This window comes from Lemur catta, chromosome 14, assembly GCF_020740605.2.
Source record: "Lemur catta isolate mLemCat1 chromosome 14, mLemCat1.pri, whole genome shotgun sequence".
In the NCBI taxonomy this organism is placed as follows: Eukaryota; Metazoa; Chordata; class Mammalia; order Primates; family Lemuridae; genus Lemur; species Lemur catta.
The window spans coordinates 32,078,233-32,146,487 of record NC_059141.1 but is presented as its reverse complement, the minus strand read 5'-3'; the positions used below and the strand labels follow the sequence as shown (position 1 = coordinate 32,146,487).

The following is a 68,255-nucleotide window of genomic DNA, read 5'->3' as shown; positions in this document are numbered from 1 at the left end:
ACTTGTCCAAGTCAAAGTTTTAACTAAGTTCATAATATAAATATTTCTTACAGATATTGGGAGAATTTCTCTGGACTGCTGACATGTGAGAAAAATCCCAGAATGACTGGCTTTATTTTACAGCTGTGACCAGCTGTTCATTCACGTTACTGTGTCAGATCTGTTTGATTTATGGCGCACACACACAGACGTACATATTTATCTTTCAAGAATTGTGCTATTGATTATTAAAAATAATTTAAGACTAAATCATAACAGGGTTTCGCTATTGTTCTACCAATCAGAAAACACAACTGTCTGAATGTTTAAATATGAAGACTACACATTACAACGTAAAAATGGGCATTTGGGATTAACCCATTGGTTTTCATCACAGGGATCATGTGAAGCGAAAATTCCATACTTTCTTGATTAGAGGGCAATTTGAGTAGAGGTAGGATACCCCTTCCTCCTGCTTCCAACCCAAGCAGTGTCTGTGCAGTCCTTAATAACTTTATGATGTGACTGTTCCCTTAAACACCATAGAGAAGGGTTTGGTATTCACCTTTATGATTCTTATGTCATTTCTTCCTTGATTACAGTAGTGTATATCCACAGCCCTGACAGTAATTACACTGTGATGGAATAAAGAGACGTTTTATAAGAGAACTCAAGGGTTAGTTTTCTTTACAAGTGTTTAAAAAAGACAATCTATGACACTAACCAGGGAGGACCTGTAACCGAAAATAAATTTCTGAGTAAGTGATTAAATGGTCTTATTGTTTGAGATTTATACTTTCATATCCCATCCAAGTCTCTTCAGTGAGAGAAACCAGCCCGGGATGGGTATGTGTGTGTGTACAAAGAAAGCTCCAGTCAAGTGGCCAGATACCTTCTGTATCCAAGGAGTTATGGAGTAATTAGAAAAAAAGTGTCTGCTAACTTGGTTGCAGTTCAGGGATACTATAAAATAAATCCCAGGCTATAAGCATGCATTCAAGAATCATCTCCAGACGTGTTGTTCTACAAACATCACATGCCATCTTGGTAACATCATTTAGTGATGATTTATTGTAAATTCCTTGAGCACTGGGATAATTTTTATCCTCTTTGGAACCCAGTCCAGAGCTGAGTAGTAAGTGAGTGCTCAATAATTACCTAAAAATTTCTTAATTGTTCTTCATCCCCAGCACCTCATAGATGTAAATACTGGCAAATAGCCATATAATATGGATATCTGCTAGGGAAAATGATTTCCTACTGCTGCTGAAAGATTGGGCTGTAGAAATTGTTTTCTCTAGACTGATAACACTCGTTAGCTATTTCTTTCAGCTCAGAAAATTCATTTTGTCTGAAAAGACACAGTGAGAGCAAGGCACCCTTTCCATCTCCCAATCCTAGAATTCTCTAGAACCTAAGGTTGAGTTCTAAGACAGCTCCAGAGAGAGGCATCAAGCCCATACTAGCACAATCAACAGTCATCCCTCATCTTTGCAAGGATTTGCCAGGCTATGCTCTGTTCTTCATTTGAGCATGATCAGAATTCTTCATGGGAATTTTTTTTTTTTTTTTTTTTGAGCCAAGATCTTGCTCTGTCACCCAGATCAGAGTACAGTGGGCCAATCATAGTTCATTGCAGCCTCAAACTCCTGGGCTTAAGCGATCCCTCTGCCTCAGGTTCCTGAGTAGTTGGGACTATAGGTGCACACCACTACATTCAGCTAATTTTTTAGTTTTTTTGTGTGTGTAAAGATGGGGTCTTGCTATGTTGCCCAGGCTGGTCTTAAACTCTTGGCCTCAAGCAATCCTCCTACCTTGGCCTCTCAAAGTGCTGGGATTACAAGTGTGAGCCACTGTGCCCGGCTTCTTTATGGGAAATTAGATTTGACACCTCCCATGAGGATGTAAAGGCTGGTATTTTGGGGCTATGCTAACACTTAGTAGATTTTGTTAATTTATTTTCATTGTGTTTTCATTTATTTCAAAATTTGAGGAAGTCGGAGGACTCTCCCATAAAAGCAGACATGTGGCATGTTAGTGACAATTAGCCCTCAGACCTTCTCCTTGTGTAAAGTCAGAAAATTCTGGATCAATACACAGGGGTTATAATTCAGAGTTCAACTTCCAGATCTACCACTTACTAGCACTTATAGTTTTTTTATATAATAAATAGGGTTAATAACCATGTCTTATCACAAGGTGGTAATGAGATGTGAAGAGTTAATAAGTGAGAATTACCTAGAACACTGTCTGGCCCATGTGAGCACTATATAATTATTAGTTATTATTATCATCAAGTGCTGTGTAAGAGGAAGTTAGATCTAGAGGTGAGCAAGACACTTTATCAGGCAACAAAAATGCAAAGGTAAACTCTTAACTAGAAGAATATGACATCCTGGGTTCATTTCCTATTGCTGCTCTAACAAATTACAACAAACTTACTGGCTTCAAGCAACACAAATTAATTCTATTACAGTTCTTGAGGTCAGAAGTCCAAAATAGGCTTTCACTGGGCTACAATCAAGGCCTTCCTTCTGGAAGCTCTGGGTGAAGACGCTCTGGTCTCTAATTTCTAGAAACTACCAGGACTCCTTGGCTCACGGCCCCTTCCTCAATTTTCAAAGCCAGCAGTGTAGCATCTTCAAACTCTATTTCAGACTCTAACCCTCTTGCCTCTGTCTTAGAAGGATTTTTGTGATTACATGGGACCCTGATGGATAATCCAGGGTAGTCCAATATAATCTTCCCATTTTAAGATCACTAACATAATCACAACTGAAAAGTCACCTTTTTTATGTGTAAAATAACATATTTACAGGTTTGGTGGACATCTTGGAGTAGCCATGATTCTGCCTACCACATTCCCCCATCCTACCACACAAACTAATGTGTTTCCTATTGCATGTCAAGGCATTTATAACATTTTCTCAGTTTCAAAAAAGTATTTCTACCAATAGTGTTGACATTAGATATACTTACCAACATTTAACAAACACTGTCTTAGTCTGATTGTGCTGCTATAACTAAATACCTGAGACTGGATAATATTAATATATAAAAAACCAGAAATTTATTTCTCATAGTTCTGGAGGTTGGGAAGTCCAAGATCAAGGTGCCGGCATCTGGTAAGGGCCTTCTTGCTAGGTCCTCTCACAGTGGAAGCTGCAAGAGGTGAGCCCCTTCCTGCAAGTTTTTTTTATAGCAGCATTAATCCATTCATGAGACCTCCACTTCCCATTAGGCCTCACCTCCCAACACTGTCTCACTAGAGATTAAGTTTCTAACACATGAACTTTGGGAGACATAGTCAGACCACAGCAGACACTTAAGACATAATACACAAATCTTATCTTAGGGAAGGGATCAGAAAACTGTAAAACTGCCTGCTCATGATCCCCAAAAGGCCAACTAGGAAAGCAGAGTGAACTTGCATCACTTCTTTAAACTTTTCAGACTGTGTAGATAATGTAATGTACTTAAAAGATTTAGAGGGCACCTTCAAGTGCTTTATTTTTATTTTTATTTGTAAAAGGACAAAATGCATGTCATATTGCAAGATAGCACGTGCGGTTTGGGAGGCAGAAGAACTTTTAACATTCTTTTTATCATCAAGAGATAACTCGAGAAATTAGGCTTAGCTCTGAAGAACAGAGAGCTTTAAAAGCTGAGTTAAATTCCTGCAGGAGAAATTTGGTAACTGCGCTTACACTTTGCCTGCTCCTCCCACCTTTTCTACCTCCCCTCAGAACTATTATGCTCCAACATCGCCCTAATAATACTGAACAATGGACTTTCCCATTAACAAACGAGACCAGCTCATAGCTTAGGACATCTGCTCATGCTGTGCCTCTGCCTGGAAAAATACTTCCCCATTCACTCCTCTAATTCCTTCCCTAACATCATGTCCAGTGTCAGCACTGTCCAATACAGTAGCCACTAGCCACATGTGACTATTGATCACTGAAATGTGTGTAGGAATTGAGTTTCTTATTTTACTTGATCTTAATTACCTTTCAGTTTGAATAGCTACATGTGGCTTACGACTACCATATTGGATAACACAGGTATAGACAGTGAGTTGTAAATTCGGCTACAACTGAAATTACCTAAGGAGCTTTTAAAAATCCCAAAGCTCAGGCCACAGACCAATTAAATCAGAACATCTGCGGTGGGACACAGGTGTCCAACGGGTAGCCAAAGATGACAACCTTCAGAACAGAACGGGGTTCTCAAAGCATGGTCTATGAATCGACTGCATCAGAATTGACAGACAAGGTGTTAATAACACACAAAGCTGACTCCCCTCCCTCTTAAACACACCCCTGAATTACAGTCCCTGGGGAATATCCTAGAGCCATTTTTTCCAAGTAAACTTTTCATTTTGGAGTAGATTTAAGTTTATAGAAAAGTTGTGAAGATAGTACAAAGAGTTCCCATGTACCCTACACCTAGTTTCTCCTATTATTAACATCTCATATTATTTTGGTACATTTGTCACAAGTAATGAACCAACATTGATAAATTATTATTAACTGAAGTGCATAATTCCTTCAGATTTCCTTAATTTTTATCTAATGTTTTTTTCTGTTCCAGGATACAGCATTGCATTTAGTCATGTATCCTTACGGTCCTGTTGGCTATGACAATTTCTCAGACTTCTCTTATTTTTAATGGCCTCGACAGTTTTGAGTACTACTGGTCAGGTATTTTGTAAAATGTTCTCCAATTTGGATTTGTCTGATGTTTTTCTCATGACTAGACTGAGGTCATTCTCATCACTTCATATCAAGAGTAGATACTATCAAGACGACTTAGCCTGATTGATGTTAAACTTAATCACCTGACTGATGTTTGTCAGGTTTCTCTACTGAAGAATGACTCTTCCCTCTGCCCCTTTGATACAGTACTCTTTGGGTGGAAGTCACCATGCACACCCCACACTTACATGATGGGGGGTTACGCTCTACCTTCTTGAGGGCTTAGTATCTGTAGAAATTATCCAAAATAAAATCTATTTTTGATAGGATCCACAATGATTCTAGCCACACTAGAATTTGGGAATCACTCAACAGCTGGAGGAGGCAGAACCACATGATACCCTAGGGCTTTTTCCAGCCTGAATCTGATTCTCTAAGTGTGGGTGACGTAGCGAATGGGTGGATTTGCTGGACTTCTGTGAAGACTGATAGTCACTTATTTAGTCTAGAAACTAGATCACTGATGCTCTGGACATAAAACAGTGGATAAATATAGAATTGTTGATATTACCACCAGGGAGTGTTTTGGAGTTGGAACCCAGCACAGTGGAAGAGAAGAAATCCATATCAAGGAAGATGTATTAATATATATAGTGCTTTGGACCAAAGTCATAGACACCATGGCGGCATCAGCTAAAGAAGAGAAAATATCAGCTGTATCAGCTAAAAAAATGGGTGTGTGGTAGAGGGAAGGATCCTGGGATGCGTATGGCTGTGTGAAGAGGACCACCATGCTCCCTGGGCAGTACAGGGCACTTCAGAGCTACAATACTGTTATTAACAACAATGGGAAACATTCACCAAGCAGTTAGCAGAGTTAGTTTGTGACATAAAAGGTAATTCAAAAACTCACTTGTCACTAGTGGATACCTCAAACTAGTATCAAGGCTGTCTCACCAAGGGGAATGTGTTTATATTATTGCTATTTACTTATTTATTTATTTATTTATTTGTTTATTTATTTTAGAGACAGGGTCTCACACTGTCACCCAGGCTGGAGTGCTGCACCGGCCAGATCATAGCTCACTGTGCTCAGGAGGTCCTCCTACCTCAGCCTCCTGAGTAGCTGGGACTATAGGTGTGCATCACCACGTCAGGCTAATTTTTTGAAGAGACAGGGTCTTGCTATGTTGCCCAGACTGGTCTTGAACTCCTGGCCTCAAGCAATCTTCCTGCTTCGGCCTCTCAAAGTGCTGGGGTTACAGGTTTGAGCCCCCGTACCCAGCCTGTCAACTTTTAATAATCAGGGAAATGGCCAGGTATGTGCGGCAAGAATATGAGAGTTTCAGAAGCTTGGCCACACACAGGAGCAGCTCTGGGTAGCTGAGAATGCTTAGTCAGAAGTGAGGACTTCGGGAAGAAGTAATGTGTGAGGTAGAACAGTGAGCATCCTTCATGTTTCTTGTGAAAGCATAACTGGCGCTCATGGATTATGTCCAGAAGGAAACATATTTCCTTCACCTTCACCTGGAAACATAGGTTAAAGTTTCTAATAACCCAACAATTCAAAGGACAGATTGCCTTACACGGCGGTGAGTGCCATGTTCATTGAATCAGTCTAGTGGATCCAAGATGGTTTCAGGCTGTTACAGAAAGGGTTTCTGTACTATGTGAGAAATCTGAAGCGACCTTTAAAGACCCTTTAACTCTTTGGCTATCCGGCCTCTTGATACAGTATGAGTGACACGTGCCAAGTGTCTGGGAGGTCATTGCTCAGCACTGTTCCTTTTTATCAATATCAGCTGTTACAAATATGCAAGATGCAGCTAGAGGAGTTTGATGCTTTTTTCAATCTGGCTGATTTACACACATCAGAGGAAAACTTAGTATAGCCAAGAATAGTCACAGAGTAGGAGAAAGACCCCTGTGAGAATCCACAGTCTTGACCTTGCCACTAAGACGCCACTGTGACCTGGGACAAGGTCTTTACATCTCTAGATCTCAATTATTCATCCTAAAACGAAGACTTCAGTCTAGTTTGCCTCTCAATTTTCTTTTAGTTCTGATGTTCTATGTGACCTTCCCTTTGTCCTTTTCTTCAAACAGTGTTTGCTAAATCTCAGCGAGAAAGTGCTAGGCATTACTATTCAATGAAAATCACAAGCCTTGAGATAGGGTTAGCTGATGGTGCCCCAGAAAATGTAAATGACAGGATTATTACCGCCACATTGATTTCCTTTCTACTTCTTAGCTTCTCTAAGCGTGCACAACCTACAGATGACATTTTTGCCATGCATTAGTCTTCTATGTTCCAAAATCCAGGACTTGTTTTATAAATTAAAATGCCTATGGGGGAGGAATGATTGAAAAAGCCAGGCGGTGCTTCTGATGAGCAAGGGACCCAGGTCCCCTGCAAGGGGTCAGCCACCACTGGGCTCTGGTCCACTGTTGACATGCTCATTCAGAGTTGTCAGATCTTCAACTTTTTAACAAGGTAGAAATTGCCATTTGTATGCAATTTTTTCATTTTTAAAAATGAAAACAATCTAAATCAATCTTTTCTGTGGGTCTTCAGTTTGTAAACCCAGATGTACAAAAAACAATAACAACCAATCCAATCACAGCTTCAGTGCTCCCTGAATCTATGCCCTACAGTATCTCAATAGATAATTAATTTAAATAAGAAGGGAACAGAAGCATGAAATGCTGTTAAGGGATAGTGTAAAAAAGAACAAAAGTGAGAGAAGGAGGCAGTCCCAGTTAAGGGTATTTCAGATATGCATCCTCTTTCTTTGCTTTGCTATCAGTTTCTTGAATGTGGTTCTGCAACTTTCGCTTAGGAAGGGAGCAGTAACAAAAGCTCTGGGTTCATCGTCTTTGATGATAATACCGCAGATGCAGATGGTGTTATACCCTGAGTGTATGAACATAAGAGTGTCACACACTATTTCAGTGTCTAAAATGAAAAGAAATGGCCATTCAATCAGCACTTGATTACTATCATGAGGAATAAATTTCATAAGGAAATATGGGAAAATTTCTAGGATGCCAATTCTCTGGGCAGCTTTTGAGGACACAGGCTCTAGAGCAAATGCCTGATAATGTCTTAGGTAGTCTGAATTTATTTCCAAAAAAATTCACAGCGGAATGGAACTTGTATTTGTTTAATGCCTAGTATGCTCCCCAGTATCATATTTATTACATACATAATAAGATCAAGGAGATTGATCAAGAAGGAAGGGATTAAATAGCAAGCCTGACTTACTAGGAGAGGTCTGATTAGAATCTAATGGGAATTTTAATTTTTTTATACTCACCTGATTTTATTTAGCTAAGCAGTTCTTGCCCCTCTCCTAGAAGTCACTCTGGGAAGTTAAACAATTTCAACAATGCCACCCTTGCTCAGATCTTCTGGACCTATGGATCAAACCAAAAGCTAATTCTTTTGAGACACTGTAGTGTTGACAAGTCTCTGTCCTTCGAGGGTGAATTTGACTTTTGTCTGCAGCCGAATGTCATTCTTACTGATGACTAGTGAAGAAGGTGAATGGGCAAGCTTGGGAACTACCATTTTGGGCAAAAAGAAGAGGGTTCTGCAGTAATCAGACTAATATTCTTATATGGCTTGTAAAGAACCAGGATATACAGTACACATTTAGCTATACAATCTGGTGGGTTTTCCTAAAATTCTCTCTTTTCTGCATGTCCGTGTTTTATTACAATGCTATACTTTCTAATTATCTTCTAGCTAGACTATAGGCTTTTTCTTACTCTGGCATCTCATTGCTGGTTTCTGTTTTTCCCAACAGGCCCTACCTAAGTTTTGACTACTACATACAAGTATTTTGTATTGTATGGGAGGAAAAGATAATTTTCCCTCTACTCTTCTGAGTTCTTATCTTGGAACCCTGCAACAAAAGACAACTTAACAGGAGGAAAGCAAACAGAGTTTATTAACAAATACACCTCATGTATACATGGGAGATACCAAAGGGATGAGTAATTCTCAAAGAGGTGGCTTGGAACTCTGGCTTATATAGCATCTTCAACAAAAAATAATAAATTTTTGGAGAAGTGACAAGACAAAGGAAAAGAACCTTGAGTTTCTAGGGGTGGCAAATTTTGGGAAAGCAAATATATGGGCTAGTGGATAAAGGCAAGTTAGTAAAAGTGACGTAGATTCCTCTGTGCCATCTCTAGGCAAGTAAGGTCCTAAGTCATCTCTGGAGATCAACTTTTGTCCTTCCTGGTAGAGGGGAGGACACCTTTGTAAATTTACATCCTGTTTTTAAGCAAATAGACAGAGGGCAGAGAGCTTTTTCTTGTATTTGCTTCTTCTCAATTGCTTTCAGCTCAAAATAATCCTCATGCCAAAGTGGTATATTCTGTTACCTTTTAGAATTTAGTATCTACATATTTTGTACAAACTGGCCTGTTTGCCTCTGTGTAGCTACACGAATTAAACTATTAGGCAAGCATGAACATTCAAAGGAGGCTCCCTTCCACCCCTCCCATTTGCTGCCCCCTTGCAATTTTCACTCCAAGTTTTGCAAACGTTTTTAGTGTCTTAAGTTTTCTCCTTCCCCACAGAACACAAATTCATATAGTCCAGCCTCTATGCCCTCATGTATTCTATTTCCAGAGCCTAGAATGCTTTCTCTCGTCTTACTCCAACAAATTATGTTCCTGCCTTATTTCAAAAGCCTGGTCAAAATGCATTTATAGCAAACCTTCTTAGATGCATTTTTCCACATGGACAATTCTCTCCTCACTCCAGTGATTCCATCAGCACATTTCTTTGATGTAAGCTCTTTTATTTTCTCACACTTGAAGTACATTCACCACTAGGTTGCAAACTCTTTGAGGCAGCCAGTGTGTTGGTTATTCCCTTAGGGCACTCTGCCCTTCAACATATAGTAGAAACTTAGGAATGCAGTTAAGCAACTTCCTGTTTTCCCCAAACCTTAAAAGAACTGCAATGACCATCCCAGACATTGTTATTTTCAGAAAGTTTTCCTAATTTATTTTAAGAAAAGAACAGATTAGATGCATAAGATAAGGGACATTCTCTAGCTGTAGGCTTTCTTTAGCACATTTCAGGGTTATTACAACATGACAGCTTTTCCCTAGTTTCCTTAAGCAGAGTGTGGCTGCCGAGTGTCCTTGCAACAGGAGGTCAAATACATTAAGTATGTCAACATATATCAACGACCAAAAGCCAATGCATGGATCAGAGACTTTAGGGCAAGCAGGCTGGACCACAGCCTGCAAGGTCAGGTCATTAGGCAAAGCACCCAAGGGTGACCATCATGCTTCCCTTTGCACTTCTGCAAAGCACAGGTTTATCCAGGGATTGCTGAGTGAAGGAACCCCGTACTGAAGGAACAGCAGACTCATTGGAAGAGTCTCAGTTTTATGACGCATTGCTGGTTTGGGCTGATTTGCTATTAATCAATTATTGATCATCAGAATGACGGGCTTTTGGGACAGCCCTACAAAAAAAAAATGTTCCTTAAATGTAGTTAACCAATGTTTCTTTCCACTTGGGTCCTTGAAAATAGAGTGAGAGCTGAGTTTCCTAAAGCATGGCCTAAACTTATAGAACTGTAGTCATCAGAATCACCTGGGCAGTTTGTTAAAATGTACATTCCTGGGGGTCTCCTGAGCCAGGCTGTCTGGTGTGAGCCCTGGAGATCTGCATTTAAACAACAGCCACCAGAAACACTGAGACAGAGGGTAGGAGCATAGTGTGACATAGAATTCTCAAAAGCATAGAAAAATAGTAGGGCATGGTTCTTCACCAATATTGTCATAATTGTCTCTCATTAGGTTATAGAGTCCCGCACATGTATTCTCAGAGAACAGAGTGGATAGCGGATGTATAGACAGGAAAGGGGACTACTCAGTACTGGAGGCCTGTGTTCTATTTTAGGCTCTGCCACTAATTATCTGTGTGGCTTTGAACAGTTCACTAAACCCTCTGGCCTTGGTTTTGTCATCTATAATTGTATTAATAAGTGTGTGGGCCTATATATTTTAATGTCTTGTCTACCTCTAAAGATCTCTGAAATATTGAATTTGAAAAATAAACTCTCCTGTTTATCCACGGTGTCTGTGAGGTAATAGGCAGAAGAAGTGGACAGTTTCACAAAAGTAGCTAAAATTCTGCCCCAGGAACCAGGACCTTATCACCTACTGGCTGGCCGTGAGATTTGGGCAAATCACCTGCATCTCAGTTTCCTCATCTGCAAAATGACAGTGACACCTGATAGCAACTACTTTGCAAGTTTCCTGAGCAGGTCAAAGATACAACCTGCTCAAGCATTTTGGAAACTATAGAGTGCCAATCGCTGAGACACATTAGCAGTTGTCACCCAAATTTGGATCAATTCAGGTAAGTATCAGGTGTCAGGTGGTGCCTAAATGCTTGTTGTCCAGAGTGACTGCAAGAAACACTAGAGACTCAGGGTTCTATTAGAAGATCCTGAGGCTTCAGTGAGAAGATCCCACAAAGAGCAAAGTGGCCTGAACAGCACTGAGAGGGCCGGCCGTGTGCCAAGATCGGCCTGGGAGTTTACACAACACCCATTTTAGCATCAGACATACTTTAGCCCCTACGAGAGAAAGTGAACAGGAGGGGCCCCTCAAGATATCTTTGGATGCCTCAAGAATTTTAAAAGCTGCAGCTTGGAATTCAAGGCATTCACTTCCTTTTCCAACAAAATTGAGACCCTATAGGGTAATTTCATACTGAAGAGCTCCCACTTGTTTAAAACCTGATTGGAATTTGAGATAGTGAGAACGGGATAAGACTCTCACTATCCATGATGAAAGGCATCATAAAGCAGGGGCAAGAGGATGGACTTTGGAATTGGGATGGATTCAAATCCCAGTTTTGGATGACTTATTTTGAGTCCCTGGGCAAATCAGCTAGCATCTTACCTCCTCAGTTTTCTCTTCTGTAAAATGGGAATGGTGTAACACCTACTTCATCAAGTGGTTGTGAGGACTGATGAGAGAATACAGTGGAATACTGAATTCTGGTGACTTTCAATATGATGTTCCTCATACTGTTCTGCTCTTATGTGCATTTTATGATAATCCACATTACCTAAACACAAATTGTTAAATGTAGCCCAACCTGGCAGCCTTCAAATACTAACACAAAATAGGCATAAGAGCCCTTGTTTCTTAAACTTTCAAAGATGAAAGATGAACATATAAAGTAGAACATTTTGTTTCATGATTGTCTTACTGTAAGCCATGTCTTGTAAAGGCCAATAAAAAGAAAACAGCCTGAATCTCTGGGAATTAACTTCAGCGGGTCCAGAAGCAATGATGGCTCACATACCTGAACTCATTTCAATTGTCACTAAATTTAAAACAGAAAGATGGTTGACAAGTTTGCCCTTTTTATTCCTGTATCTAGAGACACTACTTGAACAAAATATAAATTTGAAGTTCTACATGAATGGTATCTCAAGAGTTTGTCAGTACGATCATCATACTGCAAATTTATATTTTGTCCAGAATTCCACCAACTATATTGTCCAAATAAAACTGCTTTCTTTAGTTGTAACTTATAACAATAATTAGGTTTTCCTAGTTGTGATGTTTAGGTGTCTCATGGTCTTGACATTTCTTCAGGGAAGTGAACTACTCAGTTCATTAGTTTTTGGGTTTATAATTACTTGCATTTCACTCGTAGTTTGTATATTTAATTTGTAGTTAGGTCCTTGAAAACTGGAAACTCAGATATGTTAGATACGGGCATCCTCATTTATCCAGAATATTTGACTAACCAGAATGCCTAGTTATGTTTTGAGTGATCTTATCTATGCATTTTATGAATGTTCTTATTTTGTAGCAAGGATACATAATATAGGTGATTCTTTATGGGACTGGATCCTGGAAAATCTATGTGTAGTTTTTGGTGACCTTGGGTTTAAAACTCATAATGGAACTATTTATTGAGAAAGCATGTTTGTTTTCTTGAATCTATGACAACAAAAATTTTATGCAAAAACCAGCTGCGGATGCTAGTAACACGGGCACTCCTCTGACCGGAAAGAATGCAGGCACGATCTGCATTTTGAACACATATTTGTCGGTGGAGTACTTTTTTGGTAGAGAGGAACAGAAAATGATGGCTTCTTCAGAGAACTAGATGCAGGCAACCCCTCCTCCAAAAGTAGTCAAAATGCCACTCTGGAGAACCTTGACTTTATAAGGGAAGGCAGCTTCTGAGTCATGCAAAGGCTTTTCCTGCTTAATTCTCACTGGTTAGCCTGGAATGAGGCTCTGCTAAAAATGTTCCAAGCGACTGTTGATTTAGGCATTTCTGTCCTCCTCTCTAGTAACATAATGTGTACATGTTAAAGAGATTCCGTGGGTTCCTTATGCCTCACTCATCCCTTTTAAAGCCTTCTGCTTGGAAAGTAGATGTGGAGGGAGGATCTCCCAGACGTTGAAAAGTTTCTTTCAAAACTTTGCATGTGTTTTGTATTCTGGATAAAGGCTTGTATTTGTTGATATTTTTTCCCAAGACTACATAGAGATGGAAAATGGGCAGAAGATTCTTCTGAATAAAGAGAAGCATTCCAGGAACATAAAGTGTTAAGGGTTTGGGAAGCTATTATCTGTGTAATTAGAACTTTATAATTTTTTTTCTCCCATGCTGAATAGTACTCAAGACAAACACTTTTATAAGTAGGATCTTCACTGTTGAGGCAGGAAGTATAATCCTAAGCAGTGGGAGTGGGGGAAATTCGAACATGTTGTTGTTTCTGTAGGATTAACACAGATTTTTCTAATATTTTCTAATGTTACCTTGCCACTTCTCTCATTTCCCAAAAAAGAGAGAACATTTCATGTCAGTATCTTATCTAAAAAAATTCTTTGAAATAAGCAAATATTTCCACATTCTGCTATGTCTTCAGGCATCAGCTGTGCCTGAACCCACTCTGCCTTTGACGTCTCTATTTGAAAGCGCCTATAAATCCAAAGAAAAGCATGCCCAGTATGTGAGATTCTTTATCGTGCAAAGGAGACTTTCAGAGCTTTAGACTCCATCTGTCTTCATCATTTTTTTAATAGAATTTATTTTTTAGATCACCTTTATGTTCACATAATCATGATAACTTTTGGGCTGGTTTATTTCTCCTTAAATTTTTCAGCTCTCTGGAATAATCCATTTCTCAAAGAAAGAAGCCTCCTCTGGCCACTGTATCATCCTCTCAACTATAATTTTTTATGCACTTTAACAGCACTCTGTCTTTCCTCATAGTGCTTATCATAGTTCATAATAATATATTTCTGTATGATTGTTTCATTAATATCCACTTTCCTCACTAGGCTAGGGCAGGGACTCTGCTCATCATTCTAGCCCAGTGTCTAATACAGTGCCTAGGACACAGTAGGTGCCCAGTAAATATCTCTCTCGTGGATGTTGTTAAATTATAAACTCTGCCTGGGCCTTTATGATGAATGAATGAATGAATGAATGAATGAAAGCCTCTAACTGTCCATGAAATAGATATTTTTTTAAAAATATGCTGACGGCAGACCTCAAATATAACTGCACGGGTAACTGGAAAGAAAAACTGAATTTAGATGACTTTTTAGAGATAGAACAATATAAGCAGTCTGTAAATCCCTTATAGTTAATGTTAAAATTCAGGATATGATGCCTAAGAAAAGGTTTTACTTTATGTACCTGGATCAAGGCAGCTACCAGCTCTTTCTCTACTCATAGGCAAAGTCACCATCCTGTTTAAGTAGACCTGTCTCTCCAAGAAACATTGCTCCAATCTCTGCCTTCCATTCCACCCTCCAGAAATACCTGGAAATCCCAGTAATGTCGTATTGACCTGATTGTTGTCTTCCCTGAGCTCCCTTTGAATGTAGCAAATTGCTCAGCCTTTTCCTGACTCCCATCTCCACTTTGTCCAGCTTCATTGGAGCTCAGGCCTCTGCTGCTCAGGGAGGGCATTCAGTTAGCAGTGCCGGGACCATCTGAATAGGTCTGGTTCTATAAATAGCTAAGCACAACTCAGATGAGTAGTGAGTGCTAGGAGGTGAGAAGAAGGACACTATAACAGAATATCAAAACTGTGATTGGATAGTCCCCAAAATTAGACAGTCTGCACCACATTAGAATTCTCCATTTGATATTTATACATCCAAACTCTGACAAAAAGATGTGTCTGAGTTCACGTCTGACATTGGGATTCCCCACCCAAAGACAGTAAAATATAAAAACAAACTTTTCTTCTTTTGCCCTAATCCATAAAGGGTACAAATAATAGATGTCTTCTTGAATGCTGGAGTCTTATTTTCAAGCACTGCTTAGCAAATTGTGGGTTTAGGCAGAAAAGGGTTGCCTACAGTACTTGAACTTGAGAAGGTAGACATCTTTCTTGATCTCACTTTTCTTCAAGTTCAAAACTACAAGCTACTTAAATTGGTATCTCATCTCCACGTGCATGGAATGATAGATGATGGTGTATTTGTTTTCCATCCTCGAAGAGTTAACTTGATGAAATAAATACAGCTAAGGACAAATACAAATACAAACACAAAATGAGCAAACCTCATGCAGTATGTTTTGTAAAGGGTGTCGATGGAATGGAGCCATCTGATTCTGTCTCTTTGTCAACATGGACCATTTAAATCCAAGTTAGGATCTGAGTGTTTAGATAAATAGAGTAAGCTCAGAACGGGTGGCAGACATATTTCCTCAAATACCATCTGTTAAAAGTTTAGGTCCAAATTTTATCGTCTCCTTCATTTTTAGATCTTTTGGGTTTGACTTTTTTTTCTTAGTGGTTTGCCAGAAGCAGAAGTTACAACCACTTGAAGAGTTCTTTTGTTGTTATCTTTTTAAAAAAATTCAAATAAGACATTCGTAAAAGTAGCACTGTAATACAGACAGAAGTCACGGCACGTAGTGGCTGCAGCAATCTGTGCCATATTCCTCTTCTTGTCCTTGCTGCATATTTCTATCCTAGAAAGCAACCAAGACTTGGTGTTCAGAGGAAGGTGCCCTGACGGTGATATGACATACAGATATGTAACTTGCCCAACAGTTTATTTAAGCCAGATTTACAGTTTCTGGAGAAGTAGAAGGCTACTCCCCAGTGGGACTACTTATTAATTGGCCATTTTAAGTGACATGAAATGAAGCCCTCAACTGCTAACAATTCAAAGGAGAGGAGTTTAAATCCAGCTGTTTAAAGGCCAGGTACGGTACATGGCCTGTTAGGAACCAGGCCAGACAGCAAGAGGTGAGTGGCAAGTGAAGCTTCGTCTGTATTTATAGCTGCTCCCCATTGCTCCAGTCACCACCTGAGTTCCGCCTCCTTCCAGATCACCGGTAGCATTAGATTCTCATAGGAGACCAAACCCTACTGTAAACTGGGCTTGTGAGGGATGTAGGTTGCGTGCTCCTTATGAGCGTCTAAGGCCTGATGATCTGAGGTGGAGCTGAGGTGGTGATGCTAGCACTGGGGAGTGGCTGCAAACACAGATTATCATGATCAGAGTGTTCTAACTGCACAATAGATGTAATGAGCTTGTATCATCTCAAAACCATCCCCTTCAACCCTGTCCGTGGAAAAATGGTCTTCCATCAAACCAGTCTTTGGTGCCAAAAGGTTGGGGACTGCTGTTTTAGGTGGCAAATACAAAGATTGTGTTTGTGTGTATGTGCATGTGTTTGTATGTGAGGGCTGACCTGTTGAAAAAAGACATTGTGGAATAATAAAGCAAAATTGAACCCATATGGAGTTTATGATTATTTTACTTTGAAAGCTACCCTTGTAAGTCCTTAGTCTTTCCAAAAATAATTTTAACTTCTCAGTTTCATTTTTCTATTTTCATTTTCCCTGGGCCTTTCCCCCCAGTCCCTCCCTCCTTTCCTTTGTGTGGCCTGTAGAGTTAGAACTTCCTTGTTGGGATAATTTCTGGCACTGCATTGGAGCTGGAGCCCACAAAGACTGACCCTGGCTATCCCTGCTGTGGACCCTGTGGACCGAATAGACTCCCGCCCTGGGGGATCTCCAGGTCATCAGCACCATCCCAACAGCTTTAAGAGAGACAGAAGTGGAAAGTGCTCGCGGGGAAAGTGCTTAGGCAGTTCCAGAGTTTCCAGGTGGACAACCGTTAAGTCTTTTCACAGAGTTCAGAAACTCTGTTTCTTGCTTATCAGAAATTGTCTTTACCTTCCTCTTCCTAGAGACACACATCTTGTTCCATCCTGATCATGGATTTATTCAGTACTGCTGGAGGTGAGGCAGTGCGCCTGGCACCCAGGCCCCCACTCCCACTCCCCACAAGCCCCCTTACCATGATCCATTCTTTCTTCAGGTTCAAAGTGCTTAAACTGAACCCCAGATGGTTCTTGTTAATTTACAGACATTTGAATAACATCCATATTCATTTTTGCTACTGAAAGCCTTTTCCAAAAAATCATCTGGCAAAGTAGTTTCTGCCAGGCCAAATATAAACAGTTACATATATGTGTATGTAAATATTTAAAGGCATGTTTTACATACTTACATGAATATATACCTTCAGAGCTTTAAATTCTTTTTAAATTTTAAAACTGCGATTAAACCAGAAGTTGAGATGACCCATAAATATAGTCTGACTAACACGGTATTTCATTTGGCTTGACTCTTTGGTAAAAACAAAACAAAAACAAAAACAAACAAACAAATAAACAAAACAGGCTCTCAAGGCCTCAATTTAGGAAACCAATAGCAAATAGAAAAATGTTCTTGGCATTTTCCCAAAAACAGATGTCCAAAGAGTTTGCACTTTAAATTGGGTGACGTATGTATTAAAAGTGAGATTGAAACTAAAGTCCTACCCAATGAGTTTGAAAATATTGAAAAAAAAAAATTGCCACAGCATGCAATTTATTAAATGTTGGTGTTCTTTTTGAAAGTGAAATCCTCTGGTAGCCAGTTAGATCAGTTAATGGTTATTAAGTAATAAAAATGCTTCTGTAAATTCCACCTGACCATTGACCTTGGCATAGCTCACTTAAGACTTTGTTTGGTAAAATAAATCTCTTTCCTTCTAATTAGGAAGCATTTTTGGGAACCTGACTAATGCTTTAATGCTGTGGGGTCAAAAAATATGTGGAATGTGGCCAGTCTTTTAAATAATATTCTCGGTGATTGACAGGGGCAGGGGGAAGCCAGCCTTCTGGGACAAACAGCAGAGGGTATAATGGTCAGTGGTCTAGAGCTTAGTGTCTGAAGTCCAGTTGAGCTGGGACACAAATGCCACATCAGCTATTCGCCAACCTTGTGACTCTGGGCAATTTATGTCACCTCTCAAAATGGCATCTTTAAAGCGGGACCAATAATAAAGTTATTTTGAGAATTAAGATACTAGTGCAAATTATTTAGTGCAATGTCTAGCATGTAATTAGTGTTCCAGGCATTTAACTGTTATTACAGGTTGCATTCCTGTGACATTAAGTTACCAACTGAAGTGAAAGTGAAACCAGCGTGTCAAGTCATCTATTCAAAACCAAAACTGCCAAGCATAGAACAAACGATGATACTGCCTCTCCATTTTTCTAAATCTTTGAACATTTGGGTATTTTACGGTTTGTGAAGAAAAGACTGCTCAATGTATAAAAAGGAAGGCGATGAGGCGGAGGCGGAAGAGAACAACTGCAGACCAGCCTGTGAGCTTCAGTGACTGCGTTAGCCCCGGGCAGAGAAATCAGTTGTGAAGGACACGAGTGCTGTTATTTTTTTTTAAAAAAACTGAAAGTACTGAAAGTGTTTGTTCTTTGCTTATTACAGATTAGACATAAAAATTTTCCTGCGTTCCTGCTTTCCCAGTGCTCTGATAGGTCGAGGATCCCAGGTGGCAGGGTGAGCACAGGAAGGGGCGTGGAGGGAGAGAAGGGACCCATTAGAAAACAAATCAGCGGGCTCTGGGCTCTGTGAATGCGGCCTCGCTGCTTCTCCCTGCACTGTAAGTCCCACGAGAGGCGGGATTGTGTTTTGGTTTTCCCAATTTTGCTCATTGCTGCAGTTCCAAGACGTAAAACAGTGCCTGGCACATAGTGGGCTCTCGCAATATGCGAGAATGAAAACAAGGCCACAAACTGGGAGATACCACACTGTGAGGGCAGGAAGAGCTTTGGTAAGATTTCGGTGACTTCCAGCTTTTGAGGCTCACCTCCCTTGGATCTGTCTTCTCCCCTTAGATTTCGGGTGTGTTTAGTGTAGTATCAGTACTAATCCTTTCGTGCCACACCATAATAGTATACAGCTGTAATTCAGAATCATATTTGTGACACAGGCCTCATTTGGTTCCTCTTCATTAGATTCACAAATTAATTGTCACCGGAATCTGAGGTCCCCCAGGATGTATGGCCCAGCCACTGAATCTCACATCTGGATTAGGGCGCTAGTACAGATCATTGTTAATTAATTATAATAAGTATGTAATGTGTAATAGATAATATGTAACTAATATATCAACATGATCACAAATGCTGGGGTAAAGATGAGGGCAGGATGTAGCCGCAAACCAAGGGATTGATAAGGCTGAGGACAAGATACTGGTTCATTTTGAGGATCAGGCAAAACGGAGAAAGCACCTGAATCACATTTAAATATTCTTCCATTGTACTGAACTAATTCAAGTGTTTTCAACCGTAAAACTCTGTAACTCTATAGCTAAAACCCACTTCCTTTTCAGTGATTTAAGAATGACTACTATATCTGTAATGCCCCCTGAACATAGTGAGCAGCAATTCAGTGATACTGTATTATTTTAAAATACATGCTAAGTGTTGAGACTGATTGTAATTTTAAATTAATTCAATTGTATTCATAATTAAGGGGGTATGATAGAAATAAAATGTTGAACAGAATTTCTTGAAAATGTTTTTATTAAGTATTGCAAAATGTAAATGTCTAGGTGTTTGGGTAGAGTTGAGGTTTGAAAATTGTATTAAACAATTCTTTCATGAAACATTATTAGACTTTCCCAGAGGCTTAAAGAAATACCAATGTTTGTAGAGACGTTACGTTGTGCTTGCGAGGAGTAACTCTGGTTTAGGTCGCTGTGGCCTGCATCCTCCAGATGCCTTTGGATAAGTAGTAAAATTACTCCTGCAGATCCCAAAGGGGAAGCTTATGCTCTGTTCTTTTAACATTTAATGAATTAATATTTTTGTGGACCGAATTATTAATAAATTAAAATAAGCTTTGACCCTCCTTTTTTTTATAAATAGGTGAAGCTGAGAAAATGTAACTGTGAATATATTTGTTGCAATCTGCAAATCTGTGCAAGCTTCTATCACACCTGCTTTGACCTGTCAGAAAGCGGTAAGAGAGAGAAAAGATTCTGTCTTATTGGAACCCAACCTCGAAGGAAAGAAGAAATGACAACCAGTCAGACTCATGTGGACAGCTTAGTCTAGCCATTAGGCGGGCTAGGTCCATTTGCCCGCCTAGCTCTAGCTCACCCTACTACCAGGGAACTGAGCTCACCCTACTACCAGGGGGAATTTATTAAACTGAGTCCTCCCTCCTACTAACTCAAGCCAAATTGTTTCACATCTAATGGCAGTTTCTCCAAAAAGCCTTCTATGGTACCTGAAGCTAGAAGCAACCCTTGCTCCTCTTTGCTGTCTTTGAATTTGACCTCTTCTGTATTACTGTTATTACTGGGAACTAATATTCATCAAAAGCCCCCATAATAAGCATATAAAGTTTATTCTGTTATCATTCACTTTACACATCAGAAAACTAAAAGCTCAGAAAACCTTTTTATTTTATGTTTAGAAACATCGTCCGCTGCCTGAAACACTGAGAAAGAGAGAGAAAAAAAGCACAATTCAAATGACAGATTCTTTACCTGCTATTAAGCTGGAAGTGATGGGTTATGCTGTTGTGTGTGTTGAGGGGAGGGGAGAGGGAGGGAAAGAGTTCATGAAACCTGAGATAAGAGGGAAAAAAATGGGGTCAGTGAGTTTCCAGGCTCTGCAGCAGGGTGCCTGGACAGCCTTGGCGCCTAAGAAGGGAGACCTCGTGATTCATCACAGACCAGATTCTTGCTGACTTCAAAGAGAGATGTTCTGGAGGAGAAGATGCCAGCATTCAGGAGCAATGAACTTCTGGCCAAATAATTTTCAGGAACCTTTAAAATATAGGCTACTCGTCTTGGGGTGATTTTAAACTCTAATAAGTATCGGCAGCAATAATCCTAATGAAGTATGGGGAAAGAGAACATGAAAGTCCTAAACTGAGGCCTCTCACTCTCTCTCTCCCTCTCTCTTTCTCTCTCCCTTTTAATTGGTGATGATGACATTGTTGTTTTTTAACTGTCTGTAAATCTTGAGATCCCAGCTCTATAACTTACTGGTTGTATAACTACTGCAAGATCCTTAACTGCCTGGGGCCTTGGTTAATTCACCTATATAGTGACCTGCCTTTATGAGCATTAAATGAAATTATATTTATAAAATCCTTAGAATAGTACATGCTCATATTAAGTGCTCTAAGTGTGTTTTAAAAAACAGCATAGATGCAATGCTTTTGATCTTTCTGTAACAAATCAGGACAAAAATCCAAACCCAATTCAATCAGAAAAGTTTAAAGGTGATTGGCCAAATAGTTAAAATTTTCTAGCCATCTAGTTAGTCCTGACTGCACAATCAAATGCCAGGTAGATCCAGAGAGCAACAGCAAAGGTTATTTCAACTGTCTGTATCCTCATCACACACCTCCCCATGCATGTGTAAAGCACTGGTAAAGGCTTTGGGGTAGACCCTGCCAAAATGGAATAGTAGAAGATAAAGTTCCTGCTTTCAAAGAGCTTCCAAGCTATTTATGGAGATTGACAGGCACAGAAAAAGGCAAAGCTCCTTTGCAAAGTCTGTGTCTTCGGAAGATGGCCAGATGGGCCCAAAGATAAAGTGGATTTCTTTCCACTTGAAATTTTATTTTATTTATTTATTTTTTATTGTGTTCACTGCTTCCAATTTCCTTACCCTCTGGCCTGGATGGAAAGGAAAGAGTTCAGGTTTAGGCATAGTAAGAGTTTGAGGTAATAAGTAGAAAATGAGCAAGAGTTAAGCATAATGCACTTGAAATGGAAAACAAAGAAGTCAGAGCATGAGGTATAGACTTGAAGGTCATCCGGGGAGAGGTGATGGGTGATACCTTAAGGCATCTCTGAAAAAGTGAGGGGAACCTAGGACTGAAGAGAGTAATACGCAGCAGGATGTCTAGCATGACCAGAGTGAAGGTGGCAGAGAAGTGACAGCCACGGCAGGATAAGAAGCAGAACAGTGGTGTCTGGTGAGCCAAAGAGGAGAAACATTTTGCAGGCAAAGAACAGTCAGGCCTGACTCTTAAAATTACTCTAATCTGTCATCCCCACTAACTGTAAAGTCCAGGAAGGCAGGAACTATTCTCACCCTGTCTATGCTATTCCCCGGGGCCCAGCACTGCCCGTGGTGCAAAGTAAGGACTTGTAAATATTCATTTAGTTAAGGAAAATTGTTGGGATCTTAGACTTAAGCTCAAAGCTTCCATGCAAAGAAAGTGACAAATATGACCCCCTCCCGAGCAACTTACATTCTGATTAGGAATGCATCTCATGCCATATAAAGTCAAGCATAGTTACAAGGCAATGATAAGAAAGAGTGGGATAGTTCAAATGAATCTGGATTTATCTGAAATGTCAATTGAAAAAGAGAGAATTTTCACAAACTCCAAATACAAAAATCAATCTCACTCCTTCCTCAAAAGTGGCGAGAAAGCCCAGAGATTGGAAAGGTCATGAAGTGATAAAATGAGTCAGGGAAGGCCACGAGTCTTTGGTTTTGCCTTATGTGGAAAGTGGGATTTGGATTGTCAAAGTGGAGGAAGAGGGTCCTTCTAGAGGGGAAGTTTGGGTGGCGGGATAAGGACAGGGTGTGGGGAGAGGAAGTCAGCACAAACAAAGGGCAGACATCCACCGTCCAAGAGGGATGGGGCCAGGCCTCAGAGGGGTAAATTTGGAGCCTCCAGACACGTGTCTCAACCCTAGCTCTATCACATACTGGCTGTGTGTAAGTGACTTCAACTCACCAAACCTAAGGTTCTTAATCTGGAAAATGAGGATAATATTAGATATTAAAATAATGTGAGGATCAAATGAGATTGTGTGTGCACGAAGCACTTGCCTAGTCCAGTTAAACCCTTGATAAATATTAGCCCTGTGTAAATGGGCGAAGAGAGGAATGGCTTTTTTTTTTAAGAGATTGGCCGTTGCTGTATCTTCCATCATTGTAGTTTCTGGTCTTTCACTGTAGTCACAACAGGCAAAGTAGATAGTAAATTTGGTTTTGGGTGAGGTCTAGACTGGTATCCAAGGAAGGTAAGGCAAAATGAAGAAATGTGATCCCAGGACACGGGAAGAGCCAAGGGACAGGCAGGGCAGGGACATTTCCTACTTCAATCCAACGTCTACTTTGTTAAAAGTGCCACCGCCAGTGGATGGGGCAGGGTGTGGAGACATCATGCCCAAGGCAAGAAGAACTGTGGAGAGGTGAGAAAGGTGGGATGGGAAAAACAGTGGAACAAAGGTTAGACAAGATATTTTAGTCCCAGGCCCAGACACCATGTATTTTAGTCTGTGCTCGGGAGTATGCCAAGGTTTCAGATGTGCTTTCTATAAAAAACAGCATGAGGCAAACTGTCTCATTCACTAAAAAGGAAGGAGATAGCATGATTTCGTGCAAAAAAACAGCAGGCAGCAGTGGCAAGTTACCTGTTTATGTGAATCAGGAAAGTTATTCTTTCCTCATAGATGTGGGTATGAGCATTAAATGAGATAATATAGGTAAAAGGGTCTAACACACAGTGCTCAATTAACTGGTGTGTGTTGGTTCAAGAAGGCAACACGTTGTTAAATGTGGGAAGCAATTGCCTTGGTTCAAATCCCAACTCTAACTTACTGGTTGTGTAGCTATTGCAAGACCCTTAAATGCTTGGGGCCATGGTTATTTCACCTATTTAGTGAACTACCTTTATGAACATTAAATGAAATTATATTAATATTTATAAAGCCCTTAGACTAGTACTTGGATCATATTAAGTGCTCTAAGTGTGTTAGGTATTGCTATTAAGAGGCAATCAATAAACTGCTTGTATATTAAGTTAATAGCTTTTAACATAAAAGACAACGGATTTTTAGATGAGTGATCCCACTGAGTGTAAATGGTTTTTTTTTTTTTTGAGAAGAAAGTAAGACATAAAAGGCAGAGTATGTGGCACAGAACTGTAAGATACATGTCCCCACGACAGAAATAAAAAAGGCAGAGATTCACTGAGGGGGGAATTCATGGACATTTATGGTCACATTATTCTGATTGGCTGAGAGAATCAGCAGGCTTCTAGCCAGTTTTCTTTCTGTTCACAGAAATAAAAGCTCACTGTGTTTGAAAAGGAACTAAGTTTTTTTTTTTTCTATTTCTTTTCCTTGATAGGAAAAATTTATTTATGTAGTCAAGGCAGACTTGTTTCTGCTAAGTAAAAATTTGGCCTAAGCAGTATGATATTAAGCTAAATAGAAACTGGATAAAAATATGTTTGTTATGAGATTATTCAATTTGTTGATTTTCCTACATTTCCCATCTAATACCACTAAAGAAATGTTCAAGTAATAATACAACTGGCCAAAATTTTAAAAGTAGGGTCAGTTTGTTGTAATCTGTAGGAGATCAAGCAATGGATTGATAGGTGGTTTCCCTGAGCTGGCTAGACTCTTGCCACCTTGTGTGCTTCATGTGTGCTTTCCGGATAGTGGCATCAACATCACGTGGGAACTGGTGAGAAAGTCATAATCTCACACTCCTTCTCAGACTACCAAAACCAAATCAGAATCTGAATTTGAATAATATTGCCATATGGATTTATATCCATATAAAAGTTTGAAAAGCATGGAGTTAGAGTGTGGCGTTATGGCCATACTATCTTAATTATACTGTCTTTATTTCAATCCAATTTGCATGGTTATATGAACTATGATTCTTAGAAAAGGAAATGGATATAAACAGCAAAACTTCTTACTCAACAGAATTACTCAGTGCAATAAAGAGTTCCCTCAGCTCACTCTGTTACCATCTCAGTCAATAAAGCCTGAAATTTGAGTAAATAATAAGACAAGAGTGTGCTGTTAATTATGTGTTCAACTGAACAACGCAACTACTGGACTTTGTACTTCCTTGGGGAATTTATGTCTTGATCATAAGGCCATTGAGGTAACTTTTTTGAAGAGGAAGTAGATTCAGCATAGTCTTCAGAAGTTCACCTCTGTAAACTAGTAACTGTGTGACCTCGGCCAAGTCATTACCAGTTTCTCTTCTGTAAAATAGGATGGTAACAGGGTCTCCTGCATGGGGAATAGTGAGGCTCAGATGAGTTAACAGGTTTGCAAAGAGCACACAGATGTCCCAGGCACCATGTAAACATTAGGTATTATCAGTGATATCTTATTTTCATTTGATTTCACAATTCCTATCTCTTTAAACTATTTATCCTAACATATTTTGATGGCTTAAATAGAAATAAATTTGAAGAAATTTTGGAAGGAATTTTCATAAACCCCTTGGATGACTTCTAAATTCCAGGGGGATTTCAAAGCCACGTGGAGGAATGCCTGCTTACTATCTTTCCTCAGTGCAGAGGCTGGTAAAAAGTCTCAATTTCACTCTCAGTTCACTGTTGTCAGGGAGGCAAGCTGCCTAGTTATCCTTGTTGCTTGGACGAAAACCTGTTAGGATGCAGGTTTGCGTAGGGTTTATGAGGAGGCTTCAGACGGTGAAATGCTTCTTCCTACCTTGAGTGAGGGGAGGGTTATTATCACCCACTTTTCACAGAGCTATTCCAGTTCTATTTGTAAGTAGTGTTCTTTGCATAGTGGATGCTGAGCAAACACTTGTCAAACTACAGGAAATTATAACATCAGGGAGAATTTCTGACCACTGGAAAGTGTTCTAAAATGGAATGAGCCACCTAGGGAAACAGAAGGAGCCAGTGCTAGCAGGATTCAAGCTAAGGCAGGGCACACTCCCAGGGCTGTTGGAGAGGAGCGTCTAGTTTAAAGTGGAGAGTGTTAATCTCATGGTCCCAAAGGTGTCTCCACCCTAACTTTCTGCCTCTGCAGGTCACTCTGTCAGGAGTGGCTAGGATTAGCCAGGCCTCACATCCATGAAGGGCCTCAAATGATAACTAATGCGTTAGCATCATATGCCTAAAGACACATGACACTATGACAGCGTGACAGTAGTCCCAAATGTGATTCTGCATTGAAGTTCTAAGTGTTAAAAGCATTGATTTGATACACGGAAATGCTTACGACCTCCCATGGTTTTTGTCAACCCGTTTTGACATTGTATTGATTTTTGTTCTGCCTTAATATAGTAAGAGAACTTCAAAAGGCAGGTGTGGTAAGATCTCTGAGCCAGGCCTCTCTTGAAGTCTTGCAATTTAGTTATTCATAAAACCACCGAGCCTGTCGAAATGGCCAAATCATATGGGGGTGGGAGAGAGAGAGAGAGACATCTTCTCACCTTCATACCTGAAGAGAGGCAATAATGAACGACCAGGGGAACAAAAAGCCTGATCCAATGATTCCTTTTCTGGAAAGTTTAAAAAACACGATTTTCTTCATGGAGAAGCCAAGATGATAGGCTGTGGGCAGTGCTTATGTTCTCTAACCTAGTGAGGAAGAAAACAGCACACGTAAATAAAAGGGTAACTGTGGGCAGGATCCACACCAATTGTCACCTAGAAAAGATGTTGGGGATCCACATGGTCTTGAAATTGCAACAATAAAATAAAACACAATAGAAATTACAAAATGCATGTTAAACTCCCAGGCAAATCATTATTGCTGAAAAGGCTTATGTTTACCAGGTGAGAGAATTGAGGCTGCAAAAGGTTAAATATTATGCACACCTTCTCACAGCTACCAAAGTGACTGAACTAGGATTTGAATCCACGGGTCCATCCTTCACAAGACAAGTTGCTAACACGGGGTGTTCTCAGAAAGAGGAAAATGTCTACATGATCAGGTACACAGATTATCTATCCCAATCAAAGCTCTCCCTCTTTCTTCCCTTTCCCAGGTGTGCCAGACAGTAACACCACTATTTGTGTTAGGTGGCAAAGGCTGCCTTCTGCAGAAAACCATCTACTGCTCCCTACTACGTACGCATTCTGTGCTCTAAATTAGCTTTTGGCTCATCTGTCCTTCCCTCCAACATCCCGCTCCACATTCTGTCTCGAGCTCTGCAGGGCTCACTGTAGTCCTCCTCTCACCCATCCATCATCCCCTTAGCCTCTTCTAACAGGGACAGGCTGGTGCCCTGTGGAGGATCCCCTATTCCAGTCCCCAAGCACTAAACGCTGCTTGAGAGACAATGACTGTTCCTCCCTGTGCTGCTCTGACATCTTCTCTTGTTCCTTCCTGTCACCTCCCTTCCAGTCTTGTGTGGAGGGCCTGAGACCCCAGCTTGCTAGTCTTTTCTCTCCGGTCGCTTGGGGGCAGGGGGAAAGGCCAGAGTAGAGAGAAGGCACCACCATGCCTTGAGCCAACCTTTCCAGAAGTATAGTGCCCTTACCACTGGTGGTTTGGGAAACAGTTTTTGGTGGTATGCAGGCAAATATTTTGTTTCGATAGTTGTGTATTTATTTTTATGGATACCCTCTATTTTTGGTAAGGAATGCTGATTTTCCATGTATGGTTATAATGTAATGTTTTATTTTAAAAATAAAGCAACTGAAGTAACAAAGTAAGTTGATTAAAAATATATATTGGTTAAATACATATTTAATACATATAAGGGGAAAACAGAAATGGCAAACGGTGGCAGAGGTTTAAGAAATACTGCCTTACACTAGGCCCACTCAGGACTAAGTCCCATCTGCCCCAGATCAGCACTTCTCGAAAAGTGGTCCCTATTTTTCCATCAATTCTGAACACCCAGGGGTAGGCATGCTGTGGATTCACAGAATATCTGTGTATTTTCAGGGCACCCCTATATGCAGAAATGGCAGGGGAGAGGCGCCAAATTGGATTATGAAACCAGGACCCACAGAACAGCTGTTTTCTTTACCCACTTACTAACCCACATGCTCTCTGCTTCTCAGCTGCTACGGTCTCAACGTTCTTTCATCCGTTGTCTTTTCCAGGTTATTGCTCAAGAGATAGGTTAGTCTGTCCGTTTTCACAGCGGGAAAAATCGGGAGCTTTAATTACTTGCTCCACATGCTGGTGGCCAAGCTTTAGCCAGGCTCCAAGGCACTTATCCTTGGGCTGTGCTGTCCTCAGGCCCATGAACGTGCTCATACAGGAAGTAGTACAGGAAAGGAGGTTGTAAGCTACTTAACCTGTCTTTCTTTCCATCTGAACTGTGACCCCAAATAAGCAATTTGTCTGGTAAAGGCACCTCATTTAGGAAGAGCAATGTAAAGGTAGTAATTAGTATGTGTTGTGTGTGCTAAGTGCTTTGCACATATCATTTCTTTAATCCTGTAAAAAAAATAGGTTCTCTAGGAGATGAAAATGTCTATATTATCGGGTTCACAGATTATTCAAATCAAAGCTCTCTCTCCTCTCTCTTCCCTTCCCAAGAACTCAAATATATTTCTGTTAATTGATAGGAACAAAATTCAATTTTGTCACTTGGCTGATGTGGGCTCTGCTGCCCTCTAGTGACACAAAAATTCTTTAGTAGACGAAGTAACGTCCCTAGATATTCAGTGGTTTCTACTGGATTGTTTAGGCAATTTTCCTTGCTTGAGCCTGAGACGAGAATAGCTAATTTGTAACAATTAGTTTTGATAACAAAGGATTTCTCATGCTGATCATAAGCTCTGATGTTATATCAGTTAGGCTTCTTTCAGTTGTAAGAATCTGGCTCAAGCAAAAACTGAGAATTTATTGAGTTGGATAACTGAGTAGTCCAGGGTTCAATTTCAGGACCAAACCCACCCAGAACTCCGGTGACCCTACCAGGCTCAATCTCTCAGCATGGTTTCCTCTAAGTGTGGCTTCCTCTCAGCATGAGTCGACTCTACTTTCAGCTCTGGAAGGGCAACAATCAACCACATCAATTTTACATCTCACATATTTCCATTTCAAATTCAGTGGAGAAGAAAAAGAGTTGTGTCCCAGTGCTTCCAGCAAAGGGCCCAAGCTTTATGCCAAATAAATGTGATTCACTGATTGGCTTGGGCCAAGTCAGGTTCCCTCCCCCCTGGCCTCCCCCAACATGGGTACCCAAGCCCCGAGATTGGTGTCAATGCCACTGTGACAGTTAATTTTATGGGTCAACTTAGCTAGGCCACAGTTCCCAGACATTCGGTCAAACATTATTGTAGATGTTTCTGTGAAGCTACTTTTCGGATGGGATTCACATATGAACCAGTAAGCTTTGAATAAAGCAGTTGCCTTCTATAATGTGGGTGGGCCTTATCCCATCAGCTGAAGGCCTTAAGAAAAAGACTGACCTACCCCGAGAGAGAGAGAGAGAGAGAGAGAGAGAGAGAGAGAGAGAGAGAGAGAGACAGAGAGAGAGAGAGAGAGAGAGAGAGACAGAGAGAGAGAGAGCGCGAGCGAGCGAGCGCAGGAATTCTGCCAGCAGACTGCCTTTGGACTTGAACTGCAACATCAACTCCTCTCTGGATCTCCAGCCTGCTGGCCTATGCTGCAAGTTTTGGATTTGCCAGCTTCCATATTCACGTGAGCCAATTCCTTAATGTCTGTCTATTTATCTATCTATTTATCTATCCATACATCCTATTGGTTCTGTTTCTCTGGACAGCCCTGACTGAAAGAGGCAGTCGTATCAAATAGTTAAGAAGAGGTGAGAGGTACAGTTTTTATAAAGGCAACTTGGAAGTGCTGTTACCAAGAAGGAGAAAAAATGTAGAATAAACAATTGTGGATATCCACTACAGATGGGCATTATTAAAATCAACTTATTGTTGCTTAGTAAAAACAACATTAGGTCCGTAGGGGAAAGGAATAAAAGTAGTCTTGGTGATGAAAAGATATTGAAGTTTTCTTTTTTTTTTAATACTCCTAAATTTTTACATAGTCAGATATGTGTTTAAGTGTTATTCAGAATGTTTAGCCAGGCTCCAAGGCACTTATCCTTGGGCTGTGCTGTCCTCAGGCCCATGAACGTGCTCATACAGGAAGTAGTACAGGAAAGGAGGTTGTAAGCTACTTAACCTGTCTTTCTTTCCATCTGAACTGTGACCCCAAATAAGCAATTTGTCTGGTAAAGGCACCTCATTTAGGAAGAGCAATGTAAAGGTAGTAATTAGTATGTGTTGTGTGTGCTAAGTGCTTTGCACATATCATTTCAGAGGCAAGGGTATCTTTCCAGTGGAAGAAACAAGCTTTAACTTATATGGTTTGGTTTGAGTAAAACCAGGATGGTTGTCCAAAATATCTCCCACATCTGGTAGAATGCCTGAAATTCTATTATTAAAATTGTATTTCTTTGCCCTTGAAGGCTTGAGGACTCTTAGAAATGTGTTGGTAAAATAAAAATAACCTTAAGAGATGCCCAAACTATTTTCCCCAGAACACCAACATTCATGAAGTGTTCATTCAATAGATTCTTCAAAGGGTTCCACAGACAAAGAAGTTTGGGGAACAGTATAGATCATTACCCCCCCATTAGATATTTAGATATTCACTATATTAGCATATTAAAGGTTCTAAGAAGTCTTGGATTAAGAGATCTATTTAAATTAAATTAACCCAGAATTTTCTAAAATTATTTGATCATGAAACACAATTCTCCCCACAAAGCATCTATTCCTATCTTGTTGAACTTGAGGGTTATAGATGTGCATGGTGTGGTGGAGTGGGGGTGGGAGGGGCGGGCATAGAAAGAACAAGGCCTTGTAAGCAAGAATAAGTTTAATTCCTGCCTCTGCTATTTATTAACTAGCCAATTCTTCTAATGTTGCTTAAGCTTTTCTAGCTTAAGCCAGAAGGAAGCTTAATAATCACACATCTCACTGGGCTATAATGGTAAGTATGAAGTAAGGAAGAACCATTTGTGAAAGTTGCTGGCTCATAATTCATACGCAAGAGATGTTGGTTTTATCAACGGTCCTTTCTCCCTTTCTCTCTTTCTCTCCTTCCATTCCTTCTTCCCTTCCTCCCCCGTCCTTCCTTCTTTTCATAATATTTTTTAATTTAAATTAACTTTTCATTTTGGAATAGTTTTAGATTTACAGAACAGTTGCAAAGATAATACAGAGAGTGCCCCTCTACCGTTCTCCCAACTCCACCCACTTCTTGTGTCCATCCCATGCGCATAACTGTGTGAACAAGACTGGCACAGCCAGGGTCTTCCTCACGGCACTAACAATCTAGTGGAAGGTCAGACAAAGCCAGTCAACACTACAAGACTGGATGACACGTGTAGTGACAGACGCAAAACACAGGCTGAGGGAAAGCACTCAGGAGGGTAACCTAACCTGGATTTGGGAGCCTGGACAGGCCTCTGGAAGAAAATGTCATCTAAGAGAATGACTGAAGGACAAAAGGTGGGCCAGGCAAAGGGAGGGAGAGAAATGTGTTCTCAAAAGGACGAATCCAGCTGGGAAGGAAGAGAAGCAGTAGGGCGAGGCATAGAGCTTGGTGGAGGATGCCACCATCTCAGTCCAGCCTAAGAACTACTTCCAGACTCAGGCTTATTATGACGTCATGATACAAACTTACCTTCTGTAAAATTCATGCAAAACTATCTAAAGAAATATCCAACTTTCCAAAACAATAGTGACTTTGAACAGTGCTAACCAGGGAACTAAACAATTACAAGAATTTAAAAAAAAAAAAAAAAGGTCAGGAAATAATGAGTAACAAAAGAGAGGAAGTAATTGTGAACGTTTAATATAGCTGGGGCTGTGTGATTTGTCATAGTAGTTAACTTTGTTCTCCTCTTGAGAAATAAAAGCTAAGAGGCCTTTTCAAAATCCCGTGGCACAATAGCTGTACCTTGTCGTGTTGTAATTGTCACTTCATACACTATTCAGGGACTCCTGTGAGCCTCTCACGTTGCAGCCAGAATGTGGGGGGCTGAGTCAAAGCCCAGGTCTTCCTCTGATTGTCCCCAGCCATTAGGGAATGTTCCTGCACCCTGGCAGGACTTGCGCTCCAGTCTCGGTGCAAGCCCTCGCCACCCTTCCCAGGTTGAGCTACCGCAGCCGCGTTTAGAGAGGTCAGCAGGCCGGCTGTCCGGGTCCTCACCTGCGCGGAGCATGCCAGCCGAGGGCGGAAACGCCCCAGGATGGGGAATGCCCATTTGTGCAACAAACCCTGACTCCGTCCCCGCTCCGGCTCCCCCACCCCCTCCCCGCGCGGGCCGAGTTGCTGAATCAATGGAGCCCTCCCCAGGCCGGGCGTTCCCCGGCAAGACTTCCTCCCCCTCCTCCCGACCTCGGGGGCTTTTCGTTAGGTCGCCTCTGGCCTCTCGGAAAAGCGACCCACAGGTGTTTCAAGACGCTTCTGGGGAGGGAGGGAAGCGGTTTGAGAGTAACCTGCGGGAGCGGCGGGGCGGGCCCTGGCCGGGAACACACCCAGAGGCCTGCGGGAGCTAGAGGAGGGGCAGGGGGACTGTCACTTCTGCCAGCGGGTGACCCGTTCCGCTTGGAGTAGGAGAGGCCCCGTCACCTCGGCTGACTGCTCCACAGCCATGGCGGGCATCCGGGATCTCCGGCCCCTGGTGAGTCCTGTCTGGCCGGGAGGCGGCTTCTCCCCGCTCGGCTGTGCGGGGCGGGCGGGGGCAGCATCGCGTGGGTCCCCGGGCGCGGCGGGCGGGCTGCGACCGGCATTGGACAGACTGGCTCCCGGGGGTGCGAGCACTTTCCCTCCGGCTCGGGTGCTCGGGAAGCCGGGGGACTCGCTTTTCTTCGCTCGGTGCGAAGTGCTGACCCCGCGGGGCAGGCGGGGCAGCCCCGGCGTCTGGGACACTCCCGTGCGCGACCCGGAGAAGAGGTGGGCGTGGGGAGGGGGCGGACAGGGCTTGGGGCAGGAGCCCGGGGGGCGTTGGGGTCGCTGGAGGGGGACCCAGGCCGGAGAGAGGAAGGCGTCTTCTGGACAAGCCCTTACATGCCGAGGCAAAGGTCCGCTTAGGTGTGGGTGGGCGCGCCGGGAGGCCGGGGCGGTGGGACAGCCCTGGGTCTTGGGAGCAGGTCGTGTTCCCTGTCTGACAGTTGTCCCCCCGGCAGGGCAGCTCTCCCCGCACAGGCCAGTGGGGTAAGGCACCGTTTCTTTCCCGAAGAAAGTTATCTTAGGGCAGAATACGTCTCTTGAGGTTTGTTTACCTTCTTATCACAACATAGAAAAAGAAACTGTTTTCTCTTCCGGGAATTCCTCTCCTTAAGACCGTAAGTCACTGCCTCAGTGGTTACATTTTGGTTTGTCCTTCAGTCCCTGTTTGTCTCTTTACCCTTTCTTAGCTTGCACTCTTTCTGCGTGGCCTCCCTGCGCTGTGGCGGCACCGTCCCCACGGCGTGGGAACCTGGCGCCTGTACTCGGCCTAGAAACTGGGGAAGCCTCTTCTGGAGCGCCCGTCGCTCAAATGCCAGCTTGATGATGGCTGATCAAAGGGACCTGGATCCAAGAGGTTCACTTGAGTTCTGAAACCTCTGGGAGTCCATGGATTTTTTTTTTTTATTGGGTCCCAACAAAGTGCCAGGCCCAGTGATAGGAGCATTGCAAATGGGATGTCAGTCGATTCTCACAGCAGCCCCTGTGGTGAGGAAGATGTCCTCAGCTCCATTTTACAGAAGGCGAAATGGGGTTCAGAGAGCTTAAGTAATTAACGGAGATCACACAGCTAGTAAGTGGCAGAGCTGGGATTGAACTCAGATTTAATTCCAAAACCCAGGCTGTTTGCTAATTGCATCTGATTTTCAGATTATACTTGGAGTAGAAAGTGAAAGGCTGTGATGTCCAGGTCCATTTTATAATTAAAAAAAGAAAAAAATCTGCTGTTCTTTTCAGAAAAACAATGCAATATTTGGGCTCCTTTAGAAACATCCTGTGAGAAAATTTAAGATTGTAAATTGAGAAACCATTTATACAACCTCAGACCATTCTTCTTTCCCTTGTTATTAATCACTGCGCTATTGCAGTGTTGGTTGCTTTGAAAATCTTTTTTGTTAATAGTTCTTGGACAACCGTATTAGCAAAGTGTAGCAAAATTGTCAAAGCCCAGAGCTATGCTTAACTTTTAAACAATAGCATCTTTACCAGAGGATGCTTGTTTAAAGTACCAAGGAAACTTTGCATTTCTGAAAGAATACACACACAGGTGCACATGTGTATATATATATACATACATTTATTTATATATGCACGTTATAATATCTATAATACTACAAATTAAATATAATTTATTATATTTATATATATGTGACTTAGGAAATTAAAGTTTATTAAATAAAATTTGTAAATGCAGATGAGTTAAATTTTAAAAAATCAGATGTAACTCTATCGTCTAGATAATCATTGTTTACATTTTGCAATATGTCTTCCATTTTCCACCCTCTAATGTGATCCTTTCAAATTTAGTTACACGGAACCCCGCTTTGTGTCCTTAACTAGCCTAACATTATTCCTCTGTTCTTGAAGAAGTTCCCACACTATTGTGTCACCTTGTGTGTCTCCAGAAAATGCTTGCTTTTATGCCTTCACAGTTAGTAGTGCTACCTTACTAGTAGCGATAAAGTAGAGGTGAAGTTCTAAATTACTTGGAACACAGAAACAAATTTTCTTTAATTATGTTTATGGTCTGGAAGTACATGGCCGAAGGTGCTTTTTTTTCCTCGTTTTTTTTTTCGGCTTTTCCTCTCACTTCTCCTAGTGCCTTGTCTCTAATGCTACCTACTGTTAACAAATACACCCACCCTTTACCTTTTTGCTTCTCTTTTCTTCTGTCTACCCTCTTGGAGTTAGTGTTCCCTCCCCTATTTCTAGCTATTTTTTCCCACAGTGCCTACAATAAATAAGTTTGAAATCCCAAAATGTTCATAAATTTCTAAAGGAGACAGAAAACGGGTCAAATTTACTTCCAAATTTATTTGAGAAATAACTGTGGGTGCTGTTTTGTTTTTTTTTTTTTTTGTTTTTGTTTTTCTTATTAAATAGTGCACGAAACCTGATAGGTTTTTGTCTTGTGCTATATAAGACACTGGCCAGGCAATCACTGGGCAGCCAGTTTCCTCTCCTTTACATCTGTCAGAACAGTTATCTCAAAATTATGGTGGAAGGAAAGGAGAGGGCATTTGGAAGATAAACCAGTGTGTTTACAAGTCATACAGAACAGTTCTGGGAGGAAAATAAAGAATACTTGTTTAATTTGTAATCTAACCATTTTTCTTAAATCAACCCAAGAAACAGGAAATGGGCTATTTATTTTTTAATTTGAATGGGCTGTACTTATGTCACAAAGGACTTGAAAAGTCTTGTGAGCACAGTAAAATTATGAAATGTGAATTAAAATATAACAACCAGGATAGAAAAGCACAAATTTATGAATGATAGCAAGATTGGGAAGCAAAAATTAAATATGGAGACTATTGAGATCCCCACAACTAGCTATAGTTAGACAAATGAAAATCCTCTAATGTCCAGTGCCTGAAATACAATTACTACACTTAGCAGCAAATTAGAGTTTAATTTGGAAAAATAAACTTTATTTCTTGCACTGAGTTTATAAGGGGAGAAAGATGAGACAGAGGCAAAGAGGAACTGGGATTTATAATCATGTCATCTCTGAGTAAGCTCTTTGGCACACTGGATAAGTAGTCTTACTTCTAAATAATCTTACAGTGGAAGTGTCAGTACTTCAAAGGAATCTCTCTGAAGGCTACTAGAATCCTTTAGGGAAGCTAGATCACTATAGCACAACTGACAGTTGGAGAGAATAACTGTTTTGTAAGAAATAGTCTGAAACCTACATAAGGAAATCCCCCCCTTGAAAGCCCCTAGTAAATTAAGTGATTTTGGTGAATTACCTTGGGTCCCAAAAGTCCCTTAATGAGCACATGTTTTGTAATAAGTACTAAAGATTACTTGCTTATGATGAAAAATAATAAAAGGACATAATTTAAGTCTTGAAATTGATAAAAAGCAACTTGAAACCAAATTTAGGACAGTGAATCCATCTCTTTCTTCTTTTTAAATAGGTAAATATAGAAAAATTGACCACATGATATGAAACAAAAAGCAAATATTGAAAAAGGAAATTCACTCATTATCTCACCATCCTAATATAAGCAATTTTGATTTTACTTATGGCCTCCCAGCCTTGTCTATACATGTATGTAATTGCACATTTAATTTATGCTCTTTATAGTTTGCTTTTTGTTTCTTTGCATGTACACAAATATTTTTCTAGTTTTACATAATTTTTATCTTATTATTTTTATCAGATGCATTTTAGAGAGGGTGTTATTAAGTGAGCTGGGATTACTATAATTTTTATAATTTATTTTATTTATTGCTTATTTTTGTAATTTTTTATTATGATGAAAAAATTTCTTAAATGTACTGTGATATATATATTATATGACTTTTTCTTATCACTAAAGAATTGCTAATAGAACCATTGTAAGTGCCACAATGTATAGTTTTATATTCTTCTTGCTAGATATGTATATTTATTCACAATAGTGGGAAAAAACATTTAATTAATCATTTAATAAGTCTTTCATTTTCTGGAAAACCTTTGCTTTAAAAAGAAAAATAAAATGTCTTCAACTTTTTATATAATTGAACTTCTAACACGAATTAAGTATCTCCAATTCAGTCTCAAACAAGAACACACCATTCTATCTCCTTGCCTTCCTTTGTTGTCTTTGAACTGACAGTGTGAGTAGTAAAGCCCACATTAGAAAGAAGTTGATCATTGTGAGATTGGTAACTTCGCCTTCCAGGGAAGGAAATGAGCCAGTTCTCCCCTTTGTTCACAGTTGCTTTCTTGATTTGAGATGAACTGTTGTGCAACTCAGTTACTTTCATCAATGGGCATTTAGAAACAGCAGCTGTAGGTTGCGTTAAGCCATGAATTGGGATAAACTTGCAAAATTAGAATAAATTTGCCATTAATGACAGGCGGTCCTTTAGTCAAGTCAGGCAGCACTATGTATTTATTCACCTCCATATCCTGTGAGGCTATAAAAATAAAAGGTGTGAGAAATGTTAATACTTTTGATCTCTGAGGGCAGAGATCTTGAAAAAGAGAGAGAGAAAATGAACTCAGGGTACGTGGGTTCAGGCCCTTATTCCTTGCTAAGGGTTTAGGTTTGGTTTTTAGCAATCCTCACAAAACGATGGTTGGTCTCAATAAGCCTTTTTCACATGAATGTCTGTAAAAATTTAGGCCTGATTTTTAAAATTTGGCCTATACTCACAGAAAGACAAATACCGCATGATCTCATTATATGTGGAAGCCAAAAGAGTTGTATTCATAGAAGTAGACAGTAAAATAGTGGTTACCAGAGGCTGCTGGGGGTGGGGGAAGGAAGGGGAAAATTTGGGGAGATAGTGGTCAAAGGATACAAGATATTTTAGACAGGAGTCTAGTAAGTTCAAGAGATCTATTGTATAACATGATGACTATAGCTAATAATGTATTGTATACCTGAAAATCGCTAAGAGTAGATTTTAAGTGTTTTCACCACAAAAAAAATGTCATATGAGGTAATGTAAACGTTAATAGCTTGATTTAGCCATTCTGAAACGTGCACACATTTCAAAACATCATCTTGTACACCATAACACCATACATATATACAATTTTTTTTTTTGTCAAATCAAAAAATACAAAAGAAAAACCTGGGCCTATACTGCCCTCAGACTAAGTCTTGTTAGCTCACATAATATTGACAAATAAAGTATGTAATGTAGATGTGCATTTATTTATTTTTAAAATTAGTTGGTACCATTTCAGTGTTGGGGGATTTGGGTTTCGCTTGAAAAATAGAAGGGTCGGGCTCACGTGCGACGTCCCCAGTCCCCACTCCTTTCCCAGGGAGCTCAGCCCTGGCTGCTCCCGGGGTCCAGGCAGAGCTCTCACTGACAGGCCCCTCCCTCTCTTTACTTTCTGTTTCACCTGGGTGCTTAACTCTGGTGTTGCCTATGTGGACCCTCTGGGCATTGAAGGGCTCTGGGGCTCTAGTTTAAATCATTATACCCATTTCCTCCACCGAAGATGACTTTCTCTTCTTTTCAGGCTTATTTTGGGAAGGGTCATTATTTCTCCATGAAAAATCAGACTCTGATTTGCAAGTGCAGAACACAGATGCTGTTAGTCTATAGAACTCTCTTCTCACATGTTAAATGCAGCAAACCGCAGATTTTGCTTTTTCTCACCCAGTTGTTCTCCACCTGCGTGGAGCATCAGGCTCACCAGGGGTACTTGTTAAAGATGATCACAAAAAGGGTCCTATCGTCAGAGATCCTGATTCCTTAGGTTTGTGGTGGGGCCTAAGCACTCCTTTTTTTAATGCATCACTACATGATTCTGATGTCTATCAGAGTTTTGAGAACTATTTTTCTAACTCTAGCACCAAACTCAAAATCCAATCCCAGATGGAAACTCCTAGGCACCTTCATTTTATTTCTGTATTGTTTAGTCAGTCATGGATCCAACCAGTCACTTACAACTTCTGCCTTAACCACCTTTCTCCTGGACTTTCCAGAAACTGGCTTAAGAAAGAAAGAGGACACCTCTGGGATGAGATTACCTTGTGCATTTTTATTTACACATTTTGAAAAAAAATTAATGGAAACTTCACTTATCTCTTTCATGTAGAAAATTTTATTTTATTTTTATTTCGGGTTTTCAATGAAGTCATAGTACACAATGGCATCACTCTTTCCTTATTTTTTTACACAAATCTATTAGAGATGCATTATCTTATTGGAAATGACGAATTATTTTCTTTTTTAGAATTTCATTTTCCTTAAGTGTTGATAGGTAACTAGAAATCTAATAAAGGAACAAACAAGCAGAATTAGTCAGTGGAACTTCATCTCTTGCTCCATTTTGGTCCTCAGCGGTAGAGGATGCGTCCAGCCTGGCAGGCCCAAGCAGTCTGGGAAGAAGTAGTTCTGGCTCATATTGGCACCTGAGGATTTCAGGTCTAAAGACCATGGGAAATCTCCTGTCTGTTTAGCTCAGTGATCAGTCAAGATGGGAAATTCTTGAGGGATCCCAAGTTTATATGTACTACTGATATCTCTCAAATCAAGAATCTGAGGGAATCAAGAGACTACGGTTTGGGCCTTATATTAAATTCTTAGGGGTGCTGACTGCGTGGCTTAAACAACAGAAATTTATTTTCTCCCAGTTCTGGGGGCTAGAAGTCTGAGGTCAAGGTGCCAGCAGGGTTGGTTCCTTCTGAAGGCCACGAGGGAAGGGTCTGTTCCAGGCCTCTCTTCTTGGCGTGTAGATGGCCCCTTCTCCCTGTGGCTTCATCTTCCTTTGTCCACGTGTCTGTCTAAATTTCCTCTTCTTAAAAGGTCACCAGTCATACTGGATTAGGACTCACCATACTGACCTTTTAACTTAATCATCTCTAAAGCTCCTATCTCCAAATACAGGCACATTCTGAGTCAGGACAACTTGGGGATGGGGGAGGACACGATTCAGCCCCTAACAGTTCTGAATCTCCTGTGCTAGATGCCTGACCGTGGGCCAGTGGCTTCACTAGTTTGAAGCATAGCCGCCTCTATCAGATAAGGGGTTTGGGTTAGGTCATGCATAAAGCCCTTTCTGCTCTAAAGTTGTAAATATAGTGAGACATCAGCTTTCAGTGTAAATGTTAAGAATCTTAGGAATTAGCTGGAAGTTTAGCTGGTGTCAACACTAGTATCAATACCTTATTTTTTCCCTCTCTTTCTACCATATTCCCAAGTGCCCCTGTGCCTTCTATTACCTCTTAGCTGAGTTCTGAAAGAAGATCTGTCTGACGGGGGGAAGGGACACTCTTTTCTCTGGAATCCCATAATTTATCTATTTTCATCAGTCTATTTGAAATTCAGAGCCAGGGGTGAAAATGTCCACATTCAATTTGAGATGTCTAACTTTCAAATAATTCTTTTCACATGCATTTCTTAATGACTTTTAAATTAAGTATTTTATTTTATTAAACTTGTATATAAGTGTAACTATTGTACTTGCATAATAAGGTATACTTTTAAAAACATCTGGTTCATACATAAAATAATATTCTTGATATTTTAAGACAAATTTCCCAGAACTTATATGTGTAAGTGTCTTTTTCTTCTCAAAGTAGTCTATGTGGGTGCCTAAACAATACTGCATTATTAGATTTTTTTCAGTCAGTTTATAAACCACAGAAGAAAAGTCAGCCCATGTCCTCTCTAGAGGTACAAAAATAAACAGCATTGTGAGAAATATATCTGTTTATTCATAGTCCTGTAACAGCACAATGAGATCCTAAATTATGAGATACTTTTTGTTTATCTTATTGTTTCATTGGTAGCTAGCAACTTACGTGTTGCATTTTGGAAATAGCAATCTATCAGGGGGTGGCTTATAAAGTATACTTCCCTGGTAAGTATTCTTTAAGAAAAATAAATCAAGATTTTAGCAGAGACAGATGGATTTCAGCAGAGACAGAACTTAATGCAAACCATAGTTACCAGTTTGCGGTGACTTGTATAACTTAGCTTTCAATTTCATAAGTTAAAACGTTCCCTTTAGTGTGAACGATCTTTTTGTCCAATAATTTTATTTCAAAAATTTAACAGAATTTTCTTCACCATTAATTAACATTGCTGTTATGAGTGGTGATATAGTCTCAGTGGATGAAAGAAAAATAAAATAGCCTTGATTCTACTAGTTTAAGGATGTATGTCCAATTAAATACAGGATAATGTTTATGATGCTTGATTTAATAAAACTATAAGACTACCAAAAAGAGCAAAACAAAAAAAAAGTACCCCAAAATTGATATGATGGACTGCTAATAATTCAAAGATTTAGAATTTTTTTTTCCACCTTTCAAATACTAGGTAGGTTGCTATTTTTGATTCACCACCATTATTATCCAGCTTTTCTTATCTTATTGAAAAAGAATAACACGAGTAATCGATCAATGTAGATCTTTAAGCTTAACACAATCCTGTTACCTCTAAAGTTTTCCCTTTTAACCTTTTTTATTATACAATGAACACATGTGCATTTTAGAAAAAAAGAGGAGTTAAAATGAAGAAAAAAAATCACTCATAGTCTTGACAACTAGAAATAAACACTATTAAATTTTGATGTGTTAAAAGATAATAAAATCCTGCTGAAACATTTTTTTCTTGAAATATTTTTCTTTTATTCCCTTTCCTTCTACGTTCTTCGTTCTTCACCTGCTAGGGTCGAATTTTCTGGAACACCATTATACTCCCTCATCAAGGGGGCAGTTTTTTTCTGCAGTAGCTGAGCACAATGGTCATATTGACGAAACTCCCTTGTGGGCTTTGATTAGAAGTAAACCCTCTTTGCCAGGACTACTGTGGCACTTGCTGCTGCCTCACCATGTGGCAGCAAACCATTTGCAGTCGGGGCGATGCCTGTACTCAGCACTGAGAAATCTCACTGACTCTTCCAGGCGTCTGTTTACTCATTCTTGCCATGCTGAGGGCTTCCATTTTTCAACGCCCAATTTTTTTTTTTTTTTTTAAAGTCTTTTCCTGTTTGTTTTGAACTTCAAAAAGAACAGAAAAAAAAAGGTGATTTTTTTTTTTTTTTAAACTTCTTTTTCAAGTCCTAGGTCATGCCTCAGGGCCAATTGCCACACTGACTCTTTGGACTGAATGGGAGTCTGAATTTCTTCCAGACGTTAGTTTAATTCAGTCACTGAGATGTGATTGTATTTGTAACTGCCACGTTAGATCTCGAGGGCTGACTGTTCCTGGGAAAGTGAGGGGAGCCTGTCACACTGGGGGGGCACCAGGGCAGAGAGTTATCTTCTGGGTCTGCCTGTTCTTGAATCATTTCTTCTATTCCATAACTTGGTTGGCTACAAAAAATGATTCTTCACTGATGCTGCAGATAATGAATAAATAGCCAGTTCTCTCAGTTTCTCATCATCTGATTCAAGGGACAAACTCTCATGTGCCCCTATTTCTGAGGTTTAAAGGGATCAAACGTGGAAGATTCTGGTATAGGATGACTTCCAGTTCCTAACTATTTGTCTGTGCATTTCAGATACTCACTCCTGCAAGAGACTGCACTCTTTGTCACAGCTGTTTTGAAAAACTCAGCACCCAAACTGGAGGGAGGCAATCGCAAATTCAGCTTTTTCCCCAAGCTTCAGGGCTGGCAGATTTTGTCTTCTCTGCCAGCCAGAGCCCTGGCTTTGGGGGTCTTGCTACAGTTTTCCCAGACTAGAGGGCTTGGGGCTGACTTCCAGTTCTCAGAGAAACCCTGCCAAACACTTCCCCTTCCCCCAACATCCATTTGTTTTGAAAGTTCATTATATAATTAACATGCGGTCTTCTTGCCAACAATTGTCTGAAAATAAATTGAGTTGTTTGCATGCCTAGGTGGAGTAAAAGTAATTAGGAAACTATTTTACAAATCTGAAGCATAGCCCAGATTTGGGCCAGAAGTGCTGGGTCTGAGTCCTCTCTTAGCCACTCTTAATTGTAGGTTATTGGACAAATCATTTCTCATGCTTTGGGCTGCTTCCCTGGGTACTTGACCATTTAAACCAAGAATTGTGGACTTGTTCATAATATTGTCTCCTAAATACTGGGTGAAATTAGCACACCAAGGAGGATAGGGCGCTATACCCATAGGGGACACACATATGTACACACAATTGGATATTAATTTTTGGTAGCAGAGCTGGGATTCAAACCGCAGTTGTTTTGAAATTTCTTTTTTCCTACTGCACTTTACTGCCCCTAACTGAACTTTAATGGTAATAATACTGCTTATTGGGCACTTAGTTATTATGTGCCAGCTACTGTATTAAAAGCTTTAAGTGCATTATTCCATTTAATTATCACAACAAACCTATGAGGAAGAGGTTAGTTTAACTTTATAGATAAAGAAACAGAGATTTGGAGAATTTAAGTGATTTTACCCACAGACACAGGGCGGTAAGTGGAAGCCAGTATTCATGTTTGAGCAGAGTCCTGGATGCCACCATCCGTGATACTGTGTCTAGTGAGGTCTGCACTGCCATGCAGGTGATCAGCTCTTTTCTTGGAGACAAGTCAGCAAGCCCCACGGTGACTTTGCCTGGGCGGAGCAGATACCGCATTGTGGGTGGTTTACACCTGTTGACCACATTGCTTAGTTCAGAAATCAATAAAATTCTCTTCATGCCTTTCTTTTACAGGTACTTACCTGTATTGCAGGATTATTGTCCAGAAGTATTAATGCCCAAGTAACTGAAATCAACTCTCAGGAGTTGGAATTGAGGAACAATGATGCCCAGTACTTGAGCCAGTCGTGCCAACGGCCCTGTCTTCCTGGTATGTTACCCAAAACATTCAGAGATTAGAATGAAAATCAGAGTGAAGAGTGGTATATAGTCATAATGAATACAATAATTTCGACAGCGTTTAGATCTCCTGTATTATATAGTATAAGTGAAAAAAAACTTTGAAATTATTTTTTCAAGACCAGTTTTATTCATCTTTATCACACTCATTCGATGTGGTTATGAATAAATATAATTTACAAATGACACACAGGTCTGAAATGAGGAGATTTTTCTATTTATCTCCATTTTCTCATGAGCAAGAAAAGGCTCACTTGCAAATATTAAAGCTTATCATATCACAAGTTTAGGATCTGTCAAAATAATAGTGGAACCCTGAAAGCAAGAGACTTACACTCTTAAGGGATATGTCTCAGCACTTCCCTTCAATCAGAAGTTCTCTAAGAAACCTATTTTTCCTGGCACTGAGGCCTGCAAAATATATTTGCATTTTTTTTAGCTGAATAACTAGGTGAACTAGAAGAGCAACGGACAGAAACCAACAATTTTTTAAAACTCAGTACTTTGCAATGCAAACCAATTTCAGATCGGAAATCCTTCAAACACCAGCAAGTTGGAGCTAAGCAGAATGCAATTTTGCAAACTTTTTTTCAACTTGGAGTAGAGTTGGCTACCATTACATACAGATACTGATCTCTCCCAACTGCAATATGTTGTAAGAAAGGAAAGTAAAGGAAAACAGCACATGGGTTCATGCTATAAAATAATAGAACCAAAAAGCACTGTAGTAGGGTTCATGGTTGTCCTCCTAGGCTTCAAGCACTCAGGCTGCAAAACAGGAGGGTGTGTTATTTTTTAAAAGATTCTACTAGTCTCTCTTTGCCTCTTTCCAGATTTTAATAACCTTTATGGAAAAATCTTCCTTATAACTCAACTCATTTATGCTTAAACCTATTTGCACTTACTCTTGTTCAAGTTGGAATAAAGAATGGCTTTCTGGCTTTATTATAACTTGCTAAACACCACAAATTTGCCCTGTGAATTGAAAACTTTGTTTATAATTTTAAAACCTAAAATGCAAATTAAAACAAAGATGATATGCTTTACACATCAAGCTGTCGAGAATTTTTGTCTGTTGTTTTCTGGTTTGGTTGGTTTTGTTTTCATTTAAGAAGTGATCTCAGCCCTGGTGAGTTTGCTTATGAGATAAGAACTATCATATGCCATTATTGGAATGTAAATTGTTACAAACTTTTAAGAAAAAAATTTGGATATATGGGTCAAAAACTTAAAAATATTTATACTTACTGAGTTAGTAACTGATTTACAGGAAAATGTCTTAAGAAAATAATCTAAAATAGAGGAAAATATTGTATAAATGACATTTCATTGTGATAACCAACATGTGATTGGGTAAGTCAATTTTGGAATATTCAAAGGTTGGAATATTAATTAAATTATCAATTAAAGTCATGTTTTCTGATATATTTCTAATATAATCATCAATTATATAAATCTCCTTAAGTGATTTTCCACTGATCTGGCTGGATTAACTGACTCTCTCTGCTCCCTCTCTACATAATCTGGATGGCATCCAACCATGTTAAACACTAGTCTCACATCAATTCCCTCGTGTTGAATTTGAGGCTTATAAATATTCATGTTGCTTCCAAATCTGTTTACGGTCACTGGTGTTGTAATGTTAATATATAATTTAATTAAATATTATATATAAATTAATGAAATACAAATACAGAGAAAAGACAGATTATATTTCTATGAAAACTAGGTTGAATGCATTGGAGAAAAGTTGAGCTGCTAAAAGATTGTTGATGAATTAAGTGAGGTCAAAATAAATGTAAAATAGTAGGGAAAAATCACAAAAATCTCTAAAGCCATTCATACAGATTATTGGTGTGTTTCTTTCCATCAAGAAGGGAGGAAAGAAGAAAAAAAGGAAGAAAGGGAAGGAAGGAGGGAAAGAGGGAGAGAAAGGAAGGAAGAATAAAACAAAGAGGAAATCATAGGTGAAGCATTATGGATGTCACTTAAGTCAGAAAGAATCTGGGCTTCTAATAACTTGTCTCTATATCACAAGATTGGCAAATTATGTAGTTATACTTTATAAATTGAAATATAATATTTACAGTATTTTTATGATTTCCTTTGTGAACTGATGTTTTTGATTAACTGTTCAAAAAAGTCCTCACCACATCACCATATCCAATAAGAAGGATTCTGCAGTATGCTGCGTACCTATTACATATACATACACACATACCTGTTACATATACATATGCTCATGTGTATACATATTTGTGTATTTATATGCATAGGAATGCAACAGAGTAATAGGTAATATCTCAAGATAGTTGATATATAGGTGCTTTTCATAATTTCCTGCTTTTCCAGATTTTCTACCCACTTGTACTATTATGCTCAGAAAAAAACATATTTTAAAATCTTACTTTAAATAAAACAACGACTCATTTCTTATAGTTTAACAAATTTAGGTTGTATACTTGGGAGGAACAAACAAACCTGTGATTTATCGTATCCTTATCATGCTGTAGGCACGTAGGCATTGTGCTAAGCACTTTCTGCAATATTAATAATTCATTAAAGAGACCAATTCATTTAGAAACCAGTACAATACCACTGGCAAGAAATAAAATTGTACTTTGGCTCTGTTTTCATTAAAATATTGCTACATTGCTATATAGCCCTGATACAATGTATTTGAGTTTTGTTCTGGGTTTGTTTCCTTATTTTTTTCTATTGACAGACTATTGTCTTTGTTTACTAAAATATCATATATGTTAACATTTCATGATTTGCTTATGTAGTATTTTATTAAAAATAATACTATGAGGTTATTAAGGAAATCATTTACCTAGGAAAGAGAGCATAAATTCTTTTCACTTTACATGTGACTTTGTCTATTTTTTAAAATTAGTTACGCTATTGATAAGGGCACTAGTAATGTTTTTCTCATACACTTCCCTGCATATTTTCTATGTCTCTTTCCTATCTTCTTTCCCTAATCTAGTTTTCCCCAAATCACTTTTCACCACATGACATCATATATTTATTTGCACATTGTCTGCCTTTAGCCTGAGAAAGGTGAAGTCTTTGCAGGTCAAGATGTTGTCTTATTTCCTGCACAATCTTCAACTCCTAGAAAGTGCCTAGCACACAATAGATGTTTACTAAACTCTGGTTAAATAAATGAATTTTTCGAGAGAATGCATTGTTGTATAATGCTTAGTAATAGAAATACAGTGACTCACTTTATTTTTAAAGTAAATTAATGCAAGCATGAATATTATTTAAAATTGTTTGTATTACGATAACAAACCTAATAATAAATTTTATTATAAATAGGTTCATGCCTTTCCCTCAAAACATACCCTGTCTTTTCATGGAAAAGTAATGGAAAGAAAGGAGAGAGAAAAGGGAACCGTGAGCTCTCACCAGGCAGACTGCGTGCAGTTCTGACAGCAATTCAAGAGAAGTACTGTCTCCATCATATGGATGATGAAATTTAGGCTTAGAGAGAGTAACACTTTGTTAAAGATTTTACAGCTACTAAAGATTTGACCAAGGTCTTTAGAACTTCAAATGTTCTTTTCCTTAAACTGCACTATTTCTTCTCAGGATTTGTGGACTTTGGAAAGTAAAATGAGAAGTCAGAGCAGGGTGAATTATTATATTAATAGTTTGGTAATTTCAGTGGCCAGTAACAGCCATCTTCACCCTGAACATACACCTACCAACCTCTCCCCACCCCAAAGAAGTGAGTTGGTAAAGGCATTTCTTCCAGTGCATTTGGTCCTTCTGACCTTCCCTTTTTTTTTTGTATGCTCCTGTTGTCAATCATCCTATCTTTATAGGCATATTCCTTCAGTCACTCTTTTGGCTTTTGTCTTGGCAGACTTTCTGGCTCTTGACATGATTTTTACAATAAACTTCTCCCCTATTGTATTTATATATCATTAACCTAAGCCTCCCCACCCTGCACATCCACCACCTCCCGTTTTAGGAGAGTTTTATTGTCATCCCTGCGTACTTCCCCCACTGTCACCTGGCCACCTCCTGTTCAAACTTGCCCCTTTTTCTCTTGGGCAGGCGAACGGAAAGCTACTGAGTACACAACTGATGGGCATGAGCCAGACTGTGTACCCTGCCAAGAAGGGAAGGAGTACACGGACAGGGAACATTGTTCTTCTAAGTGCAGAAGATGTAGTCTCTGTGATGAAGAACATGGTAAGAGTCTTAAAAGCAATCAAAAGAGACCAATCTTGACACTCCATGTTGAATCATATACAGTTTGAAATTGGGACCTGCTCTGGTGCTGTGTGGACATATGCGAAGGGGAAGGATGGAGCTGGTTAGGGAAAAGCAAGACCAAGTACTGAGCTAATCACCAGTCTAGACATTTATGAGTCAAGTCTAGGCAATTCGTGCAGATGTAAAAGAATGAATAAATATGAACCCTGGGAATGGGGTTATTCAGCTCCAATCAAAAGGCCAATAATTATATTTTTCCAGCCTTGATTTATGCTTGTATGATGGCTCTTGTTCATGGCCAGAAGGAGCTCAGAAACCTGCGAACACAAGGACAGAGAAACCTGAGAGTTGGGTGGGATGCTCCCCCTTCTTTGGGGGACTTGGTTTGTCCTGACATTTCCAGTTGGGGACTTGAATTTTCATGGGTATATGAATCTATTCTGAGGCCCCAGATTAAAATATAACAGAAGTACTTCTAGTTTTGCTTGCCCTCAAGAAACCTTTGGACATAAAGCTTTTCTTGTTTCCATTCAGGTTCCAAAGCAATGTTTCCTAACCCTGGCTGTGCATTAGAATTGCCTAAAGAGCTATTTAAAAAGCCAATGCTTTAGCTCCTGCCTCAGGGCAATTAAATCAGAATCTCTTAAGTGAGGGCCTTGGCATTGGTCTGACTGAGCAAGTCTAGGGGAGACCCTAAGATTCTGCGTTTGTAACAAGCTCCTGGGTGAAGCCAGTGCTGCTGGTGCACAGGCCACACTTTGATAGTTAGGCTCTAGACTCCAGGAATGGGAGAACCATCCAAAGGAGGGTGGAGCTTGTCTTGGTTGTTGGATTGCCTGCCGACTTAAAACTCTGCTAAATGATTGTTGAACATTTCAACCTGGGGTCACCTGTTTTGCATTTAAACGCCAGTCATCTTACTAAAGATGTGATGGTATGACTGTTGATTAAGCAGTGGATTTCAAAAAATCCATGCAGCTCCTGCCCATGATTTTCATAGCCCATTTATAACTAACTGCTATAATTAATAGTTTGCAAACCGGTTTTTCAGGCTTAGAAGTGGAAATGAACTGTACCCGGACCCAGAATACCAAGTGCAGATGTAGATCAAACTTTTTTTGTAACATTCCTGGGTGTGAACACTGTGACCCTTGCATCAAGTAAGTTTTTGTTTTTCTCTGATTTAAACACTAGATATACCTTGAGAGACATCGTCTTCCTAGAGGAAAGCAACACTGACTGACAGTCAAGAATTACGGTTTTACTCTTGCTTTGCCTCCAGGCAACTAGGTGACCATTTGCTCATTTAAACATTGTTGAACATCAGACATTATTGAACACTCCCTGTGCACATGATGCTGGCTGCTTAAGCTAATAATGTGAACAGTTGCTGATGCAATCTGGAAACACATTCCTGGCATCCAGGTATCAATCTAGAGGCAGAGACGGTCAAGAAAAGCCATGGTTATTGTGTGTCAACACCATGTGACAAGCCTCAGAAGACACTTGTGTTCAGGGTGTTAACAGTTAAACTGGAAAACTTTTCAACTCTGCCTGAAGAGATGGGAGTGAAGATATGACACATGGCTTGAGTCTTGAAGGAAGAAAAGAAAGAGCATTCATAGGTGCACATGGATGGAAAGCACATTTTAGGCAGAGGCTGCAAAAAGATGGTAGAAGCTCAGGAGAACAGGGTACCTGGCTGGAGTGTAGACAAGACAGAGAAGGAATCAGGGCTGGATTATGAAGGGCCTTGTTGTTTATGCTAAAGAGCTTGGTTTTGACCCAATGTTAGAAAACCTGATGGTGCATTCTCACTTTTCCGCTGATTAACTGGGGGAGTATGAGCATGTCACTTAACCTCCCTGAGCTTCCTGTGAGTTTTGTTACTCATAGTAAGTACGAGTACTTCCTGTGCACCCTCGAGAGTTGATAAGATTGGATGAAATTACCCCTCAGCTACTGTTTCTGGACAACAGTTTGGGGGCATTGAGTGATATATTTACTTGTCCTTGCTGCCTCATTTCTGTGAATATCAGGTTGGGTAATATGTGTTATAAAAGTAGCTTTTGCTTTGTAAGATATTGTTTTATATAAATGTAAATGTTTAGGATTACTATTCATTGGCCTCTCCTTAAACTTGTAATTCATCTTGGGAAACTTTCAGGAGTTCATCTAATAGGGTGAAGAAGTAGGGACATGGTGCCTTATGTCTTCTTGGCTAGAAAAATTTTATGTGCGGTTGCTCTGGCCTCTCTAAATAGTAAGTAGTATTTAGAACTACTATTAATAATAATATTTCTTATTAATATTAATAGTATTAATAGTTCTAAATACTTCATAATCTTGATTTAATTTTCTTCTCATGATAACCTCTTGAGATAGATAGTATTATCTCCATGTTATTGATGAGATAACAAACTCATGGCAGTTAACTGACTTCTCAAGCTCACCTAGTTAAGAGGCAGAGGTAGCCAATCTGAAGAAAATCCCACATGAACCTCTTGAGTCACCTAATCACCACTTTATGTTAAAAGTGGCAATCTCTAAGGGCCAGCCTTTCTAAGCAGCATCGTGGGCAGTGGTTATTGTCTGGCCATTTTATTGTTCTATGGGAATATTTTGAAATTGCTATTGAGAGCTAGTTTAAGCCCTAGTATTTAAATGTTCCATTTATTATCAGTTTGAAGATTATTTTTGTGTCTATTTCATGCTCTCTTTTGTGTGTCAATATTTTATTTCCCTCCTTTAACATTCTTGACATCTTAAAACGTAGAGTTACTCCTTAAGATTTTTTTAATCCACACATCGAAACTATGTTACTGATTTGGACCAGCTTTAGATGCTAATCTAGAAATATTTGAGAGAATATATTTCCCAGAGATGCAAAGATGGATAAAATGGCCCCTAATTTATAATGTGCCATTGAAAGTTATATAGGAATCATTCCACCAGGCTTTTTGAATTTCCCCTGTATTTTTTCCTAGATGTGAACATGGAGTTATTGAGGAATGCACACTAACCAGCAACACCAAATGCAAAAACGAAGGTAATTATTTCTTTTTATGGCCATATTTTCCTTTCTCCCATCCCCATAGTAAAATATGAAGAAAAGCCAATCACTTTTATTATTTGAGAGTTTACATTGTTTACTCTTAAGGAATGCTTATTTTCATATAAAATGTCCAGTGTTCCAATCTACAGGATCCGGATCTCAGTGGCTGTGGTTGCTGAGCCTCCTCCTGCTCCTGATTCCAATAATGATTGGTTGGAGTAAGTTCTTACTTTGTTCAAACTATAGATTGAAGTAACTTGGGAAGTAGTTGTTTATAAAAATTTCCTTCCATGTCCCACCTGTAAAAAAGCTACCAGGTAGGTAGATCTGCTGTATTTTTAATTTCCTGCCACTGAATGCACCCTTGAGAGTTGATAAGTTTGGATGATATTATCCCTCAGCTACTGTTTCTGGACAGCAGTTTGGGGGTATTGAGTGGTGTTCTGATTTTTCATATGAGCAAGGGTTCTCTGTAGCAGCAGAGTTGGCCCAAATCAGAAGTAATCCTTGACCTTTCACTGAGATCTCCTCGTGCAAAAGGAAAACATAAGCAGCAAAGGCATTCCCAGGAAAGGCAGTGCAGGGAACAGTTGATAAACTTGTCCCTCTTTGTGCCTCTTCTCCCTTGGCCAAACTTCATGTTTTTAATTCTCCACCTTCACTTAAAATACTACGGTGACACATTTTATGAAAGGGTAACTTAATAAAGTCAGCAGATAAGCCAAAGTTGGGTATAATCATAAGTAGTCTAGAAAAATCCCTTAAAATCATTCATAAAGTACAGGGTCACACCAATTTTCAATAACTCAGAAGCATCCAATTGTTCCTTCTCTGTTGAAATAATTCCTTCTTGCTTCAGTTCAGCTGAAGATAAAGAGGTTGCCTTGCCTTTAGAGGTTATTTAGCTAAAAATACATTCTCGATATTTAAACACTGTAATTGTGCTCAGAGACTTACAGATTCCTTTCTTCCATCTCACACTGACTTCAAGGCACACACCTATTGAGTAGTACACTTGAGTTATGTGTGAGTGTGGGTACTAGAATTTCTGGGCATTAAATGCCACTTATGGCAAGTTGATGTTGACTTTCATGTTCTTCTGTGCCCTGTTGTAGCCCCGCCAGAAGTCAGAAGCCATACTTGTGCTAGGCCAGTGGGTGGTAATTAGATGACTCAATTAAGATAGGACCTATCTCAAGAACACTCGACTCAGCGGGGTAAGGATTCCAAAATGGGCACAGCACTGCCTCCTGTGGTGTTTGGCCATTTTAAGTTTCAGCAAGTTTCTCCTTCTTCCTTCTTATACTTAGTGTGAAAGTATGTTCTCATATGCATCCTACAAGGCTAAGACCTGAGTTTGATAAAAATTTCTTTGATCTTTCAGAACTGAAAAAATACATGAAGCGCAACAACGAAAAACATGACTGCAATGAATCTACAGCACAAAATCCTGTAGGTGTCGAAACATGCATCAGCTTTCTTGAAAAAATAGAGAAATCAGTAATTCTGTTTTTTATTTGTTACTTTCTTTTAAACAAACATTTATTGTGTTTATGTATGGGGCATCACAAATGAGTTAGGATAGGGTGCCCCGTTTATAAGTAAGCTTCTACAGAAAAACTCTCAGAATCATCAAAGGGGGGGACTGAGACTGTGCTTGAATGTGAGCTGAAAAAGGGATGTGGCCAAGCTGCACGTTCCATGTGGGTGTCATCCCTGTAGAGGGGCATCCTTTGCCAGAGCATGGATTCAGGGTCCAGGCCTGGGCGAAGAGATCGCTCTTAAAGTCCATTATAAAGTCACTGCTCAATTCTGTCTAACCACTTGTTGACCTTATCTCTTGCCATATCTTTTCCCAGCATGGATCAGACATTTCAAATAGCAAAGAGATACCCTGAGAAGAGAAACCAGTTCTACTTAATTGAAGGATTTTCTCATTTGGGACCAGGGTTCAATAAAAATTAGGGTTCTTTACATCAATATAGTGCAAAAAAATTTCAACTTGACCCATTTTCTGGTGTCAAAAATAAGAATGGTTACAGTGAAGAAAATTTTAGAATGATTATGTTTATTATTTATTTTAATGAGTCTATATGAAAAATAATCTCAGCCCATTCCATGAATTCCTTAGCTTCCTTGATGTTGTAAAAAATGAGACAATATTGCTTAGTTTCAGGCAGGGTTGGAACCTTTCAGAATCAAAATTGAATGGTGAAGGGATCCTTCTTAATCACTTAGTGCAGTTTCCTAATTTTATACATCAAGCAACTGTTTATACTTCCTTCAGAATTAAGGAAGAATTAGAAGATTATATTTAAAATATTCTAAATATATTTTTATTTCTCCCCCTTCCCACTTCCATTTTTTTTCGTCTTCAGGAAACAGTGCCAATGAATTTATCTGGTAAGGCTTTTATCATTTTATTTCATAAAGGTGGCTTCCTTTGGAGTAATGGGCCAATTTTAGAATAAAATAATGTTGCCTAATTTCAGTGACATGTTATGAGATCTTGCTATTTCTTAAGCTTACAGTTCTTCCTGCTCACCATGAAAGGTTTATCAGGCAGTTTGTTTAAACTTATAACTAATACCCATAGTTAAAAATAAATCAGGTAACAATAGGGCACTATATTCTGAGGCTTAACAAATTTTATTTCTTAACAAGTTAGACATATTATAGAATTCTTGCCTAAACTCACCTAGAGGTTAAACTAAACTGTAGACTCAGTTATTATTATTAGTGTACCCAACTCTGTGACAACATACATGATCTATTCAGTTATGTTCTTTGATCTGTGATTCAGAAATAAGATGATCCTTTTAGGTTTATGGGTCATTGATCATCAGATCCATGAAGCACGTTAGAGGTGATCTTTTCCAATCCTCTTATTATATAAATGAGAGAATAGGATACAGAGATGTTATGTATATAACATACAGGTTATATAGAAAGTGACCGGGGACATAGCAGGAGTTGAAATTAGAGGTCAAGCTTGTTTTGTGTCCATTTTTACCCAAGCAGCTCTTTAGATATCAAGGACTTAACTGTATTCTTAAGTACTGTAAAAGAAGAAATAAACGTGGTTTTTAGTAATGGGAATTTCATTTAGTAAAATGAATTTTCAGACTATTTTCCATTTTTCAGATGTTGACTTGAGTGACTATATCCCTAATATTGCTGAAATCATGACAATAAGTCAAGTTAAAAAATTTGTTCGGAAGAATGGTGTCAGTGAAGCCAAAATAGATGAGATCAAGAATGACAATCTCCAAGAAACAGCTGAACAAAAAGTCCAACTGCTTCGTACTTGGTATCAACTTCATGGGAAGAAAAATGCCTATAACACATTGATTACAAATCTCAAAAAAGCCAGACTAAGTAGTACTGCAGAGAAGATTCAGGATATGGTCTCGAAGGACATGGCTAATAACCAGAAAAATGAAAATGAAAGCCAACCCTTGGTCTAGAGTGAAGAACAACTAACTCAGTTCTGAGTATGTGCAATTAATATTTGAAAAAGTCCTTAATAGCTGAAGGCTGTAAATATTGCTTGGTTTTTCACTGGATGTATTTTCTTTTTTGATTTATTAGATTTTCAGAACCAATATATTTATAGATTTTCAATATGTCATGATTCTGCCTTCAAGAATGTTTAAAATCTAATTGGGAATATACACATGGTCAAGAGTAAATACAATGGCATGTTAAGTATGCAAATAGGAATGTATGCAAAGGACAAAGGATTAGGATCATGCTCTAGTATGTGACAATTGTTTCTGTAGATATGAATGTGATTAGTATGTGTTAGTACACATGTCTATCCTTAGGCTCACCCCATTCCATGAATTAGTATAAGCTATGTCATTTTGTTGAACTATCAGTCACTGGATAGGCCATTTTTCCTCTAAGTTACCTCCACAACTCCATAATAACTGTAGAGATTTTACCATATTTCTAAACTTTGTTTACAACTCTAAGAGGTGCATATTCAAGTAAAGCATATGTATTCGAATGCAGATTTTAGTAAGGTTCTACCTCAAAGGTCTTTGTACAGATTACTGGTATTTTATTGTGCACTATTTCAATTTTGAATTTACATAGAAAACATAGATTAAATTACAATACTTGAATATTTTATATTTGTTTGCCATTTTATTGTATCAAAATAATCTACTTCTTTCTCAGGAACCAAAAGCATTTTGAGCAGGAGAGTATCACTAGAGCCCTGCCACCTCTCTGTTCATTTTCTCCTTGATGTTCATCTTGATAACCTAACGCACCCCCAAACCTGAAAGTATCACCAAAGAAATACTTAATGACCCACCAAAAGTCAAGACTGCTCTTAGAAATTCTAGCTGGTTTGGAGATACTTACTGCTTTTACAGAAGGTAGCTTTGTGGCATGTCTACCACCAAAGATGACAAGATAGATTCTTATTTTCCCCCACTACACAAAATGTCCAGTAACACCCCATGTGTTCTCTTCTGCTACAAATGGCAGCTTATACATAGCAAAGGTAAAACCATCATTAGGTTTTAGGAGTTGCTCTTGTAAACCCCTGCAGGTTCTTAGACAAACAGTTCCCTTCCTTACTGCTACTTTGTTACTTACATGTTTAAAGATCTTTCAAAGTTTATATTAAATGTGAATTTTAAAAAATACTATTTATATTTATATAGATGTAAACTGAAGATAGTTACAAACTGAAGTAGATACCTAGAACTACCTAAAGAGCCTCCATTAATGAAGAATATTTTTCCTTATATAAAATGTAGCTAAAAATATTTAATTAAAATAATGTTTTTGATATTTCTGGTTATCTCTTTTTTGGTGGGGGATTGCTTTTTGTTTTTGTTTTCCTTTGCTCTAACTATTGCTAAATGTAACTTTTTCATGAATCTTTAATGCTTAATGCTTTCTTTGGTCTCTTAGGAGGTACTTATTTTTTTATTTTTAATTATTATGGGTACATAATAGTTGTATATATTTATAGGGTACATGTGATGTTTTGATACAGGCGTACAATGTGAATTAATCAAATCAAGATAACTGGGGTATTCATCACCTCAGGCATTTATCATTTTTAAAGCTCTTTTAATAGTTAAATAATTTTCTCCATGGGTTGCTACTGCCAGGAAGAGCTCTTCCAAACACCAGGTGATTATTTATTATACAGGATTATATTTCAGACACTGGAATGTAGATAAGAAAGTACAGATTTTAAGGGGTAGGAGTTATTGGTAAGAAAACTAAGTGATGATTTTGAAATATTCTTTCTTATACACTTTCCATTCTAGCTACTTGGTGACCACGGGATCATCCCTCTATTTTAAAATTTAATTTTAACAATATATTTTATTTTTTTGAGACAGAGTCTCTCTCTGTTGCCCAGGCTAGAGTGCCGTGGCGTCAAGCTCACATCAACCTCAAACTCCTGGGCTTAAGCAATCCTTCTGCCTCAGCCTTCCAAGTAGCTGGGACTACAGGCATGTGCCACCATGCCCGGCTAATTTTTTTCTATATATATTTTTAGCTGTCCAGATCATTTCTTTCTATTTTTAGTAAAGACAAGGTCTTGCTCTTGCTCAGGCTGGTCTCGAACTCCCGACCTTGAGCAATCCTCCCACCTCGGCCTCCCAGAGTGCTAGGATTACAGGCGTGAGCCACCATGCCTGTCCGACAATATATTTTATTTAAACTGTTATCCCCAAAGTATTAGCATTTCAAAGTGTAATCAGTATAAAAACTATTAATGAGATTATTTACATTCTTTTTTTTTTCCATACTAGTCTTCAAAATATGGTTTGTATTTTATTTATACTGAAAGCACATTTCAGGTTGGAGTTGCCACATTTCAGGGGTCCAATAGCCACATGTGGCTACTGGCTACTGTATTAGATAGCTCTGGTCTATATCTTTGTTAGGGTAGGCCTAGTAGCCTTAACTCTATCGCTAGTTTAGCCCTGCTCCTAAGGTCTGGCACTTCCTGAGTCCTTTCAGTGACATCTTTTCACTCTAGTTGGTTTGAAGTTCAACATTTTCCACTCCTACGTTAGCTTTGGAAATTATTCTGTTTATAGCACTCAGTAATTATTCTTTCCCTGTTAGTTGTTCTTTGCCTGTCTCTTGGAGTCTTACCTCCACGTGTACACATAGTGTTCAACTAAAGACTCCAGAGGATCTCTGTACAGATCAGGAGCTTTTTCTGTATAACTCCCTTCCTTCCAGTACTCTGTGTTCTGTAAAGTCCAGCAGCTTCAGCCTCCTGATCTCCCACCTCTGCTTTTCAACTTAGCAAGATCACTGCGCTTTGCATAGGGTCCCCTCCTGTGCTGTGGTCTAGAAAGTGCCTCAGGCAGAAAGTCTGAGTGATCATAGGGCTCACTTCATTAGTTTTTCTTCTCTGAGGGGTCACATTCTTGTGCTGCCTGTTGTCTAGTTTTCTACCTGTAGACAGCAGGAGGGCACATCTGGTGATAGTTATTCTTCATGGCACCAGAAGAGGAAGTCCTACTTTGCAAGGCAAAATTGAGTCAGAGAACATCCTGTGCCCACTCCCATGAGCTTCAGCTAAGAACTTTGAGTTCCTTTGGGAGGAGGGCAGTTGAGAATGTCTTTGGGCTTGACTTTTTTCCTCATGGCTTCACCTAGTGGCCCTAAGCATGGCTTCTCCCATGTCAACAATCACAGCCATGTTCCCGAGTTGAGGTGGCTTTGTGGTCCAACATCACCCTCATTCTGGTGAACCTCATTCTGGTTCTCTTTGTGGTGGGCATCCTGGGTAGGGGTATCACCCAAAGGTCTCCCACGAGCTGCAGAAAAAAGGCTATTTGCAGAAGGAAGTCACAGGTCACATGGTGAGCATTGCATACTCAGACATCTTGGTCCTCCTCATTGCTACGCCCATGGAGTCCTTTGAGCTCTGATTTGATCAGACATTTTTTAGCTATTGAATCATCAGTTTCTGTACAACTATCTGGATAGGGTATATAATCAATGCAATTTGTAATTTTTTCTATGCTCACTCCTGAATGGTAATTTATCTGAGTTTAAAATCCTAATTTTTTCTCAGCACTTTGAAAATATTAAACCACCATTTTCTTACATCTGTTGCTCTTGATGAGATGTCTGCTGTTGGTCTAAATATCATTCCTTTGTAGGTAATCTTTATTTTTTTCCTCTGATAATTTTTTTAAATTTATATTTAAATTTCAGAATATTATGGGGGTACAAACATTTTGGTTACATATATTGCCTTAGTTTTTAAAGCTTCCCCTACTACTTTTTTCTGTGTTCCACAGTTTTACCACAGTGAGCTTCAGTGTGGATTTATATTTGCTTAACCTGTTTATTAAGAGTAAAATTTCAATCAGAAATACAGGGCTATCTTTCATCATTTCTGGAAAATTTCCAGCTATTTTCTCTTTGACTAATGCTTCTCTACCATTTTCTATTCTCTTCTTCTGAAACTTATATTCTTTTTTGAAGCTTCTTGAGTTATCTTCTAGGTCTCTTAATTTTTTTTAAAAGATAAAATTGTCACTGTTGTATTTTGGGGAATTTATCATTACTGTCTTCAAATTAACTATTTTATTTTTTACTAACTCAGGCTAGAAAGAAACGAAAAAAAATCTCCCCTCAGATATGGATCATATATCTGGCCTTTTAGTATGATTGAGCCAACTTTAGTCATTTGCCTGTCCATGTGGTCTGCCACATGCTGATTGGCTCGGCAACTCGGGATCCACCTCTGGAGCTGGAGACAGGATCAGTTTCTTCTGTGTTTTGTGAGTTATGGGAAAATGTAGAACAAAGTTGAAATTCTATTAGGAAAATGAGAAGGTGAAATGGATGCTGGGTAATGTCCACTATAGAAGGAAATATTTACCACATGTATTCTCTATGTCCTTCAACAAGTGAGTAAACATTTAAAAAGAAACTCTGGATCCTAGAACAACAGGAAGTCTGTTGTTACTGGCCTTGCTATGTTTAAGAACCCCTGAAAAAGATACATTAATTTTTTTATGAGGTAACCAGAAATCTCCAAGAATCTTTACACTTTTTAAATGACCCTCAAATGAGTCTAGGTCAGATCATGGCCAAGTGTAGACTGTCTTTGGTTGGATTCCTCCAAAGGAAGCCCTGAGACAAGGTCTGGGTGCAGGTGGTTCATTTGGGAGGTGATTCCGGGAAACATGGTGATGGGGTTGGAAGGTAAGGCAGGGAATAGAGAAAAGCCCATAAAGCAAGCTTTAGACAATTGAAATGCAATCCTTCTGGGGTCCCTCTGAAAGGCTGTTCAGGACACCCCTCAACATTGCACCAATGAGCCACAGGGAAGCTCAGTCTTGGCACTGACTTCACCTTTCTGTGATTGAGGGACCTTTCTAGAACATTAACTTCATAATACCTCTGGCCTATCCTCCTCCCTGCGGTTTTGATAGCCTGAGGGCAGACACCTTTAGGCAGAGAGATGCAGGAGGCCACGTGCCACATTTGTTAGCAGGGGGTCTCTGGAGGATCGAGGGTTTAATAGTGTTTGTCACAGAGAGCAGGCTGTTGAGATGTCCAGATACAGAAAGACTAAGCTATCTCATGGGGTGACTCATTCTGAGTGAAAACGGTACTGGGCATGTTGAATACGATTTAGTCAGAATACTTTGGTTGGTGACAGAAGAAAGCATTTTGAATATCGATTGTCACCTATTGCTTAAACCTCTTGCCAGCTCAGTCCACGGATGAGAGCCTGGGTCCTAGGTAAAGAGAAGACAAAAGAAGAAGTTGAAAGAGCTATTTTACTAAGTTGGGTGAAACACTGGTCTCCCATCCCTGTGGCAAAATATGGTGCAGATTTCTGTAGGCATCCACCCCTCCTTTCCTTTCCCCGCTTTCTCTCCCCTCTGTAGTACACGCTTATTGCCCAAGCCACCCTCCTGCTTTGGCACAATGAGACCTCCACTCTGGTCTGTGACCGAAGGCCACTTCCTATGGAATCCCTGCCTCATGCCATCTAAACCGTGCATGTGTGGTATGTGTTCACCTATACTTGTGTTTTGTAGATAGTTGTTTAATTATCTCTCCCTTGCTAGGCCAAAAGCCACTGAGAGCAGAAATGGTGATTAGCACAGAGTAGGTATGCTATCAATATTTCCTGAATGAATCAGTTAATAAAGGAATATATGTATGCAGTAGCATCTGCATTTGTGTTGTTTTGTGACTGGCAATTGGTAGGAAAGTTACGGTGTTAGGCTAATTTTTTAATGATCATATCACCACATATATCCAAGTCCTTCACCATTCCAGCCTATTTCCTGCTGCTTCGTCCGTGCCCCCAGCTTCTTGTTTCTCATACCATTACTCCCACTCCAAACTTTTCTCTTCACTCTCCGCTCTTCTCTTTCTAAAAAAAAAAAAAAAAAAGTCTAAAAAAGTCTAGCCAAATTCCACCCCTCTTCAGAGGCCCAGGAAAATTGCTAGCTCCCCTAGGAGGCTGTCACCACTCTCTGAAAGCCTCCAGTCTCTTCTGAGGTCACGTGTGCCTTTGCTCTCAACCTTACCTAGTGTTTTGGCAGGCACGCCTATTATTTGACTTGTGGTGTATATGGATATATCTTGTCCCCTCATGTACCCTGTAATGTCCTTAGCCTCCTCCATCTCTCTGCTCAAAGGTGTCTGTCCTCAGGCTACCAAAGGAGCCATAAGGAAGTGGTTAGGAGGGCAGGCTGCAAAGATTGTGCATGTGGATCTCTGCATTCCTAGATTTGGGACCTTGCCAAGTTGGACACATTACTTAATTTCTCTGGGCCCCCAGTTTTCTCACCTTTAAAAGAGGGATAAAGATAGTATCTGCTTCTCCGAGGATTGAATGATATATTCCATCTAGAGCACATGGAATAGTATCTGGCACATGGTAATTGCTAAATACAACTGTCCTATGATTACAGAAATGTCCAGGGCTCCACAGACCCAGCCGAGCACGAGCACAGGAGCGATACTGATGTTGATGCATGAAGGTGATTGATTGCAGAGAGCACACACAGGGCTAGTGATGTGTACACATACATCAGATCTCCCACAGAGCTTTGGATTTGACTTCACCAGCCCCAAGATCCTTCTGACTGCCTGCTTTAGAAATACAAACCACGAGTCTGTAGGAAAATGCAGGACAATAGCCACAAGGGGGCAGTCAAAGGCCTTGACAAATGAAACGGTCATGAGGAAGGTTGGCTCCATTTGAAACATGTTCTAGCCACCCAAGGAACTGAAGTGAGAGCAGCAAGATCATCTTTCATTTCCGGCGTGGCACCCTCCAGCCCCCTATCACAAACCCCTCTGTCTAAACCACACAGCTGTCAACTCTGGATTGCAGAGACTTCAGATTTGTTTCCTACATTTGGAACCCAAAGCTTTCTTCTCCTCAGTCTGCCCCTAACCAACCTTATCTTGTTTGAAAGTCTCCTCAACAATTCCAACAAAAAGGTTTAGTACCTTGACTTCATGAATGCCTCTCCTCTACACCTTTTCTTAGACAGCTTTTGATTTGAAATTCCCTTCTCCCCACCCATAGAGGGGAGAGCCCCTCTTTCAAGGCTTAGTTGAAGGCTACCTCTTTAGGAAGCCTTCTCTGGTGTCTCAAGCTAAAGAAAGCTTCCGCTAGCATTCTTGGAGCTCAGACCCCACATGTTTATTAGGGCTAATAACGCCTTCCTCATCTTTTGTGGTATGGATTAAAGATGATTGCATACTTAGAACAGTGTCCGGCTCACTCAAAAATGGTAGCTATTATTATAATTAGCACTCTCAATTAATTATATACAGAGATGATCACTTAAAAGCAGGAGGGCAGGAGTTATGTCTGACTAATTTTGCATGGATAGGCATACAAGAAAAGTTTGCTGCAAAAATGATCATACAAATTAATGAGCCAAGCAATTCCTGTTTCATCCTGGCAACAACGTAAGGGGCAGATAACTCCTTGTGGGTTTCTTTGTGATTATAAATCTGTAGGATAACTCAGTAAATACATTGTTTTTCTTTCCTGATTATGAAGCCCATACATAGTCATCTAGAACATCTCAAGCAATACAAAAAAGTTTAAGAAAGAAAGTACAAATTAACCCCAGTCTCACTGATCAGAGGAAACTCTGGCTGGAGTGTGCTGGAGCTGAACAGTGGAGACGAGTCCCCTCATCTGTGTATGTTCCTGGGAGATGAACAGGAGGGTGGTCCCACTTTCCAACACTGAAATAAAACCCTGGCTTCTTCAGAAATATTCTGTAACCATGGAAAAAATATAAAAATAATAATTTTTAAAATTAAAAGACCAAGGATCTAAAAATCTAGAGCCCTGTTGGTTCCAGAAAGTATTCACCAGGGTTCCTTGGCTCTGCTAGTTATTGCATGGCACTAATGACCTTGTGATCCCTGCCCTAGATAGGTAAATTAACCTCAGCTAGAAGAAAAAAATATTAGCTACAAAGCCAAAATCCAAAGGACTAGTCAGCTGGTCCTTCAGATGCACCAGTAGGGAGTGAGGACGGCTGACACAAATCCATCACTGAAAGCAATGCACCAAGGCAAGTGGGAAGAAATCCGCCTGTCCAATGACAAGGCTGTGCCTCGCTTTCAGATAGCCACAAGGTGGCAGTATTTCTCCAAGTCCTAAATTTGCCCCTGCCTGTATATAAAAGACTTATCCCTGTGAAAATAATATCTAAGTACTTTCATCTTTTGATTCATTTTTTTCTCAGCAGTGGAATGGCCCAGCGTGGGGTAAGGTAAGGATTGAATCTGAAATCAGGTAATCCAGGTTCAAATTCTAGCTCTGCCCCAAATTAACTGTATAACTTTGGACTTAACATCTCTCAGTTTCAGTTTTCCTCATCTACAAAATGAAGACACCTTCTCTGCTCTTATATTTGTGAGGCACAAGAAGAAAATATATATGAAAGTGAAATAAATTATAATGTACTATATTACCGGTTCTTAACCCTTAATGTGCATAAGAATCACCTAAGGAAATTTTTTAAATGCTTACTCCCAGGCCCAGTTTCCAAAGATGTTTCAGTAAGTCCAGCAATGTGCTTGAGAATGTGCATATTGCTACATATTAATCTGCAGCTAGCATGATGAGGAAAGCCCTTGGACAACAATTTGAGAAACTACACTGTGCAAATACCCGTAGAAGGAGAGAGGTTAAGGCATAGACATTTCTCTTAGCTTTTCTTATAATGGTATTTATTCTTTTCTATTTTGAATAAAGTTTTACAAAATCTCTACTACTCTTAGATTAACTAACTGAGGGCAGAAATCTGTATCTTGTTTCTCCTCTTATGTTCATAGCGATAGTGGAAATGTCTGGATGATAATCAGATAACCATGGGCACTCTGTAGCACATTCCTCAGCACTGTCACTCCCTTTATAGGTGTGTTTGGGTGACTGGACCTGGCAGACACAGTAGAATTTGTCCTGGGCTCTGCCTATGGACCCCCATGGGCTCACTGTTCCTTCCAATTATGTGATCTAGTGCCTTCTGGTAATGGCTGGATCATGGGCTCCACTCTGCCGAAACAGGCAGTTGTGTAGGAAATTTAGCAATGGAATTCTACGAAGCTCCTGGAGTTCTCCATCCACTATGGCTCTCACAGACACCAGGGCTATTTGACCAGCACCGGCAGGATTTTCAGGGTGTTTTAAGCAGAGATTGAGCTCCCTACTCCTTGGAGGGTGCTCCCCGCTGGGCTGTTGCCCCAGAAGAGAAGGTCTGGTTCAAGGCCGAATACCGCAGATGTGCAACTTGGCACCGTGAGCCCGTGGCCAGGGTGCAGTGGCTTGGACCAGATTTTATCCCCAGCACCTGGATGTGTGTGTTTGAATCTCATCTCAGGTAACAGTGGACAGGACTGTTAGGGAAATTGTCAGAGGCGGTTGCAGAAATTTGCTTCACTTGGACTGTATTCAAAGTTCACACTACTAGAAAAAGGAAGGTGATTAAACTGAACTACAGGATTTTAAGTCTTTCAGCAAATATTTATCAAACAATTATTATTTTTGAGCTGGGACCATTCTAGGCCCTTAACTAAAATAGTAATAAAATATCCAAAGACTGCCACTGAGAAGCTGAGATTCTAGCAACAGGCGACAGGTAATAAACAATAAACCTAATGACTCAATAAAATATTATATGTTAGAAAGTGATAAGTACTTTGGTAAGTAGAGCAGGGTATAGGAGATTGGGGAGAAGTAAGAGAGGGGAAGAAACAAAGTGTATTACTAAATAAGAGGGTCAGGAGGGGCCTCCCTGGGATGGCAGCAAGGACTTGAGGAAGCGTGGTCTAAACAGACGGAGCCGCTGGGGCCAAGCCCTGGGGCCAGAGCAAGCCAGACACATGTGAGGAACAGCAAAGGGGTCAGCATGGCTGCAGTGGATGAGAGAGGCCCAGTGTGACAGGGGATGAAGTCAGGGAGTTAACAGGGGTCCAGACCACATAGATTTGGTCCTACTGGAGGACAGAGACATTGTTGAAGTCACCTTTGTATCCTCAAGGACGAGTATATGTTTTGCATCTATCAAATGCAAATAAATCGAGTGGCCTCATTATAACACAAAACTTTGGGGGAGGCTGAGCAACAGGAAAGAGTTGAAGGATTAACCTTCAGGGAATGGCCCGACCCCCTTTTGGGAAAAGAGAATGTTCATGAGAAGTGAGTGCTGATGTGAATGCAGGACTTGATTGCAGTTTGGAGACAACAAACATCTGTTGAATTAGCAGGACTCTGAATCAAGACATGTGGTAGGGGTGGGTTGAGGGTGGGGTCGGGGTGGGGAGACCCACTGCAGCAGTTTCCACACCCCATCCTCCCAAGTCCCTCTTGTGCAGAGTGGATTCTGCCTGTGGCCTTCTCTCCACCCGCCCCCTGGCCCTTAGCACTGACCTGTGCATCACACCTTAGTCATTCTTTCACTGAGAAACGATATTCTGAAGAACTCAGGATTTGGAAAGTCCCTTTCTGTTTTCCCCCCCTTTTTGCTTTTAATGAAGGTGAAATTCACATAACATAAAAATTAACCACAGACCATAATTCAGTGTCATTTAGTACATTCACAATGTTGTGCAATCACCACCTCTGTCTAGTTCAAAAACATTTTCTTCACCCAAGAGAATATCCCCCGTGTTCATGAAGCAGTCTCTCCCCAGTGTCCCTCCCCTCAGCCCCTGGAAACCACTAATCTGATTTCTGTCTCTGTGAGTTTAACTCTTCCAGATCTTTTATATAAATAGAATCATATTCTAACGTAGCCTTATGTGTCTGGCTTCTTTCATGCAAGTACCGTTCTTAGCTGTAAAAACAATCAAATAAAGGAGCAAATTTTAATTGCTGCACAGTCAGAGAAGGAAATGCAAAGGCAGCTGTTCATGTCTGATTGCAGCAAAGGCTGGTCAGATTTCTTCAGCTCCAGAAGATGACACAAGGAAAACTAAAATGTGCAGAATGCTTCTCAGACTTCTATTTCCCAGGGCCAGTTTGCTTCCGATAAACATCCAGAACCCAGATGAGCTCAGTAATAGCACTGAGAGATCACTTGATAGCCTGACCTCACTCTCTGCCCTCATTGTCAGTAAGAGCAAGTGTTAGAAGAGGGAAGTTTACTGCACGAGCTTCCTGTGGGGGTGGGGTGAAGGGAGGTTTGAGGTCATGTTACTCTTCAGTTTGCGGTGTTTTATCATTATTGGTCCATTCAAGGGCACTTTTTAAAAAGTTTTCGTTAATGCATTTTATTTTCAGCCTCCACTGCCATTGCTATCCTGAATAGGTCTCCAGTCTCATGTGTTTAAAGTACACCTTTTTCTTTGTATGTAGTCTTGCAAAATATTTATCGCTGTTCTGTGTACCTGCATTTTTAATTTATGTAATCGATGGTGCATTATATATCTCATGGTATTTGTACTCAAAACCATGTTTTGAAGATCGATCTCTGTGCATGTATATAAATAAGTCAATAAAACCTACATATATATAACCCATCTACATTATGTATCTATTTGTATATATTATATATGTCACACAAACATATACACATGTGTATACATCACAGCACCTCACACAACCTTGGTGCTAAATAAATATATGTTGGCAGATTAAATTTTGCTTTTCATGCCCACAAAACACTTGGGTTTTTTTTTTCCCCTAAACTAATCTACTTTTTTGCATTGCAGGATAAATATGATAATATTAAGTAATATTATTATTATTATTCAAGATAATAAAATTACTTCATATATATGTCACCCATTTTGAAGCAGATATTATTACCCTCATTTTAAAGATGAAGAAACTGAGGCTCTGAGAAGATAAGAATTTCAAATTTCTACTTCTTTCTGTTGACACCTCAGACTGAATTCTTACATTCCAGAGAGATTCCTCAGATCATGAATGATGTCATTTGTAGGAAATCTTGGTCATGCCTTTATTGGAACCTAAGAAATTCTCACTGAAAATCAATTCTTACTGAAAACTCTCACTGAAAACCAATGTGGGTCTGGTCTGAGATCTGTAGTTAGCTGAGGGGGTGCCTGTCCCCTACCCAGAGAATGTTCTCAGTTGACACTTTATGAAGGTGACTAGACTAAACTCAAGTCAACCAGATATCATCTGTGCCTCCTACCTTTTATAAACTGTGTATGTGTGTGTGTGTGTGTGCGTGTGTATGTGTGAGTTCCCTATTTTGTTTTAAGTTTACAAAATACAGTGGTTCCTAACAAGAGCTACAGTGGCATTGTTTGTTCCCATGTGATTCCCATGAATGCATTTGACAAAATGGTTGAGACAGCAGCTAACTGGCTTTAGAAACACACACACACACACACACACACACACACACTCCCTTAATGCTACATTTTAACTCGACAAATACGTATTGAATATTTATCCAGTTATATCCCAGCACTCAGCTAAATGCTAGGGATGCAGCAATGAACAAGATACCGTCCTTACCACATTGAGTTTACCTCATGGTGAAAATATATAGCAGAAAACATCTACGATAATTAACTCTTTTCTCCTCTGATGAGGGGTATCAAGAAAAAGTATAGGAGGTACGGGAGCTAACAGGCATAGCAGCAAACCTTTTTTGCACCGGGTAGGGGTGAAAGATCAGGGAGGGACTTCCCGAGGAAACAGCATTGAACTGTGTTTCCTTCCATATCTAAATGTATCTCTATATAGACATGGATAGATATTCATGAAAAATTATCTCCAGGCAGTGGAATTATGTAAGATTATTATTTTTCTTTTATATATATAGTAGGGGAAGAAGGTTTTCCTCGACCCTCTTAGGGACCCTGACTGAGTCTGAAAACAAAACTGACAAAGACAGACCAACAGAAGGAAAGCATTGAAATTTATTTAATATAAGTTTTTCGTGACATGGGAGCCTTCAGAAATGAAGACCCAAAGACATAGGTAAACCTGTCTTTTTTTATGCCAGGTTTGACTGAGAAATGAATAGTCATAAAGAAATATGATTGGACAAGGAGGGGATGATGTAATGGTAATGACTTGGGGGAATTTAGCAAAGCCTGATTGTTCAGATTTCTCTTGGCATCTCTGTGTCTTTTGAGGACAACCTTCCTCTGGGTATAGGGAGGGTACCTCTCAAATGAGGGTCTGGGACCTGCTTCATGGGAGAAGAGAAGGGAAAGGTCAGAGAGTGACCTTCCTAGGTTTTATGGCTTGCTTCAGGGGAGAAAGAATAATTTTCCTGCTTCTGGTGTCTTCTAAAATGCCAAGGTGCAGTATTTGGGGGTAGCATGTCCTGAATCCCATCAATATCCACAGGAGTTATATTTTTAAAGACATTTACTATGTAGATAAGGTACATAGGCATTTGCTGAAAGTTAGATTTAACCACAATCAAATCAAATGTATAGCTGGGTTAAACTTTGTTGATTTTGTGTCTTTGACTTTGTATCTTTGACTTAATAAGGAACTCTTCGATATTCATAGAGGGACTGAGGAAATCTCAGATGTTTCATTTTTCCCAGGAATGGATTGCAAAATATTCATTGTAAACTCAAATACAGATAGCATCTGCTGGACTCTAATTGACCCATCCCACGAGGCTCATTTCCCTGTAACACCAGGAATTTCACTTCTTTGATGAAGTAGCTGCTCAGGTTAGACCATCTACACTGTGCATGTACACAAAGAAAGATACTGGGCTGAGCTTCCACTATTTGGGACTTGCTGTCTAGTGGGAAAAACAAACTAAGCACATAAAAACACATTATGAGTGCAGCCAGCAGCATTCTCCTATTCCTGTGCAATAGCCCAGGGCAGCAGGTTGGGCATCTTAACTGTGGTGGTTTAACCTCTGTGGCAGTGAGCGCACATAAATCGCCTGGTGGGGGATGTTTAAAAGGTAGAGGACTGTACTCATGCCCGAGATTCTGATGCAGACGTGCTGCATAGAGATCTGGTTTCTAACGTGTTTCTCCAGTAATGAATCCCAGCGATGATCCTTTGAGAAATACTGACTTCAAGGACCTGTAGATGGTCTTCAAGTGGAATCCTCTAAAATTGTATCTAAAATCGGGCTATCATGTAAATTTGTTGAGGAAATAGTCCGTCTCATTCCTTAGCTTCTCTAAAACCTATGCTGAAAAGGGGTTAAACATCACCTCTTTGAAGAG

General features: G+C 39.7%; 1 protein-coding gene across 2 annotated transcripts; it reads left to right on the top strand.

Moving 5' to 3' along the window:
* The first annotated feature begins 32,089 nt into the window (after positions 1-32,089).
* Positions 32,090-55,370, top strand: FAS (Fas cell surface death receptor). Of its 2 annotated transcripts, none has more exons than XM_045568243.1 (9): positions 32,090-32,224; positions 43,112-43,247; positions 47,345-47,482; positions 48,558-48,666; positions 50,494-50,555; positions 50,711-50,779; positions 51,946-52,013; positions 52,940-52,964; positions 53,706-55,370. In XM_045568243.1, exons 1-9 carry the CDS (start codon positions 32,114-32,116, stop codon positions 54,026-54,028), a joined length of 1,041 nt encoding a protein of 346 aa, XP_045424199.1. In that variant the 5' UTR covers positions 32,090-32,113; the 3' UTR covers positions 54,029-55,370. The 2 variants fall into 2 exon arrangements, with proteins under 2 accessions (XP_045424199.1, XP_045424200.1); XM_045568244.1 differs by lacking the exon at positions 32,090-32,224 and adding an exon at positions 32,233-32,457.
* The last annotated feature ends 12,885 nt before the right edge of the window (positions 55,371-68,255 follow it).

What these genes read in the sequence shown, in the direction of transcription:
- FAS (XM_045568243.1), top strand. Translation starts at nt 32,114, where the DNA reads ATGGAGCCCTCCCCAGGCCGGGCGTTCCCCGGCAAGACTTCCTCCCCC. An exon ending in CACTGTGACCCTTGCATCAA is followed by an intron (nt 48,667 to 50,493) that starts GTAAGTTTTTGT and finishes ATTTTTTCCTAG; the next exon opens with ATGTGAACATGGAGTTATTG. An exon ending in AATCTACAGCACAAAATCCT is followed by an intron (nt 52,014 to 52,939) that starts GTAGGTGTCGAA and finishes TTTCGTCTTCAG; the next exon opens with GAAACAGTGCCAATGAATTT.